This window comes from Serinus canaria, chromosome 2 (genome assembly GCF_022539315.1).
Source record: "Serinus canaria isolate serCan28SL12 chromosome 2, serCan2020, whole genome shotgun sequence".
NCBI lineage: Eukaryota > Metazoa > Chordata > Aves > Passeriformes > Fringillidae > Serinus > Serinus canaria.
In genome coordinates this window covers 57,695,741-57,752,489 of record NC_066315.1, presented here as the reverse complement: position 1 = coordinate 57,752,489, position 56,749 = coordinate 57,695,741, and the positions used below count along the sequence as shown (strand labels likewise).

At 37.3% G+C, this 56,749-nt stretch overlaps 2 protein-coding genes across 10 annotated transcripts; one reads left to right on the top strand and one right to left on the bottom strand.

Moving 5' to 3' along the window:
- Nucleotides 1-7,855: 7,855 nt before the first annotated feature.
- TRIP13 (thyroid hormone receptor interactor 13) lies at nucleotides 7,856-20,925 on the bottom strand. 2 transcript variants are annotated; one of them, XM_009093876.4, is made up of 14 exons: nucleotides 20,781-20,925; nucleotides 20,420-20,522; nucleotides 18,716-18,881; nucleotides 18,292-18,421; nucleotides 16,211-16,266; nucleotides 14,441-14,531; nucleotides 13,168-13,240; nucleotides 12,179-12,242; nucleotides 11,840-11,926; nucleotides 10,945-11,051; nucleotides 10,159-10,312; nucleotides 9,869-9,981; nucleotides 8,643-8,712; nucleotides 7,856-8,074 (listed from the first exon to the last, which is right to left on the bottom strand). In XM_009093876.4, the coding sequence occupies exons 2-14, from the start codon at nucleotides 20,509-20,511 to the stop codon at nucleotides 7,979-7,981; spliced, it is 1,299 nt and encodes a 432-aa protein (XP_009092124.1). In that variant the 5' UTR covers nucleotides 20,512-20,522; nucleotides 20,781-20,925; the 3' UTR covers nucleotides 7,856-7,978. The 2 variants fall into 2 exon arrangements, with proteins under 2 accessions (XP_009092124.1, XP_018773805.1); XM_018918260.3 differs by lacking the exon at nucleotides 20,781-20,925 and having other exon boundaries at nucleotides 20,420-20,691.
- BRD9 (bromodomain containing 9) lies at nucleotides 20,926-47,717 on the top strand. 8 transcript variants are annotated; one of them, XM_030228976.2, is made up of 18 exons: nucleotides 20,926-21,070; nucleotides 21,982-22,202; nucleotides 23,844-23,976; nucleotides 25,650-25,710; nucleotides 26,624-26,768; nucleotides 28,667-28,777; nucleotides 29,610-29,722; nucleotides 31,707-31,835; nucleotides 32,663-32,795; nucleotides 34,966-35,041; nucleotides 36,332-36,427; nucleotides 37,172-37,304; nucleotides 38,109-38,220; nucleotides 39,845-39,883; nucleotides 40,263-40,334; nucleotides 41,584-41,686; nucleotides 43,433-43,600; nucleotides 44,392-47,717. In XM_030228976.2, the coding sequence occupies exons 1-18, from the start codon at nucleotides 20,998-21,000 to the stop codon at nucleotides 44,490-44,492; spliced, it is 2,019 nt and encodes a 672-aa protein (XP_030084836.1). In that variant the 5' UTR covers nucleotides 20,926-20,997; the 3' UTR covers nucleotides 44,493-47,717. The 8 variants fall into 8 exon arrangements, with proteins under 8 accessions (XP_030084836.1, XP_050826449.1, XP_030084829.1 ...); XM_050970492.1 differs by having other exon boundaries at nucleotides 29,607-29,722; nucleotides 31,746-31,835; XM_030228969.2 differs by having other exon boundaries at nucleotides 29,607-29,722.
- Nucleotides 47,718-56,749: the final 9,032 nt, after the last annotated feature.

The window sequence follows — 56,749 nt, the reverse complement described above, 5'->3', positions numbered from 1 at the left end:
AAAACAATAATGTAACAAGCCATGTGCAAATATTCACAGTAAACACACAGTTTTATTTCACTAAGTCAATGAAAAATATTTCAAATACCATAAAATGCGACTCAGTTAATCACTTCAGTAAATGCTTGCTGAGCACTCCAGCTTCCCAGTTAATAAATGTGGATGATTAAAAAAGGAAACAGTTACAGAGAATCTATACACACCATACTGTGCTCCTACAAGTACTGAAGTACTGAAGGCGAACTAAACAGTGACTGAAGTGGTAGAAGAATAAAGCTAACAAAGGGAAGAATAAAAAGTTGTATTTATTTGACAGGATGAACATTCAGCGATGAAACCTGGATCACCTCCCATTTATGTATCTGACTAATTGCCCTCAGAAGGTTTCAAATCTAGCCAAGGATGTGAAGATTGTACATTAGACAAGGGTCCAAGTATTTAAACAATTGCAACATTTGTAGGGCAGGTTTGCAGGCAAACTTATTGGAGATCTAAGTTTTTCAAAATGCAGACACCACACTATGAAGGACATCTGAGGTGGCATTACTCCATATAGCTGCCAGGGGCTGGTGCCACCAGGCAGGAGTCAGGACCCCGAGTGCTCTGGGGTCACCTGAATGGCACTGAGCCCCCAGATGGGGGGCCTCATCCACAGTCCAGGATGGGGGTTCAGTCCTGCTGCTGGCTGGTTGTGTGGACATGCAGCTGCAGGAGGTTTGCTTCTGGCAGCTTGGGACAGCGGGATTTCTCCCAAAAGGAGAGCCAAAACTTGTCTACCTTCTAACATACTCCCCTGCCCAAAAAAAAAAAAAAAAGAAAGAAAATTGCCATCTGCATTTGTGGTGGTTTTCTGTTTGGTTTTTTTGGGGTTTTTTTTTGTTTTTTTTTTTTTGGTTTTTTTTCTGGTTTTGTTTTGTTTTCTATGTGTTGTTTTTTTTCTCTCAAGCCAAAGATTGTTGCTCTTGTCTTCTGATTTCTTTGATCAAAGCCTTAGCAAAAAGTTAATGCTTCAAGAAAAATTCACTCATTCTGTTTCTAATTATTTTCTTTTTTCTTTTTTTTTTTTTTTTTAATTTTAATGAGAAACCTGTTCATAGTTAGTGTCTTAAGAAAGGACTAAGCTCTGATGTGGGTAATGAAATTCAGATTTGGAGCATAAAAACTTTAGGAGAACTGAATCTGACTCTTGGTTTCCTTGTCAAAGGGGTCAACATGAATCTTCCATTGACAGCTAGATTACACTCCTTAAAGGTTCCAGTGATTTAGCTATATAAAACTTGACATAACTTACTGTTACATTTTAAAAGTGTTGGTCTGCATTGTATTTAATATTCAACCTACAAATAATTGAAAATTAGAGTAATAATTGGCAGCAGGTTAATGCAAGAAAAAGAGTGAATTCAGAAAAGCAAATGCTGTTCTAGTTCCCATGGCACCATTCCCAATATTTGTTTTATACTCCTGAGAGAAAAGAGGAAAGCAGAACAAATGTTAAACCTCCCACACAAAATTCTCAAAGTAATATTATAATTCCCCCTAAGGCTCCAGCCTTGCTGTCAAATTGCTTTTTCTGTCAAGTTTCCAAATTCTTTTATTGAGAAAGGATAATAATTATAATTATCCAAAGTTGAAGTTGGTGAGTTTTTACTAAAATAGTTAAGCTGCAAATTCTCATTGAAAAACCTTGTAGAGTCATTAATTTAATTTGCACGGTATGATTACCACAATGGCAAAGTCTCATATATATATATCTGCTGTGTAAATGCATTTTTTGCCTAATAATCACCTTCATGGGAAAATTACTGGTTTGTATCAGCAATCTCAGTAATTATTCACAAAAATGATCTCAGAATTTATTGTTTAAAGAATTATTCACTTGTGCAGAAATTCTCTTCTGCACTTTCCAGTGATGTTGTACAACTTCTGATGTACTGCCACATAATTTTTCTTATGCATTTAGCTGATTGTGCTTTCCTTGGGCTCAACAAGAACCTTCCTAGAATGCTCAAGAATTTTTTTTTTTAAGATTTCTGCTCAGCCATGTTTATGCCTTTGGAGAGAGGAAATGTTATCAAAGTTCCCTTTATCATATTTTATTTGTAAATGCATTTTCAATACTGCAGTCCTTGGTATTCACAGAGATTAATTTTTAATTTGGCACTCAAGTGGTGGTACCACTTTAAACACTGAAATAAGACCATACAACTTATCTGTTGTATGGCATTGTGAGGAGATACACTGCACTATTGAAGAAATAGAAAGCAACAAAAGCAACACCAGTAAGTTACTAGCTGGAAAGACACCAATAGCTTCTCTGTGCATGCATGACAATTCTTCTGTTGTCATTTAGTTAGATTCCAGTCGAAACTCAAGTCTTCCCTGTACTAAGTACAAGAGAAGCATGCAGAGCAGCTCAGATGAGATGCTTTACAGAGGATGGGTTAAATAGATGAAACAGCTGCTTATAGAAAATTTGCTGTGATATTCCGTCTTCCTGCTGGGCTCGTTTGCCCCCAGGCAGGCAGGCAGGGGCTGGATAGCTCAATCCTTTGGAGACCGACTGTCCCAATACCCAAGCCACTCTTAGCAAGCCCAAAGGATATCAGTTCTCAGTGATTTAGCTCTTTCATGGTTTCCAGCTCTTTGCTTGCTAAGGTGCCTTGCAGGCTAGCTGGGAAGCAGACACAAGAGAGGAGAAGGCAGTCCTGGAGTTCCACAGCGATGGTTTTATTGGGATGTCTGTGAAGGGTTCCAGCGACGGCTCTTCTGGCCACAATGGGCTAGAGCAGCCCATCATATAGGGCTAGAAGGGATCAGAAATTGTCCAATAGCAGGGGTTAAGGAGAAGTGACCTATGGGGTCACAGAGAGATAAGCTGGGGTCTGAAAGGCAGAGAGGAAGAGAGGGGCTTCTGGCTTTTTCACCATGACTTGGCATTTCCTCTCTCTAGGAGCTTTAGCAGAGCCTGGCCCTGCTACACTGCAAGAAAACTCTTTCAGACAGTCACAGTCTTTGGACCAATGTCCTTTAAAAACCCTAATTTTGGCACCAAATGTTAAGGAGAGAAATAGGCTCCTGCATCCCTGAGGGACTTAGGCAAAGTACTGAAGTACTCCAAAGAGGTGCTTTTCAGGACTGGAACCTGTCAAAGTTTTTGGGGTGTTCCCGTCACCCTTTATTACTTTAAAGGTTGCCAGAAGTCTCTAACCCATAGATTGTATTTCACCAGATTTGGTTGCCTCTAAGACCACCCCACAGATAGCTCTTTGCAATCCGAGGAAGATGAGTCCACGGGCTCTATCTGAATAGAATTCCCATTCTATTGGAATCCTTCAGCTGAAGGATAGATCAGTACACACCAGTATCTCTACTAGTACAGGTTACTTACAGACTAGACAGAGTTTAAAGGCAAGATTATTTAAACTACCCTCCAAAAACCCAACCAACACCCCTTTTATAGCAATAAAATATATTTATGAAAATAGTTGCTAGAACTAGAAACAGTGCAAAAAAGTTAAGCAATAACACATCTTACTAAACAGCTAAATATTTGAGTTAGTTTCAAAGTCTGTTCTACATTTCAGTCAGCTAGAAGAGCTGTCAGGACAATCTTACAGTCAAGAAGTCTGGGGCCTACTTTCTTAGACAAACTTGGTCCCCTTAGACATTTTTTTTTCTAGCAGGAAATATCAGCTGGGAATTGTTCCCCTTTTGGTGCACTTCTATTTATGACAGGTCCCAGAAATTGTGTTTGTGCAGTAAGTATGTCTTAGAATGAGTTTAATCAAAATGTTTAACAAAGTAATTTGATGGCTTCCCAGTCCTCTAAAGAAAGGCTGTTCTTCCAGGGTTAGTCTTTACTCTGGGAAAAAAAAAAAACCAAAAAAAACCAAAACTACAACAAACAAGCAAATAACAAAAGGAAAGCCAGCAAAATCTCAAAAGTTTTCAAAGCCAAATCTCTTACTGGACAGCTCTAGAAACTGCCAGCACAAGAGGCTGCAATTTTAAACCTACTCAGGTGCTCTTTCAGCAAAACTGAGTAACTCCTGAGCACCTTCAAGAGGCTCCACATTTGGAAGCCCTCTGAGAGAGACCAAGTGCTGTGCAGCATAAATGAGCTGCACAGCATAATATCCATATATATATCCATAAATATCCATATAATGGATATTCTTTCCTTCCTGGGATTCTCCTTTCATAGTTACTGTGATTGAGGAGCTGCAGTGGACAAGTGCAGGGAAGCTTCAAACAACCTCTGGCTCCTGAAGCCTTTCTCTGGACCAAGCCCTGCTACAAAGCTCTATGAAATCAAAACAATGACCAAAGCCTCACAGCGATGTTCAGTCTTTCAATCAGACTGGAGAATCACAGAACAGTTGGGGTTGGAAGGGGCCTGCAAAGCTCATCCAGTCCAACTCCCTCAACATGAGAAGTGACAACATTGATTGGCACTTCTCACCACCAATGCCCTATTTTATAAGAATATCCTAATCTTTGAAGTATGCAGGGAAATGGATTAATAGTTATTGTAGTCAAAAAGCCTTTATTAATCTGAAAGACACCTAAAGTTCAGAGCTAGTGTAGTTGGTTTATTTGCAAATATCTGTAATTGTAACTTCAATTTTACATGGAAATATAGCATTTTACTTGGAAATATAGCAATATAGAAATATAGCTCTATGTGATGCCAAGAAGTTTGAAAAAATGGGGTTCTGCAGTTTTGTTGGCAGCAGATGGTCAAAACCAGACAGTCCTTGTAACAGATCGTCCTCGACTGGTGGTTTGCTTTGCATAGCTCTTGGTCCTCCCCAGGCTGGGGAGCCCAAATCCTGGTTTAACACCAGGACCACATATTTGCAGGGGTCCAGTAATTTGCATATTTAAGATAATGCTGAGCTCTGTTAGAATGAGAAAGTGCCAGCCCACAGTCCCTCAAGCAGCATTAGCTGTGATGATCCTCAGCCAGGGGGACATTCAGGAGCATCATTCTCCAGCTCCTTTGGAATGGAAGCACAGCTGCAGTTTTAGGATGAGGGCCTTCCCTGGAAGCAGAGTGATTTTTGCTTCATATCTGGATTGCTTAGGTGGCTGAGCACCAGCCTAGCATTAGTTCTCAAAGATTATCAATTGGAGTAAGGCAAATGCCCTATTTAATGATCAGTGATTACTTCAGATGGATTAATTTGATGATCATTCTCTCTAGCAGCAAAAATCCTTCAAGATAGTTCCATGACAGCTCTTCACTTCTTCACCAGAGCAGGAACTCCAGAGCAAACTACTGTACAAATATTTCTATGGTTCTAATAATTATAACTTATTTCTGTGCCATAACAAAAGAAATCTGAGAGAAGGAAAATTTTCCTGGAAAACAGCATTTCCCCAGTCTAGCTTGCTGCATATTGCTGATTGCAATACCAAGCCTCTGTTGATTTCCAAAAGTTTGCTTTAAAATCATCCTATTGTTCTCTTACCTCTCCTACCCTGGGCTCTCATCCTTTTCTGAACTCAGAATTAAAAGGTGCAACGCTGCACCCATAGAGACACATGAAAGAAGGATCATTGGAAATTAGTATTTCTGCAGGTTCAAAGTTTCAGAGAGTTATTTAACTTTTGAAATAAATTGTAGAAAAATCACTGTCTTTGCATAATTTCCAGTGAATAAGTAGGGTAATAAACTCCTTCTGTCTTCAACCTCCTCTACCCCAGTTTTTAAAATCATGTCATAGGATCTGGATCAGAATTGAACAATTTTCACTGCTTGGAAAAACATTAGTCATGGAAACAGCTCATAAAAATAAGCTGTGCTCAGCTTATTTGCTCAGTCTATATTTGCTTTTTCCAAGAAAAAGAAAAAAGATTTTACTTTTCTATTTCAGGATTACTTAACTCTTCTAAAATCCCACACTTTAATGTGATTATGCTGAAAGTCTTTGCATTCAACAGGCTTAATATTTCATCATCTATGCTTATAGTGATCTAGATCCCAGACATTTTTCTAAACTCACCAGCCAGTGGATGAGATGGTAAAAGTACACTACAAAATAACTTCTGCTGCAGCACAGAGAACTCACTGCTTTTCATCTTTGGATCACAGTCTGCAAGTTTCCTTTTATTAGGCAAAACACTTTAAATTTCAAAATTTTTCTGTAAGGCCAAGCAGAGCAATTCCATGGTGCTACGTTACATTGCAGCTTACATTATCTCTTGAAGAGGGATTTTCACTGCAGCAAAGTCTTGCTCATTAGGGCTTTTGAAACCTTCAGCCAGCATTCCCATTCTTACATGACTTGCTAAATATCAAGGATTCATTTTTGCCATCTAGTGGTTTTGTACAGAATTAAAAGAAATTTGCTAATGACAAAGTTGAAAATTATTGTTTGTGATAAAAGATTGCAGTTTCAATTTATGATTTTATTTGAAAAAAATATTTATACCTGGAAAAGAGGACTAGTCCCTCCACATAACCATTAAATGAGCACTGAAAGAAAACAGGATTAATGTGTGACCACTGAGACTGTGAAAAGGACAGCTGAGGTTACTGCATTGGAGTGTGGGATGGAGTAGCACTGACTGGGGGAGGAGGCTACTCAGAGGACTCCTCATGTCCAATGTGTCTTTTCTTATAGTCCTGAAAATTTGTAAGATAATCCAAGCAGATCTCTCTTCTGCTGCCCACCTTCCTCCTATTTTTGTGGGGTGGATACAAATAATATTTAACAAGTTACTTCCAAAAGTAGTATAAAAACCAGCTACTTAGGCTTAAGAGAGAGGCTCTTTTTACATACAAATAGATGCCATAATTAAAAATTAATAGAACTTAACAAGTTTCATTCAATTTTTTAACCCAGTGTTCATTAATAACTGTAACTCAGGATAAAATACTTCTTTTTATGAATGTAACATTGATTTAAAAGATACAAATAAAGAAGCAATAAAATACTAAAGTATTTCAATACCAACAGCTAGGAAGCATCTCTGAACTGGATACCACCAACTTGAATATCTCCATTTTCTCTTAAAAAAACTATCCTGGAAACTCCTTTAACATTCAGAAGCATAGAATGGTTTGGGTTGGGACCTTAAAGATCATCTAGTTCCAACTTTCACCACCCTCATGGGCAGGGCCCTTCCCATTAGTACAGCTTCTTCAAAGCCCCATCCACCCTGGCCTTAAACAATTCCAGGGATCAAGCATCCACAGCTTCTCTGGGCAACAGTGCCAGTGCCTCACCACTCCCACACCAAAACATTCCTTTCAAATATCTAATCTAAACCAACCCTTTTTCAGTTTAAAATTGCTCCCCCTTGTCCTATCACTACACACCCCTCTAAAAAAGTCCCTGTCTCTCTTTTTTATAAAACAAAACCAAATATATTTGCATTTAAAGATAAAACATTGTAGTTATACTTCATGGAGAAAACATGGTCCGCTGTGGTTCATATCTTTTCAAAACATAAACCCCCCACCACCCCCAAATTTTACAAAATACAATTACATGATCTCCTGATTTTAAATTTTTGAATCTGATATAATTAAAACTCATCATAATTCATATTAAATTTCAAGATAAAAAGATGTCAGTATGAAAGATCTGGTCTGTCACTGAGCACTTTGAATTCTTCTCAGTTTCATGCCTGTTATTTCAGATGCATGGATAGAAAGTTAGCAATCAAAAACAGGGAACAGAAGCCCACCCACTTTTAGTAATGGCAAAAGATGGAAACTGACTTAAAACAAAAACCTTTTACAATCCTTTTACTGACATTTGAAATAAAGGTTTAAAAAAATATGCTGTGAACTTCCTTAGTTGTTTATTAATGAATATTTTGAAAAACCAGATGAGGCATTCCATGTTTTTAAGGTGCATTTTATTTTACAAATGCATAAAAATGCATTTCATTTTACAAATGCATAAATGTGGCACAACTTGTATAAAAAATATAACAATACAGTCAACTACAAAACAGCAGTGTATCACACACAGTCTGCAAGATTCTTTTTTTCTTCAAATTGTTTGTCTACTGCAAGTGAAAGGGCCTGAAGAAAAGTTGTCATTGTGACACTGGGGGACTAAAAATAAGAGAACATTTTGTTAGACACACCACAGCAATAAGCAGTCACAGTATTTTACATACAAATCACAGTATTTAAAGGGAAATATTTTAATTTCATATTACAAAAATTGCAAAATGCTATAAACCAAACTGCAAGTTTATTTAAAATCAGCTAGCACAGCAAAGTCAAAGTTAGCCTGTGTGAAGTCTTCAGTCACAATATTGTATATTTGCTTAAAAAAAGGTTTTTAACAAATTATTATTTATAAAGTGGTAGAGGTTTGGGTTTTGTTTTTTTTTTAGCAAGAAATTATAAGAGCACCATTATTAATGTTCATTTATTTAATTAGAAGTAGAATGCTCTTGGGCAGATCAATCCCACCTGTCTTCTTCAATCCCATTCTAAATTATGGACAACACATAATTGTTTCAGTCTACAAAGCTGCAGAAACAAGCGCAGTTTAGATTAAAAGGGAGGTTTGGACCAATCTTTCACTTCAGGCAGTGTTCAGATGTCTTCCTGCCTGTCTCAAACTCAACCCAAAACATAATGAACAGAACTCACTTGAATATAATAAACTTACTTGAATATAAAGTGCATGTGCTAGGAAAGGAAGCTTTCTCAGGACCCGGCCACCAAGACCTTCACTTTTTCTATGGTAAAACAGAGACAAATGCTGCTTAAATGCTAAATAGCCACTCTTAAAAGGAGGCCTTTCATTTTTCTGTGTCTCTCAATTAAGTTGCTCTAAAAGAACTTCAGATGACAATTCAAGAGGTCACTTGCAGCTTTTTTAGCAGAAGCAGGGAGTGAACAGACAAATTCTGCTTGTGAGAGGCTACACAGCCTAGTACACAGCACAGGCACAGGCACAGCTGCCTGCCAATGCTTATATCAGGCCCTTCACATCGTTGTGCCAGTCTCATGAGCTTGGGGGGATGTCTACCACAGCATGGTATGGACACAAGCACTTTTGGAAGGACTGGGGAAAAAACTGGTTTCAGTGCTGGACCTTATGGGTACTGCCTGTCTCCTTCTACCCACCATTTACACAGTTTCCTTCACCTCATCCACTTTGTATCTGTTAGCATCTTCTCCAAGCACTGCTCCATGTACATACCGGATGCAAACCTCTGTGCCTGGAAAAACTTACTTGCTTTTACTTTACTCCTCACTGGTTAAGACTGCATACTTCAGGAACAGAAAGAGAACACACTTTGCAGACTTTATGAATATTATTTTGTTCCATAGGGACCAGCATTTTGGAAAAAAACATTGCTTGATATTGTGAATATATTTTTTATTGTTTCAAGAACTTTCAGTGAAAGACCATCTGCTCTACCAGCATACTCAGCACACCACAACACTATCTATTTACACTTTACTCCTTTCCCCCTTGTTTCTGTCCACTTATATCTCCACACTTAACACTGATCTAGTAGATGGCAAGGCATTTCAAAACACTTTCTTTGCAGGACCTAAGGCACATGCTATTTCTGCTAGTGCACATTACAATTCCCAACATCCACTGAAAACTAGGGCTAATCCAGCCAGCAAATTGTCAAGAGGACTTCAAATGGCAGAGCACAAATTAGAAGCAGTACTAGGCCAAGCCAGATCTGAGACTAAGAAATGCTGGCAAATTGCGATTGCTTCCGCTTTTTGTCCCCTGAAGGTTTTTGCACTATCCCAAAGAGCAAAAAATTGAGTTGTTTCAGATCTCCAGTTGTTAGGAAATTTGGTTACTTTTACACATCGTTCCATAACTCAGTATGTATGTATGAAAAAGGTAGCATATCAGAATCTTACCTTGAGATTTCTTTCAGTACAAGGCTTAACCTTGACACATTGTTTTCTATGAAGCCGATCATCTCAAGCTCTCTGAGTGTCAGAAGCTGCTGTCGAGGATATATTATTTGACACTAGAAACAAGAGTTACACACTGTTGTATAAAAAATAAATGCATTCAAAATTAAATTTTACAGTAAGAGTGGAAATACAGAAAAGGAATGAAATTTACTTATTTTTGTTAGGAAGTATTATTAAAATGCAAAATTTACTAAAATATGGCATTTTACAGTTCTGCTTTCAAGTATTACCTTCATCAGTTCTTCCAGGCAAGAAAGATAAATTCTAAATATTGCTGCAGTAGATGGAGGTCCAATGTATTGTTTTATGTCAGCCCTGTCTACAAAGGCCATGTCAATTTTCTCTGTAATATTTGAAGTAGTCAGGATAACTACATTGGGATACCTTCAAGACAAAAATAGATTTTTAGGTCACATGTAAAAAGATTTATCTCCTTTTGTGACTGGCAGGTTGATACCTTCCTTCTTATGCTTCAAATAATCTTATGCAATAAACTGTCACATCATTCTTGTCAATCAGGAATTACATTAAATGATCTGAAGCTCTTGGCCAGGTATCACCAGACTATTTCAATGCATAGTCTCTTTCCTTCAGCTGTTTCTCAAGTGTCCACAGTTCCTCTAATTCTATTTCAGAAGTGATAGATGGTAACTACCTACAACCTGCTGGCATAGCTTCTGACACACAAAAAAGATTATGAAAAGAATTGTAAATGTGAACCTTTAATCAACATGTTTTACATTTCAATTCTGATGTCTGTTCTCCAAGCAGACATCATGATGTCTGTCCTTTTTCTCTCCCTGTCTTTAGATGAAGCATACTGTCCACCCAGGTTACATGTAAAATATTCTGCTGGATTACTCCTATTTCTTTTCAAGATCAGCATCATGAACAAAGAATAACTATTCACTAACTAATCTGGTTTAGTATTCCAAGCAGGAATTGAAATTTAGCAGGAATAGGAATACTGAAACTGTCAATTACCTTTTGCTGTTGCAATAATATGCAAACAATACCTTTTAATCTGGTCTATTTGTGTCAGTACAGCATTGACCACACGAATAGCATCTGAAGGCTCTGTGCCTGCCTTGAAGGCACTGCGAGCTGCTGTGAGGCTTTCCACCTACAAAAACCCAAACCAATCAACCAAAACAACAACAACAAAATCACCAAACAGCAAAAAAACCCCAAAAAGATTGCACTTTTGGAGTCCTGGCAGGAAACAGGTAACCCATGCAACACACCTTCAGATTCCTGTGCCTACTATCTAAAACTTCTTCAAAATCTTTTGCTAGGTAGGAATTTCCAGGGAGAAAGAAAGGCATGTCAAGAAAGCAAAGTGTAGTGAGGGTAATTCCTTTTTGGACAGCAGAATGGAGGCTGGTTTGCATTTTAAAATTTGGAGGTGAAGGAATGGGACACCACCAGAATAATGAATAGGTGGAATTTAGACTGAGATTCCCCATAGGAACTCCAATATGATAAAGCTAATAAGGTACATAAGTACCTTACTAAGTTGCTTTTGTATGCAAGTTTGAAAAAAATCTAACAACAATGAACTGAACCATACTCATGTTTTTCAGAGCTTTACAAAAAAATGTAAATAATACAAATCTGGGCTACTTTAAAGTTTAAAACAATATTCCACTTGTAAACATACAGCAGCAAGGGAAATTCCACCAAGAAAAGTTTCAATTAATTTTCAGCTGGAATTTGCCTGCTAAGTACAACTATGTTCCTTACAAACCTCTCAAATCTGCAGCAGTCAACACTAATCTGCACAATCATGGAGCTTATGAAATAGCATAAATGTGCTTTTATTTTTCTTCATGATTGATCACTATTGCAACTCCTTCCCATCAATCTCCTTTCTGCTATATTTTATGTACAACAATGCTATTGGAATCATACCTCATCAATCAGTACAAATACAAGAGCATCTCTGTCATCAACTAACTCTTGGATCTTCTGGAACATCTTGGTTACAAGCTTGCCACTCTAGAAAGACACCATATGCATATGTTAACTATTTCCTTACCACACAACTTTCTAGGGCTTATCATATTTAAAGATTTAAATGCCTGGGTTTTAAAACAACTTTCTAATAAAACTTCTCTTTAAGCATTTTCAAACATGTTAATTACTGTGAACCATCTCTGATGCACATATTTAGGAAACAAGCTAAACAGAATAATTACAGTGTAATTTCTAAAATAGGTAGTTTATTTTATTAGGTACATCAATACATACCTCAGAAAACCATTTAGAGAAAAGACTATGGCTGTTTATCTCAATTAACTGTCCATACCTATACCTACAGAAGGAAGAGAAAAAGAAGTATCAACTCCATTCTAAATAAAAATCAGAGATGTCATTAACTTCTGTAGGTCTCATTCCTGACATTCTGACCCTGGAATTCTGTGAATTAGTACTTTAAATTACTTACCTTTCAAAATATAATACATGTTTTACCAATATTATTTTCGTTGCTGGAACTTGTCACGTTGCTGAAAATGTAACTAGAATTCTTTATTAAATTCCTATTAGAATTTCTTCTTTAGAACAGGGTAAGTAACTCTTACCATGGTAATTGCCTCATTCTTCTCTTTGTGTAAGATTTTCTTCAGTATAGCAAGAAGTGACAAAGGATCTCAACCACACATTACAGCCTATGATTTTCATACATTCAGTTTGGACTAGAGTCAGATCATGATAATAATTACATGTTATTTATGCTACACATTTTATGTTATATAGCCTTTTTTTTTTAATATAGATTTATTAAGTTGCTATGAACTTTTAGGCTATTTCTTATGACCTGTCAGATATACAAACTGACCCCTGCAGATTGTAGTATTCAGACAATCCAAGCACAAAAGAAATTAGTTTAAAAAATCACTACCTATTAAAATCAAGCATGAAGATACAAAAACCAAAATACTCCTTGATCCTCTGCCCTTTAATACTCATTGATGTACAAAGTGGGCAAAAATTACTGTACTGCCACTGGAATGTCTTTCACGCACCTGGGACAATTAATTACATTTTACAAGGCCTTAAAATATCCTCATCAATCTAGCAGATCAATTTTATTGCTAGCCTGCTGCACTACAAAAAAGAAGACATATTAGCACTAAGCACAAGGTACTTGAAATTAAATATGAGATATACTTGGGCTAGTGAAAAAGAACAGCTAAGTATAGTAAGCTAAAGTGAAAAATTAAAAAAAAAAAAATCACCTGTATGACAGTCGAATTGTCAGCTTCTGAGCCAATGCTTTACAGAGAGAAGTTTTCCCAGTTCCAGGAGGGCCTGATTTGAAATCAGATCCATACATTACACAGAGTCTGCATTAGATAGTTAATGACATCTAACAGATTTTTAACTACTTTATTTCAAATAATTGAAAGATAATGATTGTCTACACCAGAGTATTTTGAGAAAATTGCTTCCTTGACTACAATCCTAGAGCTAATGCTGGATTTGGTATGTATGCAGACACCATAAAGTTAAAACACTCAACAGCCAGAGAAGCAAAGAGTATCACCCCTGCAGGGCTAAACCTCATCAGCATTCTCTATAATCAGTGCTATGCTCAAACTTGTATCTTCCTGAAACACACTCTTCTAACATGGAAAACAGAAGGATATCACAATCAGTTTGATCAGCTGTTCACTCTCCCAGAAATTTCTTCCTTGGCTAAACCCAGATCACCTTGAGACCTATACTCAAAGACAAACCTTTTGGATCTGACTTTATATGCCATGGAAGAGCCACAAAGACTTCCTCCAAAGAGGCAAGTACAAGAACAGTTACCAGAGTATGAGTCTGAAATAAAGTCATTCAAACAAAAACATCTAAAAACAAAGCTTCTAAATTGACAGTTGTAATTCAAGTACAACAAACAAATATTTCCACTATGACCTTTTATTTTTGAATACAGTCTTGATGACAAACTCAGTGCAAGATGCACTTTCCAAGAAAACAGATTCAGTTGATGCTAATCTCGTTTGTGGTATAACCTCCACAGTAAGCTAGAACTAACTGAAGAGTTCAGCTTCAATAAAATAACAGTAACTAAACTAGCAAGAGTTGGCAACAGAACATAGTGTCAACAACACAACACAGATTGCCTTCCCAGTTTCCCCACAGTTTTTAAAAAGCTGTAACTAACAAAATATTTAGTACTGCAATAGAAGTTTAACTAATATAAGCCTCCTAGTATCTTCAGTATCTGCATTATTTTTGTTCATTCTGCAATAATGCAACAATATCACTTAAAATTAAGGAATCCACAGCTGTCCCTGCATTGTAAGCTTTAGAATTTAAATTCTGAATATGTGAACATTGATTTGACTCTGACATTACATTTCATCCAGACTGGTACTACTGAGGTGCTGCTTTCATATCACCTCAATTTCACTACATAGGACTGCACTGCAAGTCTTTCCAGAAGGAAAATATAAACAGCTGGCCAGTGAATCTACTTGGTTTAAAACAGATCATTTTTACCATGCAGCAAAACAACTCTGTTCCATGATATCAGGTTGCTGTCAACATTTTTGTCAGAAAATAATAATGTTGTCGTCACATAATCGAGTAACTAAATGAAGAGGACACATAAAAAGACACAAATTAGAGACATAACAGCAAATATAACCACAAGTAGAATCAATCTCTAATGATGTCTATTGTGTACTCATAACAACAACAACAACAAAAAGAACTCATCTCTTTTAGTCAAATTTATTTCTGTCCTGCCCTCAAGAATAAGAATAGTATGTACTTGGCACAAGTGGAGTTCCTTGAAGCATTTAATTTATCCTTTTAAATGGATAAATTAAATGCTTCAAGGAAGGAAAATCGATTTCATTTTTCATTTTTCCACGCACTATGTGTCTATAAAACACAAGCTGCCTATGCACAACAGAGAATCAAAGACTCAGATTCTGGGTCCTGTTTAGATGTTGTACAGCTATACATTTGTACAGTTTGTTGTAGTCAGCCCACCAAACAAAGCATTTCCTGTCACATTTATTTCCTTTTCACTGAAGCACTTGTATCAGCTCCTACAAGGAATTCATAGATTAATTTATTCATCCAAATAATGGAAGTTGCATTTATTTCCTGGAATGCTTGCTTCTAAAAATACTGCAGTTTCATTTTAGAATTATCTAGAATTAGGAAGTAGAGAACTCTTTCAATAAAATGAATATGAACTTCAGGTGTGAATCTATAATGATTTTTACCTATAACACCTGATACCTCATTATCTTCTGTTGCTCTTACCTGCAATGAACTTTAGATCCCTATATGTTGATGGGACAATACAGTGCTGCTCCTGCAATATCTCATGCTTGAAATGGAGCAATCACACTACAGCAAAAACAACTGAACTTAATCCACATATTTGTCAAAATTCTCACTGTGCTGTTTTGAAAATTCACAGCAACTATTTCAGAGCCCATAGAACCCAAACATGCTCAGGCATTCCCATGGTTTAAAGAAGGAAGATTTATCACAATTTTACGGTAGTAGTTGAAGTTTTAGCCATTAAAAGCAACCATTTCTTTCTACCTGTATACACTTACACTCAACAGTGATCAGCTTGCTGTTATTTAGTACACCAGCAAGTCTAATTAAATAGTCTTGTCATTTCACAGATAACTTTGAAAACTGTTCCATAAATTACACTAATGTGGATGTATTAATTGATATTTATCTTATAAATTAAGAAGTACCATCACTGAAATGTTTTGCTTTTCTGTATTTGGTTATAAAGACTTAAGTGAGAATACTGTATCTATGGTATTATAAATAAGCTAATGAATTATTTATTTGTGTCCAAGAACTTCAGTTAGAAGCTGAATTGAACTATTTGTGGGTTTTATTGGCATCACAATCACTAAATTTCAGATTACAGTATTACTGTTCTACAAACTCTGGCAGTTATCATCACAACCTCTGATGAATGCACAGGATCTTCAAGCTAGAAAATGACTCCATGGAAGCGTTCTGTTTCTTTCCAATGTCTTGCCAGCATTCAAGCGGCAGGGCACTCAGCTTTGGTCAAATCACTGAATAAGTATTTGCATGAACAGTAGACATCACTGCCAAGCCCATCAACTGTTTAGCTGCTGCCAGAAAACAAGGTTAAACTCCCATTCCTTTCTGCCCAGCCTGCACCCACATCTCCACAGGATGCAGCAAACTTCAAACAGGTTTAATTTTAGCTCTTACTTCTCCTCAAGGAATTTTAATTGTTATTCATTTCCAACTTACATTTGATTTTACTTCAGTGTCATAGATAAGACTTTCCCAAAGGCCGTGAAATTCAGCTGCAAAAGCAATATATTATATACCTGTTTAGTATAAATCAGTCTGGAAACCTGTAACTCATCCTTGCAGCACAAAACAGTTTTCAAATTATGCTCAACTAAAAGGAAGACTTAAGAATGCATATATGAAAGCAAGTAAAGCATCTGCGGGGAAAAAAAGTTTTTCAACTTTTCAACTTATTTTTCTCAAAATGCAAATACCACTTTCTAACAGACAAATTCATCAGTTTCCCACCTTCTATTTCCTCCAATAACTGTGACGAGAAATTAATCTTAATTTCTTAACAAGAAATGAAAAACACAATTCCTTCCATTCTCAGTAGAGGACGAACTTACATTTCACCAAGGGAGCAATGAAAACTAGTGGTAGGAGAAGAGTTCTAAGGCAAATTCTATCATTCAAGTTTGCCTTTTTTGAGGACCAAAAAAAACCATGTAGCTGAATAATGCATAAAACCACAAAGTTGTCATTTGAGTATCAACCATTCCCAGCTGTTGGCTTCTAACTTTCAGCAAAGAAAAGCATAAAAGACTGAACAACTATAAACCACAAAATTGTGGCAATAATTGCTGCAGTGTGTTTTCTTTAGTTTTTATTGGCATGCTCACTATTTAATTTGTGATTTAACAATCCCTTTGTGTTGTCCTCCCCCTGCCTTTGGAGGGGCACAGGTTCCCCATTTTGTATCTCATGTTTCTAAATTTAGAGTTGCTCCCTCCAAGTTACTCAGTTCCACTAAGTGTCACTCTGTCACCCACTCCTTAACAGCGACTCCTTGCCAAGTTTCAAACCCCTCCACTTCCCAGCCGTCAATCCTTCCCTCCCTTTTCCCAGAACCTTCCTTACTCCTCCTCCCCCTAGGTGTCAATCCTTCCCCGAACCTGCCCTCTGGTCTAGTGAATACCTTGTCACTTTCATTTCTTTTTAGAACCCCATTGGTTAACCCAAGTTATTCCCCTCCCTAGTGCTCTTTCATATGCCTAAATATGAATTACCCCACCTCAGACCCCTCCCCATCATATCCCTATTGGTTTGTTACCCTAAACCCCTCCTCCCGAGAAATGCTATAAAACCTCCTGTTACCCTCAAGTCCGGGTCTTGGGTGTTTAAGAGGTCTAGGCTGTTTGGAGTCCTGAACTCAAGGGAAACTGCCACCAAATAAAGCCACCCCAGCTCCACCCCAGGACCCATGCTGCTTTCTTTTTGTTCCTGCACCGAACCTCTACTGGTAGCTGGGTTTCTGCAGAGCTTTAAAGGGGGGGTCTGTTGTGCCCCTGCTGTTGCTGACCCGGGTCACCCTGATTTTAGAGCAAGGCCACAATGTTTTCAGGAAGAATTTAATCTGATACATTGACAGATGTATCAGATTTAATTCTTCCTGAAAGCTAATGTAATGGATAATTAGGCATTTCACACCATGGAAAGAGTAGGAAATGTTTCAAAATTACTGTCTCTAAGCTATAGCTCACGCCTGTGGTTTTCCTTCCAGGCAGAGTATCCAACTTCCCCAAGCACAAGACAGTGACAGGCAGGTCTGGCTCTATGACAGAGGAATGCCTGATTTTTCCTCTCCAGAAGGCAAAGACTAAATCTCTTTACTTTGTTTGTCTGTTTCATGTATAAGAGCCATATTGTCATGGGGGGCTGGAAGCTAGCAGTGGGCCCTGGAAAATGAATATTTAAAGTGATAAGCTTCTTGTGGGTCTTCAAGTTTAATAAAACTTGGAATGCAACCACCAGTGTTAAAAACGTGCATGCTTCTGATTATGACTATATGTTTTAGGCCACAAAACAGGTTTTAGGTTATTTTAGGTTATTTCCACACATCCACAAGTATTACAGAAATAAAGGATGTGTTTTGGAATCACCTGCAGCACGACAGTCAAAACCACAAAGGAAAAAGTCCAAATATATTTGTTCTATAGACAATAAATACAAATAGTAACTATATAAGTAACTACACTTTTAGCCTTTGCAATATTTTCTTTATTGCTCTAGAGCTCCCAGAAATGCCACACAGGTACCTGCTGGTAGCACCCAGTGGTGAGCTGCAGTGATATCATCATTCTCTTCCTCCAGGTTTTCAGAGGTTGGTCCTTCTTCATTCAGATGAAAAATATGAAGAGAAAGACTGCTTGTGCTCAGGTCAATAGGCTAGAATGAACATAAAAAGATTTGTTACCTGTCATATTTCTTATTCAAAGCTAGTTGAACAAAAGAAAGTTACAGTTCTCAGCTGGCATTTATCTCTGAAGCCTACTACCTCTGTTTCAGACCTTAATAAGGGTGAAAAAGAAAAAAATTAGCCACTTTTTCCTAGTTATACTAGTCAGCCTAAGAAGAGATACTACATCATCCTGTAGACCTTGTCTTGCTTCTGCCCTTAGGGTACCACGAGTCCACCTACAACTAGTTCAGGGGCACATAAACAGAGGTGCACAGGAATACCTGTCTGTCCTTCAGTTTCAGCTCTGTGTCCACAATTGCCACAGACTGCACATTGTTGTTAAGGAAAGGGTCGTCAAATTCTGTCCACTTGTAATCACCAAACACAATGTTGTGTCTGTTCAACAACTTTAAGACACTCATCCTAATATCTTCTTTCTTGGCCACACTAACAAGAAAGAAACATCATTACTTTATGGCATTGACATTTAAAAGACAATTTGAATTAGTGTTGGAAAGCATTATTTCACACACGAGGCTTTCATGGAAAACAGCTTCTATCTCACACACACCAAAAAACCCAACCAACCAACAAAACCCGCAATCCTTTAAAAAAAAACGACACAAAAAAACCCCAAACCCACTCAACCCTCCTCCAACATTCTAAAGGAAAAAAGAACCTGCAAGATTCAGTCTGTCTGCCAAAGTAACAAGCTGGACAGTTGTTTTTAATTTGTGCATTAAAAGACATAATCCAAATAATACCATTTGCTCCTCTTGAGGTCATATCAGGGGATACTGAATGAGACAGCTAGAAGACTTCAAGAATGGAAAGCAGTTATGCAATCTGTGTTTCAGCAGAAAACCCAGAAAGACTCAGAGCCAAGCTACAGACTGAATTTGGTAAACTTACCTTGGAAGCTCCATTATACTTTCGAGACAGCTGAAACATCAAGATGGGGGACATAATATAGGGAGAATTCCAGAAGAGACAAAAACTACAGGAAAAGGAATACCATTTGAAGATCTAACTTAAATTTTGCAATTTCAATCATCTAGAACCAGTGCAATTTCTCAGTTCTCTGTTAAGCCTGGCAAAAATAGTACACTGTATATTTTACTCATTGATTTTTCTAACACCTCGGACATGCTCTCCCACATCCTTCAGACATCCAAAGTGGCAAGAACTGGATAAATGGTCAAGGAGGGTTGGACTGTCCAGCTCAGAGGGCTGTGATTAGTACAAAGATTAAGCAGAGCTGTCAGTAACTTGGGTGGGGAAAGGCAGTGTGGTGCTGTTAGCATTGGGACCAGCACTGTTTCTGCATCCTTGACAATGGGATGGAAAGTGACTGCATCAAGTTTATGGATATCACCAAAGCAGGGAGAACTTTCAGTATTCTGGAGGGCAGGGCTGCTGTTCAGAGGGACCTCTGCAGGTTGGCAATACGGTTTGACTGGAAACTTTTGACGTTCAGCAAAGGTAAACATGAAATCTCTCCATCCACTGCCCAGTTAACAGAACAGATCAGAGGCCAACTGGATGACAAGCTGTTTTGCAGAAAAGGGCCGGTGGGTGGACAAGTTGGCAATAAGTCAAGTGTGTCCCTGCTACACATGAGGACAACCCTATTTAAGGCTGTGCTACCAAGACGGCAGATGTTTGGGAAAGCAAGTGTTTCCATCCACTGGCTTTGTAAGACCACATCTGGAGTACTGTGAGCAGTTGTGAGCACTGACACAAAAGAGACAAGGATAAACTGGGGCAAACCCAGAACGTGGCCAACAACTTCATTATGAGACTGGATGACACGACCCACAAGGTGAAACTGAGTGAAGTGTATTTGTTCAATCTTAGGAAAAGACACAGGTGAGGAAACTCCCGGGAGAGCAGAGAAGGCAGAGCTGCGGGCTCTCGGAAGTGCATAGAACAAGGCCGAGAGCAAACAGGCACAAGTGGCAGCAAGCAATGCTCTGATCAGAGACCTGCTCGACTTCTGGTGAACTTCCACATGGATCTGAACGCTGTCACACACGTTTGGGAGCGCTTGCTTCAAATCTCCAGCAGCTTCTTCCATCTTTCTCGCTCCTAGGGGAAAAGCGATACCAAAGAGAGGCGGCTTCCAGCGACTGCTACACGCCCACGGCACGGACGGCCCTTTCCCGGCGCCCCGTCCAGATGCACACCGCCCCCCGCAAAGGCCGGGTACGTGATCGGGACCAGGATCGGGATCGGCACTTCCCTCCCTCAGGAGATGGCGACGACGGGCTCGGGACGCGCCGCGAGCGCGGTCGCGCGTACGGGCAGGCAGCCGCTCCCGCCTCAGCGCTGGGGACGGGGAATCACCTCAGGCAGGCACGGCCTCGGGAGCGACGCGCCGGAGCGACGGGGATCGCGAGCGCGGGCGAGCCGGGGGCACCGGGCACCGACTGCGGCAGCCGCTGTTTGTAAAGGGCGCGCTGGGCGAGGCAGGGCCGGCCCCTCACCCGGATCTTCCTCCGCGGCGGGCGGGGGGGGGGCCGCCCACCCCAGCGCTTCCGGCGGGGCCGGCTGCGGCTCCGCCATGGGGAAGAAACACAAGAAGCACAAAGCCGAGAAAGCGGAATGGCGTTCGACCTCCGCCACCGCCTACAGCGGTAAGGGTTGGGGGGGCCTCTTTGTACCCGGGACGCGCCCGCCCCTTCCCCCGGCGCGGCAGTCGGCGAGGCCCGGCGTCCCTGCCCGGGCTGGGGGCCTGGGCAGAGAGCTCGCTCCGAGTGCCGGAGCTGCCGGCGGCGGGGGCGGCCCGAGGAATGCGGGGCGGGCGGTGCGGTGCGAGCCGGAGCGTCTCCGTGCTCCCCGCGGCCGCTCCTGGGGGGATCCGGTCGCTGCGGTGCTCGATGATGCTTAATTTCACCTTGCTCTGCAAGGACCTTGCGACGTTTTTAGGGGAGGCCGAAGAGCCGGTTTTTTATGTCTTGTAGGTTTGTGGAACATCGCAACGTAAGACGTGCAGAATGACTGTTTGTTAGCTTGGATTTGTTAGTCTTAATTATTGTTTTTCTTTCCAAATGTATTGTGTATATTTTGATTTGCAGCGAATTTTTATAAACAGTGGTTCTAGAAGAAGCTTTGGAACTGGGGTTGCTTATCCTGGAGAAAAGGAGGCTCAGGGGGACCTTGTCACTCTGCAGCTGCCTGAAAGGAGGGTGTAGCCAGCTGGGGGTCGGTCTCTTCTTCCAGGTAACCATTGACAGGATGAGAGGACATGGCCTCAAGGTGCACTAGGGGAACTTCAGGCTGGACATTAGCAAAGAATTTCTTTACAAAAAGGGGGATTATGTATTAGAATGGGCTGCCAGAGAGGTGCTGGAGTTACTGTCCCTGGAGGCCCTTAGGAAAAGACTGAATGTGACACTCAGTGCCATGGTCTAGTTGACATGTAGTGTTTGGTCATGGATTGGACTTGATCTCAGTGGGCTTTTCTGACCTAATTGAGACTGATTATGTAATTGCTGTGTGCTGTTAGTTCCCTGTGCATTTATTTTTTTATTTTTTTTTTAATTAGATTATGCGGACAAGCCTTTGGAAAAACCCTTAAAGCTGGTTCTTAAAGTTGGAGGCAGTGAAGTCACTGAACTCTCTGGGTCAGGGCATGACTCTAGTTACTACGATGATAGATCAGATCATGAGCGAGAACGACATAAAGAAAAGAAGAAAAAAAAGAAGAAAAAGTCAGAGAAAGAAAAAGAAAAGCATCTAGATGATGAGGAAAGAAGAAAGAGAAAGGTAAGCTGTGATATTTAGAATTCAGACACACCAGCCTTCATCCTTGCTTATCAGGTCTAAAATCTGGTACTGAACTTTGTTAGTTTAAATTACAGTTACGAGAAGCTTATTGTCTGGAGAAACATCAGAAATGTAGAAAACCCTCGTGTATGAGTTGGCATACTTCTGCCATTTACAGGAGATACCTTTTGTGATGATTTTATGAACAAAGTAAAAGCTTCCTTCTTATAACTTTTAATTTTCCTTATTTATTTGCCTTGAATGAATGTTTCTGTTCTTCAGTTGGATCTTTTGTATTATAGCCTGCTCACAAACATGTTTTGCTACCATTTTAGGGAGGGTATTTTCAGCTTTTCAAATCCAGGCTGTGTTTATGTTTTGGAAATGTGCCACCTTACTGGACGTTGAAATCGATATATTTACTCAAAACAGCTTTTGAACTCTTGAATACTGTGGTATATGACATTGTTAGCTCTTGGAATAACCTGTGTGCTGGGTTTTGTGACTTTGCTAGTAGGAAGTAGGGTGGTCACCTTAGTTGTCTGTGTTGAATGTATGGGAGTTTGTTTAAAATCAGCAGTGGGGCTCTGATAGCACAGTTACTTATACAATTCAATTTTAAGAGTATTAATTTTGTGTAATAATGGTTCTCTGACCTTTCTGATTTTTTAATTCTCTCCTGTCATGTAGTTTTACTATTCTTGTGTGACAGTTTTTTTTTGGTGCTACTTAATGTGTTTGTGGCTAACATCTATCAGTTCCAAGTCATGCAAGCCTAGCAAAAAAACTAATCTGGAAGTGACAGATCTCATACGATCGTTCAGAAGCTCTTAAATACAGCACAGACAGTCCACAGTTTTCTTAGTACAGATGTTTCAGGCTGGGACTTGAAATGTAGCAAAACCAGCTGTCCTTCATATAAGATTTTGCAGTATCAATTGCCTTTACTAAGTTGTGGGATGGGAGTTGTTTGGATATTTTTCACAGAACTTCATGATTAATATATTCAAAATAAGCTAATGGATAGATAAGTAATAAAACCCTAGTCTAAGGAAGGTTAATGAAAGTATGCTTTTCTGTGCAAAAGTGGATAATGATTGTGGGATTTCAGGAATGACTTAGGTGTGCCTTTGCTTTCAAACTCAGGAAGTGATCATTAATTGCCACCGCTGATTTTTATGGTTCTTTTGTTGGCTGAGTTGTCATATATTTTACTCATTTCTGTTTAATGTGACAAACAACAAAAATACATTGATGAGAGCAGAGCCACAGACTGATCTTTACTCAATAGTAAATTAACTTTCTTTGCTCTCTGGTGTAGCTTATTATGATGCAGTTTTACATATAAATAGCTTCAGAATTTGTCTTTTCAATAAACATTCAGGAATGATAGAACAATACCGTATCAAAGAACAATACCGTATCAAATACAAAGTAGCAAAAGATGAACAATTTTAATTAGAGAAGAAAATTGAAAAAGTGATAGTGAAAATGTATGCAGTATTGTTTAAACTGTACTATGACTTGGATATTGAATGAGTACTCCAAATTAAAAACATCATGGTTTCTTAGCTTTTGATGTGTGGGATTACACATTCCAAGTACATCCCTCGAAAGTATGTCTTCTCTCTGCTGTCCTAGGAAGAGAAAAAGAGGAAAAGGGAGAAGGAGCAGTGTGACACTGAAGGAGAAACTGATGACTTTGATCCTGGGAAAAAGGTGGAGGTTGAACCTCCTCCAGATCGTCCTGTCAGAGCATGCAGAACTCAGCCAGGTGAACAGAGTGAAAGATTAAATAATTTTGGTTCTTTTTAAAAGCACACAAAACAAAGCTTTTGTCAGAGGTAAAATTTTCATGAAGATTTACTGAAATATAGGAACTTTACTTTTTCCAACATCCAGAACTTTCTGCTATCTGAAAAGTCAGTATTCCTCTTGGTGCTTCCATATTTTAGTCGGTTTCTTTTCAGGTGACTGATGTTGCCAAGGTCATCTGTCTCTGACATCTTACCCTTGGCAGGGTAAACCTCATTATAAAAGTGTTATTGCACAGAGTGCTCCCCTAATTCCTTCTCCTTAGCATTTACACCATAGTGATCAGAATGTCTGAAAATAGGTTTCATTTAGTTCAAGGGAAAAAAATCTTGTGTAGACTTCTTAGGTGTTGTTTTTGTCTTTTTTTGTTTTCTAACCTATGTGGAGTTCTAGTATCTCTATTCTCATGGAAAGGAAGTTGTGTTAATGTATCTCTAAAGACTGTAGACACCACATACCAGCCATGTTTTTCATTTACAAATCTTTAATTCTTGTCACCAGCCAAAATATTTGTCAGCTGTGTGTGGCAACTTCTGCATGTTTGATCCTTTCAGATTTTGCCTTGCTTTTTCTACCTGTAGCAATTGCTTGATAATTGAAACTCAGCATTGCTCAGTGGAAACCTTCACTTTAGAGAATTTTCAATTACTTCATGATCTCAGTTATACATAAGCCTGAAAATGGAACCTAATAGCAAGTAATTGTGTCATTAGGAATATTGTAAGTCTTGTCTTTGGAATATTGCCCTTTGACTAGTCAAGTAATCCCAAGGAATTTTATAATTGTGACCACACATTAAATTGAGGAATAGTGGCCATCAGCTGTCAAGGTAGCTGAAATTTTCAGGTCAGAGTTTTATGTCTCTGGGTAGTCAGGAGCCTTAAAAACTGACAAGATAAAAGCTTATTCTCTTCCATTATTATTTTCTCTTCATCTGGTTGTAAAATGCATATAAATTACCTGACCCATTCTGTTTAAGAAAGGAAATGTCTTTCCTCTATCATGGAGAGCTGGATTTTCAATTCTTGATGCTTCAGTAATGTTTCAAGCATCACTTAAAGCCAGTCTCTCTGAAGTAACAGGTCATTAACATGTAGTGTTTCTTGTGTGATCTGTAGAGGAAGTGAAATTGTAATTGTTACCTCTCTTGCCAGTAAATCTGCATCTTTTTGTCACTCTGTGATTGAAAGGTTTATAGAATTGCATGGGGTTTATGGTGAAGAAACCATGAAAATTGCACAGCAAACATGTAAGAATATGGATTTCCCAACTGCAGTATTTGGGCAACCAAGTTTCACTTTTTCTGCAGAAATATGTAGTGTAAATATTTTAATGTTATTAATACATGTTCTTACGGCTGCTAAACTCAGCACTGCATCTGACTTAATGAGTACTGGGTTTTAATGTGATAAGAAAAATAGCTCAGAAAATAAAGGAAGAAGAAATAGGTATTGTGTGCTTAGATATCTGATGTGCTTCTGCTTTGAAATCCATGTTCATACATTCGGCTTCAGATCACTACAAGCTGTACTCACAGTGAGATTTTCTCTCTGGTACTTATATTTTTAAATTTAAAAATATATGCATATGTGGTTTCATTGCACTTATCTGGGTTTTAATCTCAAAATGCAGCTGAAAATGAGAGCACACCAATCCAGCAATTACTGGAACACTTCCTTCGCCAGCTTCAAAGGTAGTAAATGTTTTTGTATCTTCTGCTGTGTTGGCCGTGTCTGGTGCATATTTATATGTGTTACCTGGCAACTTCTTATCCTGGTTTTCTGTTTGAAAGTAGTGCCTGGCAACTGACTGTAAGATATTTGTTAACCTTTGCAACCATGTCAGACCTGGTTGTTTTTAAAGGTAAGTTGAGGATAATTATTACCAAGTTTGCAATTCTAGCATTGGGCAGGGAAATAAGTGTTTTGGGCAAATTATACATTGCCATTCTAAATTTATTAAATATTAATGACTTAGTTTCGGGAAAAGCCAGTTATAACTCTACATTACTTTAAAAGATTGGACTGTTTTAGTTAAATTTTGTTTTATTCAGTGTCCACTGTCAGACACAAAGCGAATTTAGACCTGGTTACTTGATAATCTTCTAAACTAAGAGAGGCTTTTTATTTTCTTGTTTTCTTAAACCTGTGCCTCATGTTTAAAAAAAAAATTCCTTTTTTATTTTGTAGCAATAAGCTGAATTTGGAACCAATTTAGAAATTAGACATTGTATTTATTTTTAGAGGACCTTATGAACAGGAAGAATTGAGCTTTTTTCCTCAATGAAGCCAAAAGACCAAGTTGGAGTGTAGAAACACAGAAAATATGCAAGAATTAATTAAGAAATACAAGAACTAGCTTGAATTGATCATTTGATCGTTGAATTGAATTGAAAGACATTTTAATGAAAATTTTCAAGAATTTCTTTTTTAAATACGTCTACATATGTGAAATCACAATGCTCTCCTTTATCAGGAAATTTTTCAAACATGCATTTGTTTTATGAGAATGTTTTTTAGTAGTATTATTGTGTTATTAATGTGATGCAAAAGCAATGATTGTTTTGTTTGCTGCTGTAAATCTAAATTTATTGTTTTTATTTTTAGGAAAGATCCTCATGGGTTTTTTGCTTTTCCAGTCACGGATGCCATTGCTCCTGGATATTCCATGATAATAAAACACCCTATGGATTTTGGTACAATGAAGGAAAAAATTGCAGCAAATGAATACAAATCAGTTACTGAATTCAAGGTGAATTAATAAAGATTTAGATATTTCACAACTAGTAAGAAACTGAAGATTCTTTTTAAGTGTAGAAGCCTTTGTTACGTTATTAATGCTCATTTTTTTTCAGAACTGAGCAGTTTTATGTATATTCACTGTGTTACAAATAATCTGTCAGACTCCACTGCAATCTTCTATAAGTTACTATGGAAACCAAGAAGATCTTATAAAGTTCTGTGGAATTTATGCTGCTAAACTTCGACAGGAGTAAGATTATCACAAAGACTTAAGCCACTGAGCTCTTTTTCTTTTTTTAAATCTAGACCTTGTTAGATTGATTTAAATGTAATTTGGCCCTGTCTGCAAGATACCTGCAGATACACTGGGGCATCTTGTATATGAGTAAATAGCAAATACATAGTTTTTGTCTTTAATTATTCTTGTTTTTCTGTAACTTCATTTGAAATTGTCTTCTGGCAGAAACTTACTTGGCAAATTTATTTGCAGCTTAACTTAGTAATTAATCGTATTGTTATTGCTGTAATAATTTATTAGACACATCGTGGTTTTACAGACAGTGCAGTAAGAAATGTTTTCATGGTATTGCTACCTCCTGAAGGAGAGGAGTTTTCTTTAACTGATTTGTGAAGGTCATGAATTATTAGCAGCTTTTGGAATTGCTTATTCCTAGACTGATGTTGATGTGATGGTAGCCTCAGCAAGAGAGCATTGGCTTGTTTCTCAGGGTTAATCTCTTTTTTTTTGAAAGGTCTGGCAAGGTGAGCAAAGAATAGTTTACAGATGCTTTGACAAAGATTATTACTCTGTTTTGTTAAATATACTATAGAGATTTATAGGAAATAGTGAGAAAGGATTTATGATGGCATTGCCATCAGCAACGTCTCATCAGCAAGGTCTCTAAATTCTGTCTTGCTGGGTTGTCTTATTCAACAGCTTAAAAGGGAAGTTTGGGTGGGTGCTCTGTGACTGTTAAGTAACAGGCAAGGTTGCAGTATTGAAACTGGTGAGATAGAAACCTAAAAAGAAAATTGCAGTGTTTTTTAGACTGACATTCTTTTTTCCTCAAAGACTTTGCTTCTGCTGGTAGTTGGAGGAGTGATAAAAGTTTGCTTTAAGTCTGCCCATGTTAGAGTGGAAAAGGAATTGGACTCCCTTTCTAGATACCTGAGGGTACCTAATTACACAGAACTACAGAGCCATAACCTTAATACAGAAATGAAGTTTGTAGGTTTTTAACCTCTGAAACAAAAGGTTACCTGTCTGATATAACAAGCTGAGGCTAGTCACAAGACAATAAATAATCTAAGAGTAGAATCTGAAAGAACTCTGTCCTGCATTTAAAAGAGGGGCAGTTTCTACAGAACACTCATTCATTTTGCTTCAGAAAAAAAAGGGTCTGCTTAAAAGTTGGGCAAGCAAAAGACTGGCTGTTTCTGCAGCACTTGAAAGGCCATCCTTGGAAGTGTAGCTTACATGCACTTCTTTGTCTGCTTCTTGGCCCATGGTTTGCTCATCTATGTCACCTTCTCAGTTTCTGTCTTTGTGATGGTCTTGGTAATTGGAGGCAGAGGGATTGTAATGCTGTAAAAAGTCATCTTGGTAGCTCAGTCCAGTGTTCGGAGCATTTAGTCCATTTGGTCCACTTGGTTAAGGAGAAGGTGTTACATTTGGCATTCAGGAAAGAGTGTTTTTTATAACCAAAAGCCAGTTCCAAAGGAAACTGAGCATCTTGGAGAGGCAGAAGAGGCTTAAACCTTTGCAATTGTGCTTTTGGCTTGTGTTCATGAGCCTGCTCCTAGAATATTACTGCGTTGTTCAAAGAGCTGCCAAGATGGAGTGGTATCTTCCAGTCATTTAACAAAGGACCTGAAATGTTTACAGTTCTTATGTTTTGTATTTTACAGGCCGATTTTAAACTGATGTGTGATAATGCAATGACTTACAACAGACCAGATACTGTTTACTACAAGCTAGCCAAGAAGATACTGCACACAGGCTTTAAGATGATGAGCAAAGTAAGAGACCTATTAAAAACAAAAAGCAGAAACTTTTGGGGGTTTTTATGTTACCATACTTAAAAGGAACAAAGTAACAATGGTAAATGTTGTTTCATCCATCTGTGATGAATTACAGTAGTGCCAGCTAGTGCTGCTGTATTTAAGGGCTTGATGGCATTTTTGTTATATAATTACTTATATAAGTAATTTTTACTTATTTCTCAGCCTTACCTGCACCACTGAAGAGTATAAGAGCTTCTTTCAGTGGAAGCAGTTAGAATGCACATATATTGAACTCAACAAAAAAAGCCTACTTCTGGCTGAAATTTTGGAACCAAGATCTCATTTAAGTTTTATTTCTATGTAAACAAGAAAGCACTTCGTTTTTGAAGGTGCTGGGTGTTGGGGAGTTTTCAGTGGTGTCACAAGTACTTTTTACTCAGATGCAGTTGTTGGCTTGTCAAATGAAGGATTTTTTGTGAGCTGCTCTGTGTGTGCACGTGTGTGTGAGTGTGTGCATGTGTTACAGTGATGGTAAGTTTTGTGTAAAATAGTTGTTTTTGCATATGCAGTTTGTTTGTTTGTTTGTTTCTCTCTTGATAGTTGGGCTGCAGAAATTCTGATGCCATGCTACCATGACCAAATCATGTTGCATCGCCATTGGAAACGAGACATTAAGAACAAAATAAGGCCATGGCCATTCCCATCCCATCCCATCCCATTATCATAGCATCTTGGCTATGAGGGAAAGGTTAAGTCCCTGCCGCTCTGTCCTTTCTGATTCTAGGAACGGCTGTTAGCTTTGAAGCGCAGCATGTCGTTTATGCAGGACATGGATTTTTCTCAGCAGGCAGCTCTTTTGGGTGATGAAGACACAGCAGTTGAAGAACCTGTTCCTGAAGTTGTTCCTGTACAAGCAGAGACTACCAAGAAATCCAAAAAGCAAAATAAAGAAGTTATTAGGTAAAGGTTTTAGTGGGCATGCTTACTGGTTTGTTGCAGCTTTTGTAGTATTACACAGCAGGAAAGAACTGAGGAAAAAAATTTAGCATTTTTCCTCGAGGTCCATAGAATAAATGGGCAATTTTATTGTATTTTATTTGTTTATTTATAGAACTTGTTTCATAACCCAGTGATTTCTTACTTGAAGCAAACAATTCAAAAGATGACTGCATATTCTTTCAAACACTTAAAATTAATATCTATAGAGATATTTTCATTCTTCTTTATATCTCTATTAAATAATGAGTGGTTTCTTCTCATGATGGTTTAAAATCTTATTTTGGGCATAGCTACAAATACCTTTTGCATTTTGTTTCTTTTTTTCCTTTCCTAAAGTAGTCTGATCAAAATGTAAGTAGTTCTTCCCAGGAGAGCCAAGTGGCCCCAGATCAGTGGGTGATTTTATTTAACTTTAACCTTGTCTGGCAGGTTATGAAAGTGCAGGAGATTATTTCTGGAGCAGATGATAACATATCCCCAGTGAAATCCTATTAAACTTGGTCAAATACATTGCTAGTGCAAGAGTAATCCTTCAGCTAATAGGTACCCCCATGTCACAAATTCATATTTTTATAACTAAAAATGTTAATAATGTTAATGTTAATAATTTTTTTAAAATCTGAATTTAATAAATTTATTTTATGAGATTTTAGCAGAAACCACAATATACCAGCAACTTATATTTTTCAGTGTTCTTGCATAGGCATCCAAAGATAGACTGAATTCAAATTGTAAAGCATTATATCAGCTGGAATTTTATGGGAAAAAATATTGCAACAGAGCATCACTAGTCATGTTGTAAATAATCTGACCATGTAGATATGTTCTACAGTTTTCTTTTTAAATCTTCAAAGTAACAAAAGTGAAAATTGCCTTGTTTCATGTTTTTTTAAAGTGAGCTTTAGGGTTCTCATCAGCCACTTTTCATTTTTTTCACTTCCAGCATTTTTGTAATCCTTATTGCTGCCAGAAGAAGTGGTATTCTAATTTAAGGTTTTTTTGGAAATAGATTACTGCAACATATATCTTCAAAAATAATTTTAATCAGTAATTATCTGTGGTGGAAGCTATTCTAGCGATAACATACAGAAACTAATCTGTTACTGTATCATAGAGAATTGAGAAGGTATAATTTCTCCTTTGTTTAATGGATTGTGGATAGAAATCAACTGAAGGCACCTTTTTGTAAACAAGTCTTGAGGGGGAGGTGCTTTGCTTTTTGGTTGTTCCTTTTTTTAGAAGACAAAATAATTTGGTTTGTGTGGTGTCCAGCATTAATTCTTGCATAAACTCTGCCACAGGAGTAACTTTGTTCTTTGTCCCATAACAAGAAATTGAAACTACATTAACGTACAGATCAGACAGTTAAAAGTCATGACCTTTAATTTTATCCTGGTACCAGTTTATCAGCAATCAGATGTCGTATAAATCTACTTTTCTGTTCCTCTCAATATCTGTGTAACTTTAGTAGTTGAAATTAGTTTTTTTCTAAGTAACATGAACTTTTAAATACTTGTATTTTTGCATCTGTAGGATTGATACTGTATTTTTTGATGAAGAATAAGTCCTTGCGAGGGGAAAATCAAACCTAATAGCAGATATTTTTGCGTTCATATTTCATGGTTACAAACAGAGGAGTTAAGTCAACGTTTGCAAAGTGTTAAAGCAGCTTAGACTTCTATATAGAGGAAGAAGTGACTTGATCACTTGACCATCCTAATGTTTAAATAGTTTTTGAAAATTTTTTTTAGGATGTTACAATCTTCTGAACATTCTCTCAGAATTCTTGTCCTTTAAGTATTCTGTAGTGTGTGATAGAAAGTGCCAGTTGTTGAGGAGTTTCCTGCTGTGTACACCCTTTCTTAAAGTTTCAATGAAACAAAATAATATAACCCGTTTGTCTCGTAATAGAATGATCCTGTGATCTTTTTATTGTCTTTAATAGCAAAACTTACTTGTGTATCGGATCTGAATCTCTGTACAGAGAGAAATTCTTAGCTAAGCAAATGGAAGAAGATAACCCAGGAGAGAGAAATGGATTTGGTGTGAGGAGATGCTCTACCCAGTACCTAAGGTGTTTGGCCCTAGTGTCTAATGTCCATCTAATGCCCTGAAATACTTTGATTTACAACATATATTTTATATATAAAATATAATGAAGACTGCCATATTCTATGATATCTTCACACTTCTCTTTATGATACTACTTTTTTCTGATTTTATGTGATAGCTATGTCCTGTTCCATCCTTGGGTATGCTTATTTGCTATGATTTTATTGGTTTGGAGCTCTACTGAAAGATAAATGTTAAATTCTGTAATTTCAGTTACAAGCAGTTTTGTGATTGATACAGATTAGGAATGCTAACTGCCAGTACTGAAAACATAGGAATTAAAAGACTCCCTTTTAGACTGGGAGTTGGGTCCTATTTCTGCAAGCAGCTATATGACATAACCATCATAAATGCAGCCTGTTGGGTTTTTTCTCTGATAAGCAACAGTTTCTATCTCTCATTACATAATTTATTTTCTGCATCTTCCTGTTTGCAATTTTTGAAAATAGCGTATACGTGCATGTTGGAAACTAAAGATGCATACAGCATTCACCTAGTATTAATGCCACTCCCAGTCTCTGTTTTGTGCTTTATTTTATACTTTATTTTCATCTGGACACAGAAACAATTAAATTGTTGAAGTTGTAGCTTGGTAGTTCGCATCTTCTGCTGCAAAACTTCATAATATTATTATTATGATTATAATGATTATAATTCCACTTAAATGCTGAAGTAGACTGACACTGGGAGAAGAGTGGGACTGATTGTTCTATTAAGCAAAGCCAGAATTCAGACCCTTGTTTTGTTTTAGCTTTTAATTGCTACAGCTGCTCTTCTTCTCTTTTTTAGCTGCATTTTTGAACCTGAGGGGAATGCATGCAGCCTGACAGACAGCACTGCTGAAGAACATGTCCTGGCACTAGTGGAACATGCAGCAGATGAAGCTCGGGATAGGATCAATCGATATCTACCCAACAGCAAGGTCTACTGCACATGGCAGTTGGCAGTTCCAGTTTGTGCCTGACTATTGAATGCTTTGTTTCACGTTAGGAAACAGGCTTTACTGCTAGGCTGCTGGGGCTGGAGCATCTGGGACATATGTTCTGTGTGGCATACCAATACTGCTGTTGTCTATCTTTAGTTGCCACTGAAAGCCACTGTGCGGGGTCCTATCTTTGGAAATTCACTTGCAGGAAACAGTGAAATGCAGTTCCATCTTGAATTGCAGCCCTTAGCATTGAAAGTGATTAAAATAACATCACACTTCTCTTATTGTTGCAACCTCAGAAAAAGCAAGCTATGGCATAGGTTGAAGGGCTATTAGGATTCCCCTTCCCCCCCCCAGGAATTAACATAGTTTTAGTGTTAAATTACTGGTTTTAATGAGGAGAGTCTGTAAACTCTTGTAGTTTTGTATTTACAAGCAGTAGCTGTCAGCTGTAGCATGAGTACCAAATACAAAGATGTTGTATTGACTAGGTTTAGATAGCACGTTTTACAGTTCTGAATGTGATGCTGATGTTATTCCATGTATTTGGGTTTTGTGCTCTTCCAAGGACAAGCTTGGTGGCGCTGTTGATGCAGTTTTCTCTGAAGGATCAATTTTTTTAGCTGTGGTTTTTTTAGTTCTGTGATGTTAGTGGTGGATTCCTTCACTTCCTTGTGCTAGGATTGGTGTGAATGCTCCAGGCATTCCCTAGAGATCTGTACTGAGATACCTTTACTCTCTTTCCCTTGAATTTTATGGAGACTTTTTTGCTCCCTTTTTTCATCTGTCTAGTGGTCACTGCAGTCAAGAATCAGGATGTGTCCACATCTGCATTTTCCACCTTTTTAAAAACTATTGCAGAAGAAACTTTGAAGCAAAATTGGCGTTGTGTCTTCAAACTTAAATGTCCATTTCTTGGGCAGTGGCCCTGATTATGCAGTCAATTTAGGCTCAAGTTGGATTATGAAATTAAACTGCAAAGTGTAGTGGGTGAAGGCTTAGTTTCAAATGTATTTCTGTTTCTTTGGATAATGAGAAGATTTGCTAGAATTGAAGTCTTATTTGAAACCACCAAAGTAAGAGTGGCTTTTTAAATCTCAACAAAGCAGTACCATTGACTGATGCAGTCAGTTTTGCACTGTTCAAGGAAGTTTCTCAAGGTGTGCAGCTCTTAGTTGCTAAGGCTGTTAAGTCAGCTTGACAGCCCCAGTGCATGTCCCACTGAATCTAGGTAACCCTGGCATGTTCTTGGAATTCAGCCATTGTTAACTTCTGCCATCACTTGAAGATATTGTTCTTGTTCCTTCTCTTTCCAGCACCTCTCACCTCTCTTTTTATTATATGCCAATATGAGCTTTGGCCTCCTGTACAGAGAGAGTTTTAAACTTTTTCAGATGGAGGTGGATATAAAACAAAATAGGAGAGATTTGTTGTTCATTTCCTTAGAAGTATTTACTAATATTTGTGTAGGGAGAGAACAGTTTTCATTTTCCCTTTATATTGAGAGGTTACAGTGGTTTTTTTCTCAATTCATGTGTAGTTGGTTTCTGCAAGTAGCTTTGCTTGTTGCATCAGATCTGGCTCTAACTGTATAGACCCTGGTGTGCTCTGTCTTTCACATCTGTATTTAGCATTGTGCTTGTCTGCTTCGGTAGGTCTCTCACTGCACTTCTTCCTCTTGAAGAATTTGGTAGTGTGTTAATAAAAGTACTTCTAATTAGAGAAAGTTGTGGGTGAGACATGAAAACAAGCAGTTCAATCTGTATTTGAAAATAAGCAGTGACTTTGTGGATAGGAGTCACAGATCTGCTTCTAAAAAGAATGTGTGTTCTGGACTTTGCAGTCAGAAAGGCTGGCTCCATGCCAATGACAACAGAATTGAGTTTGTCTTGGGTGAAAACTTAAGATCTGACTTACGAAGATGAATAGGGTATTGTATATGATGTATGAACTTCTTCTCCTAAGTGTTCTGTTCTGAAACACTGGCTAAGTGGTGTTAAATAGTTGTGACCCAAGGTTCTCTGTATGAAAAAGGGAATACCAAAGTGCAGTGCAATACAGCTAAAAATGCTTTTTGTAGTTTTCTCTGTAAATGGGCAGCTCCTTCTTTGAGTGTGAACAGTTTTGAATGATTCCTGCTGTATCTCTCTGGTTTTGTTCACAGATTGGTTATCTGAAAAAAAATGGCGATGGAACTTTATTATTTAGTGTAGTAAATTCATCTGATCCAGAAGCAGAAGGTAAAAGCTATGCTCTTTCAAGCAAACATTTCTTGTCTTGAGTGTTCTAACAGATTAAGTCTTAACTGTAGATACAGATCCTGCATAGTGTAGATGAATTTTAAAACTGTTTTTAATTTTTCAAAAATTTTTATTCTTTTCATTAATTATTTCCCAAACCTATTCCCCAAACATCCCAAAGGTGTTTCTGTTTGCCTTACATTTTTTCACTCTTCAGATGCTTTGTTTTATTGATGCCAATAGTGAGAAGATAAAAGAATATCTCCTTATAAGCACTTACACATTGCTACAACTTTATAAAGAGCTTGGAAGACAAGCTCTTACTGCAAGTACACTGTAGTGTTAATACCTAATGACGAAAGGTGAATGAAGATGCTGCAATTCTGTGTAAATGTGCAATGCACAGATGCAAATTTAGAATAATCTTTTACCTCTTTATAACCTAATTTCAATCATAAGCTAAATTTCAGTTTTAAGATTATGAGATTCTGCTCAATTTTTTTTCTTTAGTTCCTTGATCTTTTTTTTTTGTTCTGTTATTATTATGTTATTTATATTGTTTTGTGCTTTCCCTCTGCTTTAATTTCAAGCTCAAGATGCAGAAGTATTGAAAATTTGTGATGAATAAAATGCCATAGTTTTTGGAGTGTAATGTTGATTTAGCACTTCCTTCTCTGCACCTTTTAAGATTAGAATTTTTTCACAGCTTTCCTCTTATTTCACTGATGAATATATGAATGCTTTTGACTAATCACATTGAGAGACACAAGCCTGCTAAATTCTTTTCATCTGGAAGTAAATTTTTCTGGAATGAAATCGAGTATTTTGGGTGCATTTTGCCTATTACCTATTTCTAAAAAAACAAAAAAGTGATTTAATGCCTCCGAAATTACACCACTGAAAATTTAAAGAGTGATGGTAATGGATTTTTATAAACAAACAACTACTTAGTCAACATGAGAGACTGCAAGAGACTGCTCTTATCACTTTAGTAATATCTGGATCTTGAAGGTTTGTGAATCAGCTACTAAAATAATTACAGATGCTGCTGTATACTTTAAATGTGAAATAACTTAAGTAAGCCATAGATCTTGTGAATATGACATGGAAGCGTACTTATAGCTTGTGGCTGAAATTTAAATGGAGAATCTGAACTACAGTACATACCCTTAATGTATAGTTTAAAAAACATTTAGTCTTTATGTTAATTACAGCTCTAAAATAGCAAATTTGTCATCAATTGTAAACACAAAATGCTTTTCTAAGCCTTCTTTTAAATCAAATTATTAGAGGAAGAAACTCACCCAGTGGATCTGAGTTCACTGTCAAGCAAATTATTACCTGGCTTCACTACACTGGGCTTCAAAGATGAGCGAAGAAATAAAGGTAATTACCAAAGACACTGTTTTAACTTTGTCTTTATTAATGTTCAAGCAATTGCATGATATAAAATCATTTTGGTTTATACCTCTTTATACTATGAAAGTTCATGTGGTTTTTTTTATAATGTATAATAATTCCATTAACAGCAGAATGCAGCTTTTATCAGATATTTTGCTTATTAAACGTAATTTAATTAGCAGTTTATGTATTAATATTTTACCTTAGTGTTACAGCTACACTAGAAGATTTCCAATAATGGTAGTCCATTTCCTCTGGGGGAAATAGTTTTTCCATAGTAATTGCACTTACAGTTGAGAAACAACTTTCCAGTCATTTGCATTTTTGCAACATATGACAAAGATTTTGCAGACTATGGATTTTTTTTCCCTGGTATTATTGACAGGTTTTAATAGTTTCTAATCTGCTGTCAGAAACTGACTGGCAACCAACATGTGGATGGACACAAAATGTAGAAATATAGAAGGGAATGTGACTGTGAACCTTTTTCTTCTTCAAGTGGGGTGGATAGCTTAAATCTTGATTTTTCAGTAGTATAAGCATGTTTGTTTATATGGTTAAAATATTGCTGATTCTGGAAGTGTCCTGGAGACACTGCTCTTGCTTTCAGTTAGAGGAAAAAATACATGGCACTTTCTGTATGTTTCAGAAAATATAATCTTTTTTTTTTTTTCCCAAGTGATCTTTGACACTTGTGCTAATCATTTGTTGTGTCTTTCACCTGTGTAGTAACCTTTCTTACCAGTGCCAATACAGCGCCTTCCTTGCAAAACAACTCTATATTTCATGATCTGAAACCAGATGAGATGGAGCTCCTATACTCAGCATATGGTGACGAAACTGGGATCCAGTGTGCCTTAAGGTAAGGTCTTCCTTATTAGGAAAGCTAATTTCTCATAGCAATTTTTTGCAAAGGAATTTAAACTATATCTCAACTAAGAGCCTCCCTAAGAGCCTTCAGATCCTGATTTTTTTCTAAAACTTATTTTTAAAAGAAATCACTGTAAAATTTGAAGCTAGCTTTCATTCTTCTTGGCGTGGTATTTTTTTTTTTTTTTTGGTTGTTTGTTTGCTTTTGGTTTTTTGGAGGTGGGGAAAGTTTTGGGGCATTTTCCCATTTGGCCTTTTAAGCTTTCTATTTTATTGCAAGGTTATTATGGATCTTGTTATTAGGGTCTTCACACACAGTATATTATAGGTTGCCACAGATTTAGTGTTACCCAGCGGTAAATAATTTTAAAAGGCAAGCAGTATATTTCAGTGGTTTTAAAGCAATTATGTTTTTCAGTGGGTTTCAAAAGAGCTAATGCTACTTGAAAAGAAAAATGCCATTTATCATTGAATTGTTGATCTTGGAGGGAAAGAAATAATCTCAAGCTTTTTATCTTTAGTGTTTTGTTTTGTAACCCACTACCCTACCATCAATGATAGTTCAAGACAAAATTTGCTGGTACTTGTGAAAAACAAGTTGTAAACCTACTTTACTATTAAAGTAAAAGAAAAAGTTCGGTGTCCTGGTGACCTTAATTGCTTTCCTGAAGAAGCATAAAAGAGTTAAAGGAAAAAGAAAATGTAGGTGTAACTCAGTGTATTTGGGAAAACATTTTAAGTTGTAGTAGTTTTTATGAAAGTAAATGTTTTCTGTAATGCTTATCTCCATTCCTAGCTTACAAGAATTTGTGAAGGATGCTGGAAGTTACAGCAAGAAAATAGTTGATGATCTTCTGGACCAGATCACTAGTGGTGACCATTCCAAAACTATTTATCAGCTAAAGCAGGTGTGTCCTGGGTGCACTGAAGTGTCACAAATTCATCAGAATAAGAATGAACCTGTTGGCTTTTTAATACTGTGTGAGATACTTTGTTTTCCACTGACAGTTTAAGCAGTGTGAGTTTAGCTGTTCAAGCAACCATGAACCAAATTAGAGACTGAATTAATCAATGAAGGAGGAATCCTTTTCTCTGGCGGCTAGGACAGTTCTCCAGTGTGGTTCACTATGTGACTGTAGAAAGGAAGAGACAGGAGATGCAGCATAGCAGGGTCCAACCAACTGGATGGAGTTTGGGCAGTCTTGTCACTCAGTGTCATGACTTACATACAGATTTCTGAGTTACATTGCAATCTTTTTGTTAAAGTTTTGGGTTTTTTCTTAATTGAAAAGCAAAATATATTTCTCATGGAAGGATTAGTTATTTGGAAAATGGAAGTAAAGTTAAAAAACTGAGTAATTACCACTGTACCAGGTGTCTGTTACCCCCCAGTGCTAAATTTAACATTCATGTAGCGTGTCTACAGAGAAAGCTTTTAACTTATGTCCAAAAGCACTTTCCTGAAGAGATGCATACTAAGATTGGAGAAGAGAGTTTTCTCAGAAATGTGTATGGTTCTAGTGAGAATGTTTGCATTCCCAAGAGAAAATAAGCTTAAAAAAAAGCAAATTTTCTGAAGATAAATTTCATGTTATCTTCACATCGAAAGACAGTCTTAGTTTGAAATATTTGTCTGCTATTTAAAATGCTGACACTCTGGAAGATTGAAGAATAGAGAAAGGGAGGCGGGCTGGGAAGATGGAAAGTACTTAGGATTCCTGACCTGGTAGAAATGAGATTATCTTTGCAGACTTAGAAGTGGAGTAGGGTGGGTGGTGTTTGGAAATAAGGAGACAATGGAATGAAAAACACTGATGATCCTTTAGAATTATCTGGGTGTTTTTTCCCTACAGACAAAGATGGAACATATAGCAGGAAGAAATGTAAAGGATTAGTTCAAAAAGTTAAAACCCAATATTTTGAATACTTTCCTACATATAAAAATGTGTGTATTGCAACATAGTCAACTTAGCATTTTTTTTTTAAATAAAATGCGCTTTTGCCTTTTACTGTGTTTTTCTGTGAATTTTGTTCCAGGTGAGAATTTCTGAGGACCTTCCAAATGGTCAATGGCTATTTACACTTGAAAATGCTGTTTAGTTGTGACATATATGGATATACACTGATTTTACACAATTACACGTGTTTCAGTGATCATATACATGGTGTTCTATGCTTGAGCATTTTGTACTGCTGCATTTGAGTAAGAATTAGTATCTCTGGAAGTATAACCTTGAATGATTTGTGATCAGAAGTTACTGAAGATAACTAATGACAAAGATACTGCATTCAAATATAAAGTTTATAAGCAGAAGAAACAGTATAAGGGGACTCAGAGATTAGTTAAAATGTGTCATATTAAAATATTTAAGAACAGCAACTGTTGCATTCTAATTATGTTACAGATATGTGAAAAAGTTAGCTGTCTCTAGCCTCCTTTTGTGTGTGGTTTGAATATGCTTGAGATGGTACAAGAAAGATTTCTTTCTCATGTGTTCAGTATAAGCAGTTATTGGTATTCTTTCATTCCAGAGGCGAAACATCCCAGTAAAACCACTGGACGAAGTTAAAGTAAGTTATGCTAATGCTCTGCTGGGTTTTTTAACTGGGAAAAGTGTTTTGGCATTTAAAGTAGAGAAAGTTACATTCTCTGAGCTTGCAGCATTCCAATTCTTTATTTTATTTAACATGCCTCTGTTCTGTATGGTAATACAAAAAAGATTGATAAGTGAAGTATATGAGAAAGGAGAGGCTTAAGGTTATTCCTGGAGAGGCTGTCCTGGTTAGTTACAAATTGTTGGCATGACTGTATATGATTGCCCTAGAGAAGAGCTGGTCTTTAGTTTTTTGTGAGGATTTAGTCAAATATCACTGAATGTGTCTCAGGAATCATGCTTAGTAAATATAAGGTCTGAAATGCTAAGATCTAAAGTATTTCTTTGTTATTTAGGTTCTGCCAGTTCTTATAAAAGAAGAACACAAGTTGCGCAATACCTGTCTGGATTCTTCCAAACAGATCATGGTAAAATGGCTGGGCGGTGGGGGTGGGCGGGGAAACAGAACCCAAAAAGTAGTTTTGAGACATTATTTTGTTTCAGTGCACAATCTGAGGTGGAATATTAAAATTACATTATCTGGAATAAGGTTGCAGTACTGAAAATGAATTCTCTGATATTCAGTCTGTTTTCATTGGTGGCTTCATTGTTCTTCAGCTTATTTCAGCACGCAAAACTAAGTCTCAGAGGCAGAAAGATCACATAGGAATCTGAAAAAGATACTTGATCTGCTGATCAATATTTGAGGTTCAGCCTGCTGTAGAATTGGAAAAAAACCCATTAATATTAATCAGTTTTACCATATCCATTGAAAATGTCTTTTAGAAAGTATGGGTAAATAATACATATCTTATGCTTTTACAGCTACTAACAAAATCTTTGCTTAAGTGGTACTGGTTTTATCTTGCAAATTATTTGTGACAAGAGAAGATATGCACTACATTCCATGCAATTCACATAAAAATTATATTGATCACATTATAGCAACTAAAAAAAACCATCATAGTTGTATAAATATTCCTAATGTTTTGTGGGAAGGTGTGAATTTCTCTAGAAGGTGACTAAATTATTTCATGTACATGCTAGGTTTCGTTTTCATTTTTCTAAAAGGTAATATCTGGTTGTATGTTTACCTGAGTGTCTTATTTCTCCTGCTGGATCAGGCACCCTCAGAGATTTCCCTTAGAACAGGTTTGAAGCTTAGTGACTCTGATTTCTTCCTTTGTGCCATTACATTAGCAATATTACAATGGGTGTGCAAAGAAAGGGAGTTGCACAGTGTAGGCTATATGTCATTATCCAAATGTATAGGAAAAATACTAGAGCAGCCAGTTCCAGCTGATACTGTGAAGAAGGAGGTCCACTGTATGGAAAATTTCAGTAAATCCAATGTTCACATATGGAGAAGATGAGGGACACTGGTAGTACTTCCACCTGCTAGGGTTCTACCATGAGACATGGATGAGTTGAGTGTGTCATTGAGTTTCAGCAGTCCTGGATCATGAGATAAAAGACTTGGACTACTGTGCACATTCATGTCCAGGAATCTTTTTGAGCTGTCTCTGAATTTCAGGTTAGCCAAGATGGTTATGGATGCTCCAGTCTGAGATGTTGAGATAACACTTCTGAGAGAATGGATTTGTGCATTAAACTTTGAGAAGTTAGAATCACAGCTTGTCACTCTTGCTAATCTTTCTGTTTCTTGTATTTTAATAGGTTGGAGAATCTGCTGGAGACAGTAACACTTCTGACTTGGACTTTCTCTCCATGAAGCCGTATTCAGATGTATCTCTTGATATTTCTATGTTAAGTTCATTAGGTAAGTACCTAAATATACAAGACATCTGTTATGGTTTAGTTGTACCATTTAGAGAAAATGACAGCAGGATTTGCTAAAATTAAAAAAAGGGTTTGAAAAGTAGTAATAAATATACATTTGACTGCGGTAAAAGACTAGGGCTGATAAATGAAACCTTGCTCTGTTTTTCCTTTGAGACATCCATGTGTTATACAAGTGCAATTGAAGAAAACAAAGTATTTGTACCTCACTATTTTGGTAGCATTGCTTGTATTTCTTGTGTTCATAGTAATATAAATTTTAAGAATCAGTGTGAAGTTTTCACTCAGAAATTATGTTGCTTCATATAATGTCTTTTAAAATAACTTGGGAATTAGGTAAGTATGTGAAACCCAATCATGTTGCTACTTGGAATATCCCAAAACAAAAGTGGGAAGGAACTTCTGGTGCTGGATAGACTTCATTCATCTTCAGTTGTGTGAAAGAATTTGGATGCTGTTCCAAATACATGTCTTTGATAGTTATCCTGTAAATACCACAACAGGTTATGGTACCATTTCTGCAGGCAGCTGAGCTAGTCAAATGTCTTCAAAAATGTCATCCAAGCAAACAACTTGCTTATGTTTTAAGATACTTTTAGTTCTGAATGTGAAAGAGGCCAAGCTATCTGTTATAAAACACAACCAAATTAATTGAAGACAGCTTAAAGGGAAAAAAGATTTCTACAAATGTCTCACATAGGTGCAGTTTGAAAAGCAATTGTAAGTTCTGATTATGCTGTCTCACTAATTTTATTGCAGTTCAGTAAAAAAGGAATAAATATCCATTTTATAGATAATGTTTAGACATATCAGTCTTACTATAAATTTCATGCACTACTAAAAGCTGCTTCTTTGCCCTTTCTGTAAATAATCATGCTGCTAGATTAGTTGGCTTCCAGAGAGAGTTTATGAAATTATTTCTTAATATAATTCTTACAAAATTAACATTAAAGAAAGAGAAGGGAAGGAGTTTATCTTCCTGTTTAAAGTTGAGGGTATTTTTTTTTAGGTCTTCATATGAAAGAATAGCATATATTGGCACATACATCCAGTTCTTTCCAATTTCACAAATAATTTGACTTACTACAAAATTTATGTAGCTGGAGAAGATACTGTTCTTAGAACCTTCTGTGATGGGGATGACTTTGCCTCCGTAGATTCCATGTTCTGTTTAAACTGTATTTTGAGTTAGATATTTAAATGATCTGCTTGCTGACTCTGTTTTGCCACAAACTAAATGTGTTATTTACTGTGAGGGTGGTGAGGCATTGACACAGTTGTGTCAGTTGTGAGTTCCCCGTCCCTGGAAGTGCTCAAGGTCAGGTTGGATGGGGCTTTGAGCAACCTGGTCTGGTGAAAGGTGTCTCTGCCCATGGCAGGGGGATTGGAATGTGATGGCCTTTACTATCCCTTCCAACCCAGGCCACTCTGTCCATATCTGGCATTTCACAGCTAAGGGAGACAAATTAAGCTCTTGCAGTTGTTTAGATACTGGGAGTCAGTTCAGTTTCAGCCATTTCTGTGTGGCACTTTCCTTCATCTTCCAATACTGCACAGGTCTGCAGCTGTTGCTTTTTAAAAGTGCAAGGGAAAATGCAAGATTGAGGTAATTTGGGTATAGACAATGCTTGTGTTAATTAAGTTTTCAGAACTTTTTTGTAGTGACTTGGTAATTCATGGGTCAGTGTACATATGCTAATTATGGGTTTTGGTTGTTGGCTCTTAGGAAAAGTGAAGAAGGAGCTTGATCATGATGATAACCATCTACATCTAGATGAAACAACTAAACTGCTTCAGGACCTTCATGAAGCTCAGGCTGACAGAGTGGGATCCCGGCCATCATCCAATTTGAGTTCTCTCTCCAATACCTCTGAAAGAGACCAACATCATCTTGGTAAAGTTAGCTCTGTCGCAGAAGTTCCAGTACTTGTGTTCTATTTGGAATTGGTTTAAACTTACATTGTAATTTATAGAAGTCTTTGTGGAAAACTACTTTGATAAAACAGTGTGCTGACTGATCATGTTTTAGTTTTTAAATATGCCTGGCAGAGATAACTAACAAGACATACTTGTTAGCTACCTCTGCCAGGTTATACTTGTTAAAACGTCCAGAACTAAGACCACTAATTGTAATTTCCTATTTTTTGATTAGATGTGATTGAAGTAATTGTGAAGTAAATTGATAATTCAATGGCAAATTCCTATAAGCACTTGCATTTGATGCTGTCAATAACACTAAGGAGTATATAATGATTATTTTGCTTCTGCATAGTTGTGTTCCGCAAAATAACAAGTGGGAATCTACAACAGCATTTCATTGTCAACTGTAAAATTCACTGATAAGATGGGACAATAGCTTAACATACTGCTTAACAATTTGGTGCCATTTCTGAGAAGGTAGAAGATGTTGGATGCATGATACTCAGTTGCATTTTGTATAATTAACTCAGAGTAATTGACTCAGAGTAATAGCATAATGATTAATATTCCAAAAATTATTTAAATTACTAAGAATCTTGTGATTTCTTTTTCATAATCTCCTGTTTAAATATCATTTAGATGTCTGTCTTACTTTAAAAGTCTAAAAGGAGCATGTGAAATAACCATCCTGTTTATATGTATAAATATCTCTTAATTTTTTCTGTACTTTTAAAGTTTTGATTTTTTTTTTCTCAAATTCAACAGGAAGCCCCTCTCATCTGAGTGTTGGAGAACAGCAAGACATGGTTCACGATCCCTATGAATTTCTTCAGTCTCCAGAAACCTCAAATGCTACTAGTAACTAATCTGACATGTACTATATTTATTTTGTATTTTAATTGTATTATGTTTTATAAAGTTTTTGTCCATGACAGAAACTGCATTTTTGTCCTCTTTTCTATGAGGATTGCTGTATAATATTATCATGTATACAGTATTAAACAAGCAAACATATAAAAACCCCAACCCCAAACTAATTAGTGCATCATGTTGTTAGCAATGTACCAAGAACTGCTTTCATTTTGTTTGTTAAGGGAGAAAGTTATTTACTGGTGAATCTTGACCGAAAAGCAGCAAATAATGTGTTAGAAAAATTTATATATTATAGACACTGAAAAGTGATAATTTTCCCAGAATCATGGCAACAGTTTTTAAATGTTTGCAGTACAATTATCAACTAGTTCTTTAGATAATTGTTCTGTTATCTGCTGTTCAGGTTAAGACCTGAACATCTCCAAGGAAGAACAAAAAGCTGCATGAATCAGGATCATTATTGTGTTTTCCATCTCCAAATGCTAATAATCTGTAGAAATTGTTTAAACATTTCCCCATATTTTAAAATCTTGTTTTAATCACTGCAGAGGGCATTTAGTTTGAGAGTAACAGTACTTGGTAGTTCCGGTAGAATGCTCATTTACAAAAATTCTACCCTGGATTTGAAAAAGATGTACGTTTTTGTGATCTATGGTATCTTGAAACACAAAGAAAAGATAATACTTGTATTTTTTAATATGATGTGTATATCTCATAGGGTGAAAAAAACACTGGATAAGGTGTGCTTTTCAGTAATTCCAAAATAAAACTTTTATAATACATCAATACTGAAACTGAGGGGTTTTGTACTATTGCTATTTGCAAGCAGACAAATGTTATAAATTTACATTATTTTGTAAATATAAATAAAAATAGAAAAGCAGTTTTGATGTATATAGCAAATCTGTTTTTCTTGCCAGGGAGAAGTTTGCTTCCTTATACTAAGTCTAAAATACTAAAGAGTTTTGGGTTGAATTCATGTGCTGCTTCAAAAGATTAATTTCATCTGCCACATGTAGCTATAAATAAAAAAAACATTTAGTTTTAGTAACCTCCTCAGTTTTTAGGAACCATTAAGGAAGTCAGATAATTGGTAGTAAAGTCTTGTAAAGTCTTGATAAATTCTAAATAGGAAGATTGTTTCGTTCCAAGTGGGAGTGCTGAAGAAAGAACATGGAGTGGTTTTTCTGTCTGGGAGTTGTTAGGAATGTGTGTGGCGCTGTGCTTGGGCTCCTTTGCCGCTCCTGCAATCTGATGCATCATGACTGTGGGTTTTTGGAAGTGACACAGATGGTCTGCTGCCCTGTGGCAGTGTTGTTGGCCAGGATTTGCATGGACACACAGCCTTGTGTTGGTTTGCAGCTTCCCAAAATTATTTTGATTGAAAAGTGTCTTTAAATCAAACGTGCTTTTGGTCTCTAGTAAGTCTGATTTCTTATACAGTAAATATAAATTGATTCCTGTAATAGACTCTAAATTATAGTTACAGTTGGTGAGGAAATCTTTATTGAAACACTTGCTGTTGAATTGCCTGCCTTAGCTCTTGAATAAAATTCCACAGGAGAATGTTTTAAATACCCCTCTAGAAGAATGTGCTGGTTTGTTCTGGTTTTTGTTTGAACTGCAGTGTTTACTACTGAAAACTAAAATAATGTGCAGTATCTGATTTGATACCTTCACCTTGGATTTCAGGCAGAATGCATTCAAACTCTGTGAAATTCTGTAGATCAGCCTTTATGGGCTGCGTGAGCTGGTGGTATAAAAGGCTGGATGTTGTTTGCATCATTACTGTACCAGAGAGCACTTTGTGCCTGAGGAAGGATTGCTTATTTATTCAGCCTATCTGGCCCTTAAGCAATGTTAGTTATGCACAGCAATCTCCATCTGCTGTTCCATGGGTGCTGGACAATCCCTTCACTAGGCCTACTGCCTGCATTCCCCAGGGAAAAAATGCTTTTAGGACAAAACTTCTTTCTAGAAGCAAATATAAATGTTTTTGCTGTGGTGCCTTCTCAAAAGTGGCAGACATTGCCTTGTAGCCTGTTTGCTGAATGTACTGAGACATATGATTAGGCTCACTAAATGTCACAAGAAAAGCTTTCATGTTTCTTGGAGAAATCTCATTCTTCTAAATTTTATAGAAAGATTGGACTCTTGAGTTTGCAGTCTCTGGTAAAAAAAGGCTAAAATTTTAAAGTGGTTGAAGTAATGTCTTTCAGTCACTTGTTTGTCACAGTGCATTTTTACTGATTCTTGTGCTAAAAGAGAATCTCCTGCTCCTCTTTGTTGTTGGCGTATGTGCCTATGCTTGTACCAGTGGTACACTGTTACATCTTCCAAATGATTCTGGTTTATTTGAGAAAAAGCCTTAAGAAGAAATCTGCCTGTCCTTTCCTTACTTAATTGAAGGGTAAAAAATTCCCTAAGCCATGTCTTATTTGCTCTTGTCCATGTAGGTGGTAAGTTCATATATACAGAAAAGCTTTGAACTAACCAGTGAAGGCCTCTAATCTTATGGTCCTATTTAAATACGAAGAATTTGAAAAACTTGATTGAGTTCTGTGAGTTTATATAACATAATATTTATTTAATCCAAGATAAACACTATTCCTTTCTAGTGTGTTTGATAGATATTTCCTGTTTGGTTCATTTGGGAGATGAGACTGTGTCCCTGGCACCCTGTTCAAATCTGTAATGCATAACATGTAACATCTTCTAGCTAGGTGGCACCATATGTCAGTAAACTTTATGTGAGTTCCCATTGGTTGGAATATGCTGCCACTGAAATAGAGGGGAAATTCCTTGGGTGTTTGGTAAAATTAACCCAGGCTTTCTATAAAAAATTGAGAAAATTAAATGCATTTTTTCAATTTTTCCCTCTAATAACTGCTGTATGAAAAAATGTAATTCACTAAGGTTGTAAGCAATGTTAAGAGAAATCTTAGATCAGTTCTTCCACAATGTAAAAATATGTCAATGAAAATGTACAATGGTCTAAGTAACTGTGATTTTTCTTTTCTCTTGTATGTCTGTCATCAAATTCATGTTTTAGCACAGTCATCTTCAGTGGCAGCAAAGGGAATATTGAGACTGTATTGCACACATCTTTGTAAACAAGGATTCAGCAAGGAGCAAATTTATGCCACTCTCTGAGATACACAAGTACAGGGACAGAATTTACCTGAAAATATTAGGTAAAAAATAAAAATTAAAAAATCTTTCTGTTGTTCCTCCCTTGCTCTTTATTAAAAAAGAAAAAGCCCGGAGATGTTTTTAAAGCCGTGTAGTTCTTTTGCTTTCTGACAGATGCTTTGCTATGATGAGATATTTATGCAGATGAGACCTGAACAGCTGACCAGTAGAAATACCCTGATTTCTCCACCCCTACGTTCCAGGTCCTTACCATGGCACTCGTTCTAATGTTTGTTGCTTTGCTGTTGATTATCTACCTGGCCACAGCAGGATTTGGAGTCTGCACACCATTACTTCCACATGGATAGAAATATGCTGCTTTTTCTGGTTTGGCTTTTTCTGCCCTTCTACCATCCTTCTTGGAATATGTGTTATAAATGCTGATCTGTGTGCTGATAAGGTGGGGGGAGAAGAAGCCCATCCACCTCACAAGGAAGGCTAGGGTGTCTCCACCGGGTGGCATTTATCCCTAGTGCATTTCAACTTTCACTTGACTGTTGCAGAACTCAGTTTATGTAGATGAGTTGGGTTTGTGTTGCAGGAGCGTATGCATGTATGTAACTGTAAATGTGAATTGCACGTTTGAAGACACAAAGTGATGGCTGCAAGTAAAGGGGCAGGGGGTGGGAGAGTGAGAAGAGCCACAAATATTTGGAAGCTAGGGGGCAATGCTTTGCAGTTGAATGATTTTTCCCAGAATGATCAGAAATTACTGTAAATCTCAGAAAGTAAGACTGGATGCTGCTTCTGCAAGGAAAGACCCCTCAGAAACAGCCCTGTGAGAAGCAGAGTGCCCAGTTCTCCATTTGCTTCTGGAGTATTCAGTCCATCATTGCAGGATTAAAACTGGGTGAATCTCTCATGGAATTATGAACTTACACTAGCTTTATTTTCAGAAGGGTCAACTTGAAATACCTTGTTTTATGTTAGGTTTGCTTCTTTGGCAGTTCATTACATTACAGGGCATAGTCTGAAGTTCTGCATAATGTCCAAATAAGACTCTTCATTTTACATGGGAGAGGGAGAAAGGTTTAACAGCATAATGAGAAAGAAAACACTGATAGGCAGTATTTCATTTGCTTTTTTATGTACAAAACATAGATTGTTGCTAGGAAATGGTACAGTGTCATTGGAGCACTCTTATGACAGCACTGTAGTTCTTGTTGAAACAGAGGTTGAGCAGTCAGCACAGCTGTAGATCTAATGGCCAAGGTCTTTTGCAATGTGTTTAAGAAAACAGTCTTAATTGTGTGCCTGTTTTTGCTTCCTTTGAACATACCCTGGAAAAAAACAGGTTGCTGATGATAATCATGCCTTTATGGATGAGTAACAGCATTGCTGAAGCCCTGATGTGCTTGCAGTTGTGTTTATTCTGTCATTTGCATTCTCTGTATTATCAGCTGAGGATGTGTGTCAGCTGTGTTGTGTCCCATAACCATTTACAATGCTGGAGAGATCAAGGAAAGGAAGACAGAGACCTGTAAATCCAGCAGCATGCTGCATTTCTTGTTCAGGAATTCTTGGAAGAGATGACAGATGATGTTATCCCATTCAGAGGTCTTCCCATATATCTCTTTGGAGGAGGAGATAGGTCTAAGATAGGAAGACATGAAGAATCCTACCAACTGCTGTGAAGTTTCTTTCTGATGCTGTTTTCAAAATATAATTGATCTATACCAGCTGTAGAGTGTAGTAAGCGGTGTTGATTCTAACACTGACAAAGGTATAAGAGAAAAGGCAGCCAAAATAGGCATTTATCACCTATTTGCCAAAGTGTTTCTATGTTCTAGCTGATAGAGGATTTAAATGCAAGAAATATTGAGACTTTTCCCCTAAATTTCTGCCTCTTTAACAAATATGAAGAGGCAAAATCCGAAAACTTCTGTATCTCTACACTGGCCCTGTCTGAATTAGATTTTTTTCTCCAGCTCAGCCGTGGTTCTGTTTCTGATGAATAATAACTTTGCCTAGACATCATAGGAAATAATTGCATTTGGGCACACAATGAGACTTCCTGGACTGGTGAAGAAAACACACCTTCCCATTGTCCTCGTGTTGTGTCAGTGAGCAGTCATTCTCTTCAAAATATTGGTAATTGCTGTCATGGTAACAAAACAAAAACATGGTGTGGCAACTATTTTCAGCTTTGCACATGTGTTATCTCCCCTGGCTGTAAAACACTTCAGTTTTTAATCGGGATAAAAGGTGTCCTCTAGTTTAAGCCTAGCATGAATAATTTTTTTTTCTGAACAATGGTCCAGGTTTGTGTGTGTTTTTTGTTTTGTTTTGTTTTTAGTTGGGGTTTTTTCAGGCAGATGGGCTTAGAGGTAGGAGGGGAATTCGAGGACAACCATTGCTTATTCCTAGTGTCTGTTTGCACTACTTGTGAACACCTCTGCAGCCAGGATGGGGTTGGCAATGGAATTCTGGGGGCTCTGGCAATACCAGCCCTTGTGTTCTTTAGCACAAGATGAACCAAGCAAAAATGACCAGAGAAGATTCACAGGAAGTTGTGGTCATGCTGCAACTTCCAGGGAAAAAAGATTCCTCAGATGGCTGCAGCAAAACAGCCAAGAAAACAGTGGGAAGGAGGGTGAGATAAACTGAGAGGGAGGGAACATTTTGGAGGAATCGGGGCGACTTATGAACCGAGAGTGCACAGCTTTCATGTGTAACTTTGTTCTTGGGCTTTTGCAGTAACAATTTATTGCAAACATTTAATGCATTTCATGCATCTTTTCTTCTTTTTCTCCGCCTACTTTGCACCAGCTAATGACTTGTAAGAATTGTAAAGAGTGCCCAGAAATGACCTGAGGAAGGCCCTTCATCTACTTCTGAATATTAGGGAGCATTTAATAGTAAATTATTCTCTTAGTACGTAATTCTACTGAGTTGGAAAGAAAATGGAGTACAAGGGGTTTTTTAGAGTGTAGATTTACTTTCTGTTTTGAAGAAGGCATGCTGACCTTGCCACATCTGGGTTTGATTCCAGGGAGGAGGATTCAAAAATGTAGAAGAAAGAAGATTTTAATGGAGGATTAATTAATTCCAAATATGAATAATTCAATTTCCAACCCACTCAGTTCTGTGCCATGTCACAGACTACCTAAAATTTGATATTTAGCTTTCAGTCAGCATGGATTAAAAAATTTGAAAAAAATTTTCTCCCTTCTTAATATTGCAAATCTACTCTTGCCAGTGAGAGGGAAAGGTGCAAAACAAACACAGGTCTATCTAACTTGCACAAGAAGAAGATAGGCTATGCTGGATAATTTTTTCCATTTTCTCTTATTATACTGAAGTTCTTACCAATTAAAAAAACATTTTAAGTAATTTGATAGAAAACTATGCTTGAAGGGACACATACTTGATCACAGTTTGTTCTCCTTTGGGCAATTTTGTCATTAATACACTTGATGCTTTCTTAACTTTTTTAAACACATCCCCGGTCTTCCAGTCATCACCTTATTTTCTCACCCTGTTTCTGCTACAGTTTACCCAGCAGTGAAAAATGTGCTAAGAAAAACTTGAATTATTCTGCTCCAGTCTTTGAAAGAAATATGAATATGTCATCAAGAATCAATACTTTTCTCTGCACAGACAATATATAAATTATTAGATTAAGAAAACAAGTTCCAGGTTTTAGGAATATTATATTTTTTATTCTTTTTTTTTGCCATAATAATGAAATTTTATAATCATTCTAATTGTTCATACATGTACTATCATTATATGTATAAAATTCCATATCTTTTATTAAAGCAACCTTTTGCTACAATTTGTATACTCACAAGGAGTGAGAAGATATTTTACTATTAAATGTTTAGAAGTGCTTTTTAAAAAATAATGTTGCTGCTTCAAGGTACAAAATTGGCTAAATAACTGCTTCTGTCTATTTTATGGATCTCTACAAATTTTTTTTAGAAGTCTGTCACACTCTCTTATGTGTAGAATTAAGTCATTGCAGTATCAGTAGCTGCCTTGAAACTGACTCAAATTTAGTCATGTTTTTATCATACTTGTTAAACTAAGGGAAAATTCACAAGTGGTTTTTTTTCAGTAGTTTATAAAGAAATCAGCTTTGAAATTTTCACTTCCCTTCTACATAAACTTCAGGAATTTCCAGCTCTTACTGTGCTTCCAGTTTGTTTCTGGTTTATCTGTAAATATCACTAAGTTAGGTACCAATGGCTTTGATTTGTTTTAGAATAATGTTAACTCATCATTAGGATTTGGAGTTCATTGTTCTGAAAAGCAGGGACTACAGAACTGACTCAAAAGTACAACAGTGATCTGATGGAATTGGTTTTCTCATGTAAGTGTTTAATTCAAACACTTGTCTTTTCTCTGCTCCTCCTAGTCCTGCAAGTGGGAAGAGGCTTTGTATTTCTATCTAGCAAGGGCTCACATTTACCCTGCCAAGCAGAGCCCAGTGCCTTGTGAAAACACATGGAGCAGCACAAACTCTGCTGGGTTTGTGCTCCAGGAGATCGCAGTCGTCCTACCCCAGCTCTCAGCAGTGTGGTTTGGTCACAATGATATGAAATGTATGGACTAGGCAGAGGTTGGGATGTGCCTCCTTCACTCACCCAGCACTTTTCCTGCACTATATTTGTTCTGTCTCATTTTCTCGAACACCTATGGAAGTATTTTTGAAATTATAATAGTAATAATAATAGCACTCCTCAAGCCATGCAAATCTTCAAGTATTAATTTTTTACTTGCCTTTCAATCTTGCCTTTAGCGTGGTTGCAGAAGAAATATGACATTTGAACTTCTAAGGTTAGGTTAGCTGAGTGTTGAATGCATGTAATGTAACAAAGCTAAAACTGACTGCCTGTAACTTCACGTATATATTTGGTTCATACAGAGAAAACTGGAAAATTTTCTGTGTTCTATGCCGATAGTTTGCATGATATTGGATCTAAAAATTTTTGCTTACAGGAGTCATTCTTTAAAATATGAATCTGATTGAAATATCTGTTATAAATCTTATGCAAATATTTCTTGAAGAGCATTATTTGTCTTTTTTCCACTCCACTGAAAGATGCAAATCTAGTACAGAAAAAATATTATATTCTGTGAAAGGTCCACAGACAAAATTTGTATGAACAGCAAAACAGCTGAAAATGGTATCTTATGTATTCTGTACCTTGTTAGATCTTTCTTCTGTAACAAAATGATGGACAAAATCTTGATCACAGTGAAGATGATTTGACTTAATTGGAGGCAAAATTTGCTGCAGGAATCTAGAATGTTCTATCTATTGCCAAACTATGAACAGTATGAGGAAGCTGGTCAGAAGAATTTGAAAATATCTACGAGAGAGGAGGAAAAGATGCTGTATTAGGAACCTCTGATATGGAAAACAGGGCAGGATATGCCTTGGTCTTCTCTTCAGAAAAGTCTGAGTCATTTTTCTTGTGAGCAACCAGATGGTGTTTCTCTCTCACTGCCCATCCTCCATTTAAGGAGAGCAGCAGTTGCCTAAAGTAATAAAAATCTCTAGGTTGGCCATCATTTAAAGGATTGATATTTGAAAAATCAAATAAAGAGTAACACTGTGGAAAGTAATTCATGCTGTTATAAAAAAATGTAGGAAGGAGGGAGATAGAAGAGAAAAGAGTAAGTATTTGGTAAAATAACTTCCTGTTATTTTACCAAGTACTTACAGTCACCCTTTTCTGCCATGTTGTGCAAAGGCAGAACTGAAATTATTTTATTGGAATTTGCATTTTTACACTTGGTAGGGAAATGATAACTTCTCAAACTTGTTTGAGATCATGTGGATTTTTATATTTCCTTGGCCATGTTTGGACCTCTACCCTTTGGGTGCGTGCCTTTTGCTGCATATATACATTTAGCCAAGCTGAGTGGGCACCACTGAGGGTAGAGAAAGCTGGTTCCAGGTCACCTGTTCATTTGTCAGTTTGGTTAATCCAGGTAAATAACCCCAAAGTTACACATCCACACCCTTAACTGGGAATACATTCAGTTGCATTTTGAAATCTCTGAACAAAAACCACTGCACTCCATTTATCAGGCAGAAAGAAGTTCTACCTTTTGAAAGTAGTGTCAGATCTTCCAAACAATACTTTCCCATACCATTACTAAATGAAGCTCTAACAGAAGTTCTTTTGTGCTTTGACAACAATCAGTTTGAAGCTTTTAATATTTTTGAAGGTTTTTGGGTTGTTGTTCTTTTCCATTTTCTTGTTCCTTTACTGCTGCCTCAGAGCCAGAGTTCTGAGGGTTTTGTTCTCATCTCCTGGTCATTAAACTACGGTGTGAGACCTGTCCCACTGAGCTCACACAATGCAGGTCAAACTGCTTCTGATATAAGACATACAGCAAACTTGTAACACCATATCTGATAGATGAAATTACTGATTAACTTTGGGAGAACTAACATTTCACTTCTACCTTTGAAACAAAGTCAAAATCCTCTGGGTGATGACAATGAATGAATGAATGAACAGTTTATGTGTGCACAACTTTTCTTTAGCAGTAATGTGGAGTTTCTCTTTCAAATTATTTGTATCTCTAGGTCCTCTGTTTTAAGGTGCTTCCTTTGTCTTAGGGCTTGGCCAATGTTAATAAAATATAAATATTTATACTGGCCTTTGGATTGTTAAATGACTCAAGCAATAGCTTAGCAACTGAGATAACAGAGGAGGTTATCTCTAGCATTCTGTTCTTACCATGCTATTTTGCTGACAGAAGTGCTATGAAAGAAAGACTTCAGAAAAAAATCATCTTGTGGCCAATGGTGCACAGGGACTACAACATTTTCAAAGTTGACTACTAAACAAACTGGCTCACAGGGACTCGTGGTGCTGTGCAGTAGTATTCCTGTTGTGATTCAGGACTGCCTTGTAACTTGGTTTAAGAATGAAACAAACTGATGAAGCTGTAACACTATGGGTGTGATGAGCACAGAAAGGCTTGTTGCACTAAACCATAAAGCTGCAGACATCACTTTCTCATAGAGAAAGTGGATCTTCATGCTTTAAATGGAACCCTGCAATGTATGTGTGTGTGTGCCAGTATACATGTCAGTATATGTGTGTGGACTTCAGGCAAAGAATAATGCAAATGATTCTCCTTTTTAAGGTATTTCTTTTACTGATTTTCTCTGTGTTTTGTGTACTGGGGGGTTTTATATGTCTTCATTTGATTAGTTTTTTGGGGTTTTTTGTCTTGTTTTGTTGGGTTTTTTTTAAGAAATTAGATATGTCTATAATTTCATAGAATTGTAGAATGCTAGAAGGGCTTGGCTTGGAAGAGACTTTAAAAATAATCTCATTCCAAACCATCTGCCATGGGCAGAGACACCTCCCCCTAGACCAGGTTGCTCCATCTAACCTGGCCTTGAACACTTGCCAGGGATGGGGCATCCACATCTTCTCTGAGCAACCTGTTCCAGTGCCTCACCACCCCCACAGCAAAGAATCCAATCCTACTGGCTTCCACTTTGAAGCCATTCCCCCTTTCCCATCTCTACCTGGCCTTGTAAAAAGTCTCTCTCCACCTTTCTTGCAGGCTCCCTTTAGGTACTGGAAAGCCCCAGTTGGGTGTCCCTGTAGCCTTTTCAGACTGGACAATCCAAACTCTCTCAGCCTTTACTCATAGGAGAGGTGCTCCATCCCTCTAGTCATCTTGGTGACCTCCTCTGGATTCACCCCAACAGCTCCATGTCCTTCCCATGCTGGGGACACCAGAGCTGGATGTAGTGCACAGGATGGAGTCTCATGAGAGAGGAGTAGAGGTGTATTCCATTAAAGCTTTTTTAGTTGATGGAATAATATAGGCATAATTTCTTTTTTATGGCTTACAGATAAATCAGAGAATCACATTCTGTTTTCTAATTAAAAGCTCACGAGATTGGTTTTTTTACCCCTGTGCCTAGGAGGTAGGTATTAGTATCTTAGTAAACTTGAGTTGTGTTTTGTAGAGTATTAGCTGTGGATCCCCCTTAAAATTAAACACCACCTGCACTTATTTAAAATTGTTTTGCACTGTTAAATAATCAAGCAATATCTAGTGCACTAAAACACCCTACAGCTGTAGCAGTTGTGAAAAAATACACGATTGTGTTTAGCTGGAGATTTATTTCATTTACAGTATCCAGTTCTGAAGGATAATTTGAGACACCTCTTTTTTTCTGAAAGATCTGATGGGTTGTAGTTTGTGCTAAAGATTTCCTAGGATAATTCTGGGAGGAAGACAGCACAGCAGTGTGCTTGCAGAACAGTAAGTAAGCAAATTATAAGTAAGGTAGAGTTTTATTAATACTGCTCAAGAATGAAAGCTTTTTTCTTTATTCCTCTCTAGTAGTGGGTTGGCACTTCTGTAGTCAGACTGTCACACTGCTTAAGTTGACTGTTCTGCTCTATTCATTTATAAAGTGAAGGAAAGGAAGGGAATAGGAACAACACAAGCCTCCTAGTGTGGGACCTTTTTACACCTCATAGTAGGTAATTATTATCTGTTTACTTCAGGTACTTCTGGAGGCCCAGCTACTTTGGTCCTTGCAAATTGCCAGGCAGCCTCATGTTACTGCCCTTGGCTCTGTACTACTGGTACTCTGAATATCTGAAAATTAACAAGAACTAGTGCAGTTTCTGAACTAGACTTCAGTTTATGCTTTGCAGCTGCAATTTAGGAACTCTTTCAGTGTTCTGGTAAACACAACAGGTATTTTTCTCATGTTGCCATATTTAATATTTTCTGGCCCTGAAAATTTTATCAGTTAGTGTCTCTTAAGAGTATAACCTCTACAATGTGGGTCATGGTGCTTGCACTAATGTTCAGTCTTCTGCTGTGGCTTCAGCTCTCTCCACAGAGAGCAGCAGGGACAATGTTCCCAGGATTTCTCCTGAGGAAAGCAGTGAAAAAGCTCAGAGAAAGAAGAGAAAACAATTCTTATCTCTATTTGCTGCTCCTGTTGTTTGGCCCACGTGGAATGCGTTATGGAGGTTGTTTACCAAAGAAGGGATTTGGTGATGGTTGTTTGGACTGATTGACCAGTTGGGTCAAAGCTGTGTCGTGACTGTCT

Bases quoted from the DNA above. Each gene is read 5' to 3' on its own strand.
- TRIP13 (XM_009093876.4), bottom strand. From the start codon at position 20,511: ATGGAAGAAGCTGCTGGAGATTTGAAGCAAGCGCTCCCAAACGTGTGT. The intron at 18,882-20,419 runs GTCTCTGATCAG...CTTTCTTGTTAG, and splicing joins GTTCACCAGAAGTCGAGCAG to TGTGGCCAAGAAAGAAGATA. The intron at 11,927-12,178 runs GTATGTATTGAT...GTGTCTTTCTAG, and splicing joins TCTCTAAATGGTTTTCTGAG to AGTGGCAAGCTTGTAACCAA.
- BRD9 (XM_030228964.2), top strand. From the start codon at position 20,998: ATGGGGAAGAAACACAAGAAGCACAAAGCCGAGAAAGCGGAATGGCGT. The intron at 40,335-41,583 runs GTAAAATGGCTG...GTATTTTAATAG, and splicing joins ATTCTTCCAAACAGATCATG to GTTGGAGAATCTGCTGGAGA. The intron at 43,601-44,391 runs GTAAAGTTAGCT...CAAATTCAACAG, and splicing joins AAGAGACCAACATCATCTTG to GAAGCCCCTCTCATCTGAGT.